At 37.7% G+C, this 63223-nt stretch overlaps 9 protein-coding genes and 1 long non-coding RNA gene across 23 annotated transcripts; 3 read left to right on the forward strand and 7 right to left on the reverse strand.

Annotated features, from left to right (window-relative positions):
• The first annotated feature begins 2860 nt into the window (after positions 1-2860).
• On the forward strand, positions 2861-3992 carry LOC121751237 (heme oxygenase 1, chloroplastic-like). Its single transcript, XM_042145946.1, has 4 exons — positions 2861-3187; positions 3385-3608; positions 3699-3806; positions 3887-3992. The coding sequence occupies exons 1-4, from the start codon at positions 2866-2868 to the stop codon at positions 3977-3979; spliced, it is 747 nt and encodes a 248-aa protein (XP_042001880.1). The 5' UTR covers positions 2861-2865; the 3' UTR covers positions 3980-3992.
• Positions 3993-19336: 15344 nt separating this feature from the next.
• LOC121750676 (protein BUNDLE SHEATH DEFECTIVE 2, chloroplastic-like) lies at positions 19337-20777 on the reverse strand. Its single transcript, XM_042145256.1, has 5 exons — positions 20618-20777; positions 20294-20391; positions 20010-20085; positions 19808-19904; positions 19337-19574 (listed from the first exon to the last, which is right to left on the reverse strand). The coding sequence occupies exons 1-5, from the start codon at positions 20673-20675 to the stop codon at positions 19496-19498; spliced, it is 408 nt and encodes a 135-aa protein (XP_042001190.1). The 5' UTR covers positions 20676-20777; the 3' UTR covers positions 19337-19495.
• Positions 20778-22874: 2097 nt separating this feature from the next.
• Positions 22875-25080, forward strand: LOC121752163 (polygalacturonase ADPG1-like). Of its 2 annotated transcripts, none has more exons than XM_042147077.1 (10): positions 22875-23005; positions 23092-23226; positions 23287-23424; positions 23510-23686; positions 23768-23794; positions 23881-24088; positions 24197-24278; positions 24372-24480; positions 24598-24714; positions 24807-25080. In XM_042147077.1, the coding sequence occupies exons 1-10, from the start codon at positions 23003-23005 to the stop codon at positions 25035-25037; spliced, it is 1227 nt and encodes a 408-aa protein (XP_042003011.1). In that variant the 5' UTR covers positions 22875-23002; the 3' UTR covers positions 25038-25080. The 2 variants fall into 2 exon arrangements, with proteins under 2 accessions (XP_042003011.1, XP_042003012.1); XM_042147078.1 differs by having other exon boundaries at positions 23299-23424.
• A 1970-nt stretch (positions 25081-27050) lies between these two features.
• Positions 27051-27884, reverse strand: LOC121752166. Its single transcript, XR_006040268.1, has 3 exons — positions 27576-27884; positions 27440-27496; positions 27051-27136 (listed from the first exon to the last, which is right to left on the reverse strand). It is a non-coding gene; the product is annotated as an uncharacterized LOC121752166 (long non-coding RNA).
• A 2920-nt stretch (positions 27885-30804) lies between these two features.
• Positions 30805-35789, reverse strand: LOC121752164 (beta-glucuronosyltransferase GlcAT14B-like). 13 transcript variants are annotated; one of them, XM_042147091.1, is made up of 6 exons: positions 35057-35789; positions 34516-34591; positions 34313-34428; positions 31992-32939; positions 31587-31644; positions 30805-31468 (listed from the first exon to the last, which is right to left on the reverse strand). In XM_042147091.1, exons 1-4 carry the CDS (start codon positions 35595-35597, stop codon positions 32449-32451), a joined length of 1224 nt encoding a protein of 407 aa, XP_042003025.1. In that variant the 5' UTR covers positions 35598-35789; the 3' UTR covers positions 30805-31468; positions 31587-31644; positions 31992-32448. The 13 variants fall into 13 exon arrangements, with proteins under 13 accessions (XP_042003025.1, XP_042003024.1, XP_042003020.1 ...); XM_042147090.1 differs by having other exon boundaries at positions 30805-31482; XM_042147086.1 differs by having other exon boundaries at positions 30805-31485.
• Positions 35790-41688: 5899 nt separating this feature from the next.
• Positions 41689-43139, forward strand: LOC121752514 (probable sugar phosphate/phosphate translocator At5g25400). Its single transcript, XM_042147631.1, has one exon. The coding sequence runs from the start codon at positions 41798-41800 to the stop codon at positions 42857-42859; it is 1062 nt and encodes a 353-aa protein (XP_042003565.1). The 5' UTR covers positions 41689-41797; the 3' UTR covers positions 42860-43139.
• A 1569-nt stretch (positions 43140-44708) lies between these two features.
• On the reverse strand, positions 44709-48430 carry LOC121751549 (uncharacterized protein At2g34160-like). The gene is made up of 5 exons (XM_042146302.1): positions 48102-48430; positions 47920-47968; positions 46197-46259; positions 46035-46099; positions 44709-44999 (listed from the first exon to the last, which is right to left on the reverse strand). Exons 1-5 carry the CDS (start codon positions 48219-48221, stop codon positions 44907-44909), a joined length of 390 nt encoding a protein of 129 aa, XP_042002236.1. The 5' UTR covers positions 48222-48430; the 3' UTR covers positions 44709-44906.
• Positions 48431-49317: 887 nt separating this feature from the next.
• LOC121751548 lies at positions 49318-51810 on the reverse strand. Its single transcript, XM_042146301.1, has 2 exons — positions 51234-51810; positions 49318-49606 (listed from the first exon to the last, which is right to left on the reverse strand). The coding sequence occupies exons 1-2, from the start codon at positions 51681-51683 to the stop codon at positions 49442-49444; spliced, it is 615 nt and encodes a 204-aa protein (XP_042002235.1). The 5' UTR covers positions 51684-51810; the 3' UTR covers positions 49318-49441.
• A 449-nt stretch (positions 51811-52259) lies between these two features.
• Positions 52260-56755, reverse strand: LOC121751547. Its single transcript, XM_042146300.1, has 4 exons — positions 56403-56755; positions 54810-55919; positions 53000-53359; positions 52260-52420 (listed from the first exon to the last, which is right to left on the reverse strand). Exons 2-3 carry the CDS (start codon positions 55846-55848, stop codon positions 53025-53027), a joined length of 1374 nt encoding a protein of 457 aa, XP_042002234.1. The 5' UTR covers positions 55849-55919; positions 56403-56755; the 3' UTR covers positions 52260-52420; positions 53000-53024.
• A 1677-nt stretch (positions 56756-58432) lies between these two features.
• LOC121750526 lies at positions 58433-58922 on the reverse strand. The gene has a single exon (XM_042145077.1). The coding sequence runs from the start codon at positions 58870-58872 to the stop codon at positions 58519-58521; it is 354 nt and encodes a 117-aa protein (XP_042001011.1). The 5' UTR covers positions 58873-58922; the 3' UTR covers positions 58433-58518.
• Positions 58923-63223: the final 4301 nt, after the last annotated feature.

Raw genomic sequence — 63223 nt, forward strand, 5'->3', positions numbered from 1 at the left:
GGAGGGAGTGGATGGAGTGGTTTTGGTTGTGTGCGTAATGAATGAGGAAAGAAGAAGAGGCGGATGTTTTCAAATCCCGTAAAATTCGCATATACCAAAATATGGCGGTTCATGTTTCCGTCAAATGTCTACATTACCCCTGTAATGCATATAACCACCATCTATAATGCAACACGGATATAGATTTGTAGAATCAATCTGATCCGTTAATGCATTAGATCTAACGGATAATATTAAGAAGAAAAAAGGATCTAATAGATGAAAAGTAGATTAATGCTCCCATATATATATATATATATTACTTTTATAATAAAATGTGAGTGAGATAAGTTGATGGAATGTGGAGCCTACTTACCATTTATGGTAAAAGTGAAATAAGACTCTTAAGTTGGGACGGACGGAGTATAATAGATAGGAAAAAAAGTAAGTAAAATATCCCAGAAAAACTTTCCATTTTTAGAAATAAGACTATTTTTTGTGGACAGAGGGAGCATGTAATTAATTTTTTCATATAGAAAAATATTCGTTTGCAATTTAGGTTGTAAACTTGTAATCTGTAATTGAGTATTACTATATTTATTGTTTTAGTAATAACATTTGGAGCACTAAAAATCGCAACTTAAGCAAATAAATATCTTAAGTGAATGATCAATCCAGCTTACAGTAGATTATTAACTTAAAAATAAATTGAATGCGGAAAAACAAAGAAACAGAAATAAAAAAGTTAATTAGATACGAATGAGAGCATCCACAAAGCGCGCCGCCCACGTTCCGCGTTTCGTGCCAGAGGAACGAAACTGGCGCGCGACGCGTTGCGGACATGCGTTCCGTGCCTATGCCATGCCGTGTGCCGTCGTCGCGAGACGCGGCACGGCCTGTGTCGCCACGCGCTTCGGCGACGTGGCGCGCCCCTGCGTCGTGAGTGACGCCCACTCGCCTGCCCGCGAGTGGGTGTCGTCATTTATGATGCAATAAATCTTTTTTTTAAAAAATCCGAATTTATATAAAAAAAAAATTTAAAAATGTGTAAACGGTAATATTACCGTTTTATATCCGTTTTTTCCTTTATTTAATTATTTTTTATTTTTTTACTCTCTAAATACTTCTAATTCATCCTCATTTCACACACAACTACACATCTATTCTTCCTAAATCAACTTCATTTCCTCTCCAATTTTCATCTAACATCTCATCAAAAAATGTCCGGTGACGGCAACTCCGGCAAGTGGGATCTCAACACGTTTACCGATTGGGAGACCATGTACAACACACTTGGTGGTTCCGGTTCGTCGACGCCGGGCACGGCGGGTTCGGTGACTCCGGGTGGGTACCAACCACCCACTTTCGACGTGGATGCATACGCTCGACCCTCCGACCCGCGGTATTCGCAGGGATTATCCCAGATTCGAGAGGATTTCCCCGTTGAACCCACTTCTGGAGGAGGCCTAAGCGGGCGAGGAGGAGGAAGAGGGGGAGGAGGCCGAGGCGGTGGAAGCTCCAGGGCGGAGTCGGAGGCGGGCGAGGATGAAGAGGATGAGGAAGAAGAGGAGGAGGATCTAGGCCGGCATCCGTACAGCAACAACGAAACGATGACGGTGTACAACGCCTGGATCACCGTCTCGTACGATCTCATCGTCGGGAATCAACAAGCCCACAAGCGCTTCTGGGAAAAGGTCACCGAGATCTACCACCAGATTAAGCCGTAAGGCTCCCGGAAGCGCACATATACAATGCTCCACTCTCATTTTGGCCTAGTCGACAAACAGGTCAAAAAATTCTGTGGCATCTACTCGACCGAAGCAGCGCACTATCAAAGCTGAGCTTCAGGAGCCGACATTCTGAGGGCGGCTTTGCGCGTCTACAACCAGGACACCGGCAAACAATTCAGATTTGTTGATATATGGCAGGTTGTCAAGGACGAGAAAAGGTGGGCCAGCGGTGTCCGCTCCAGCTCGGGCTCAACCTCGAAGCGCACGAAGCACACAGCGAGTGGCCAATACTCGTCTGGTGACACCGGTGAGGGCAGCGGCGGACAAGAGGGTGCACGCAGGAGTTTGCGGGTACGGCCGGCGATGACGGGGATCCAGCCGTGGGCGCCGTCGGCCACAAGGGACGAAGGCGGCGAAGGCGGCTAGAGCGAGGAAGGGCCGAGGCGAATCAAGCCAGGCGTGCTCGGGGGAGGCTCGAACACCCTTATGGCGGTGTACATGACCGCCACAATGACGGACACTTCCCTCTTCACGCCCTCCCAATATGCGGCCTGGTGGAACGGAATTGTGCATATGACAGCACAACTTGGCCTTCCGACTCCCCCTCCACCTCGACCGCCTTCGGGGGATGATGCGCCGTCGGAGTAGTTTTTTTATTTTCTTTAAATTTGTATTTTAAATTATGCAACGTTTAATTTTTTAGGATTTTAATTGTGTGTTTTTTATTTTTTAGAATTTTAAGTTGTAATTTTTTTTATGTTGTGTGTTTTTTAATGAAGTGTGTTTGTTTTAACTGAATTGGGTTGGAAATAAAAATAAAAAATGAAATTGAATGAATAGTAATTTAAGGAACGGTTAAGAAACAGATAAGGAACGGAGGGTTGCAGGTTCCGTTCCTTAGTTAAGGAATGGAGTTAAAAAGTACAATGGGAGGCCCGCGAATAGTAGTTTAAGGAACTGTTAAGGAACGGTGGGGAGACAGTGTAGTGGATGCTAGGAAGTATCACAAAATTAGATAGCAAATCTGTTTGACCTAGTTGACCGAATTGGGATCGGTACCTATTTACTTTTTTTATTATAGAAAATGGATCTACACGCAGTATATAAATTCATGCTTTGCTATTCTATTAACTACTAGTACTATTCTTGGTTGGCTATGGCTTCCATGATCTCCCTATTCAACAAACCCCCTCAACCGATGATAAAACCTCGAGCTCTCTCATCCTCCAAGAAATGGAAGATGGTGGTGGTTTCAGCAGGGAAGAACCCTAACCCTAAATCTGGGAAGAAATTCTCAGATGAGATGAAAATGGCGGCAATGAAGCTGCACAAGAATAAGCCGGGGGAGAAGGAGCCAGCCGGCCTTGCCATCGCTACATGGGAGCCTACTCTTGAAGGCTACTTGAGCTTCTTGGCGAATACTAAGTTGATTTATGAAGCTCTCGAGAACACTGTTGACCAACCTGTCTTCCCTCACTGTGAGCTAATTCCTTTTCCAAATATAGTATATTTATTCAGTCTCCAATATTCTACATCGATTATTATTTATGTGTGGTAATTGTGGTGTAGAGTTTATAAATTAAATAAGCTCTCTGTCATAACAAACTATGGGATATGTTTGATCTAATTCATAACAGATTGAAAGGGGAATTAACATGTGAAGTTATGGATACAGATGCAGAATTGAGGAATACAGGGTTGGAGAGATCAGAGAGAATTGCAAAAGACATGGAGTGGTTTGAACAACAAGGTTATGTTATCCCACAACCATCATCTCTTGGAATAAACTATGCTCAATACCTTTATCACTTGTCTGAAAACGAGCCACACGCCTTCCTTTGCCATTTCTATATGATTTATTTCGGTCACACTGCCGGTGGTAGGATGATTGGTAAAAAGGTCAGCCAAATTCAACTAGATTTGAGTATAATTCAGAAACCAATTATATATATATAGATAGATATTCTAAATTTGGTTACAAGTAGCTAGGTGGAGGAGAAGATTCTGAATGGTAAGGAATTGGAGTTCTATAAATATGAAGAAGAGCTGCCACAATTACTGCAGAATGTTCGAGATAAGCTCAACACACTTGGGGAAGTACGTACGAACTAATTATAACTACTTATATTCCACTTAATTTATATTGAATTAACTAATTAATTAGTTCAAACATGCAGAGATGGAGTAGGGAGGAGAAGAATCGATGCCTTGATGAGTTTCAGAATTCTTTTAAATTTGGGGGCGATATCCTCCGTCTTGTACTCCATTGATCACACTACATGAATTGATGCACTTCCTTTGAATTAATAAATATCATCTATATATGTATGTTATTGTTTTTTCATTGAACAAAGGATATGTTATACTATAGATGTGTAGAAAATGTTGAACTCAAACATATCAAACAAAATGGGAGAAAAGGGAATTTTATTGATCAATCTCAAATCATACAAATTACAAACTAAGATAGCTATTTATACTAAGAAGTCTAAGCTAAAACGAAAGAGAAGAAACAGAGCTCTAACTAACAACTAACTAACTCCCTCGTGTTCACACTTGTAGCTGACTAGGATCCAGCTGGGTGACAGCTAAGCAGAAGATATTTTTGCTCCTCAACTCATCCTTGCTCTCATGCATTCGTGTAGCCTTCCCTTTATATCCATGCAGACGTGAGATTGCCCTCTTCAACATGCCCCGTCAAGATGGACTATATAGACTAGAAAAGTTCATCTTGTCCAATATAGATAGAAAGGCTGTTTCTCCCAATGGTTTGGTGAAAATGTCAGCTATTTGGAGATTATTTCTGATATGTAGAGGTTTGATGATCCCTTGTAAATACTTTTCTCTGATTGTGTGACAATCAATATCTATGTGCTTTGTTCTTTCATGAAATACCGGATTAGAACATATGTAGATAGCCGATTGATTGTCACAATATAGTGGCACAGCTTTCTCAGATTTTACTCCAAATTCTTCAAGTAAGTTCTTGGCCCACACAACCTCACAAGTAGCTTGAGCCATTGCACGATATTCTGCTTCTGCAGAGGACCTAGATATTGTATTTTGTTTCTTGGCCTTCCATGAGATTAAAGAATTACCAAGAAACAAACAGTATCCAGTCATGGATTTCCTTGTATCCGGGTAGGCAGCCCAATCATCATCTGAGAAAATGCTCAAAGATGGTTTGCTGCAACTGGAGAAGAAAAGTCCATGGCCTGGAGTTTTCTTCAAGTACTTCAAGACCTTTTCAGCTGCATTCCAGTGATCCTCGCATGGTTTAGAGACATATTGACTCAACTTATGCACAACATAAGTGATGTCAGGTCTAGTGATGCACAGATACAGGAGCCTTCCAATTAGTCTTCTATATTTTGATGCATCTTCTAACAATGCACCAGAATCCAGTTGCAACTTCTTTGTAGGATCCATAGGTATTGTTGAAGGCTTGCAACCTAAGAGTCCTGCATCATTAATCAAATCCATTGCATATTTCCTTTGTGATATCTGAATCCCCTTCTTGTTTCTAGCAATTTCAATACCAAGAAAGTATTTTGGTGCTCCTAAGTCCTTGAATTTGAAGTGTTTGGATAAGAAGCTTTTGAAGTCTTCAGTTATCTGAGGATCTGAGGTGGCCACCAAAATATCATCAACATATACTACCATGCCAAAGAAGCCTGTTGCTGCATCAGATTTGTAGAAGAAGGAATGGTCAGAGGTGGATTGATGTAGTCCAAATTCTTTGAGGACCTCTGATAGCTTGAGGTACCATTGCCTAGAGGCTTGTTTGAGGCCGTAGAGGGATTTCTTTAATCTACAGACTAGTGTTGAGTCAGGAGAGGCCCCCTCAACAGTAAGTCTGTCCACTTCAAGGCCAGGAGGAAGAGTCATACAAATTTCCTCCTCTAGATCCCCATATAGAAAAGCGTTATTGACATCCAAATGTGATAAAGACCATCCATTGATAGCAGCCAAGGCAAGCATCATTTTAACCGTGGTTAGCTTTGCAACTAGAGAGAAAGTGTCCAGAAAATCAACTCCTTCAAGTTGAGTGAAACCCTTAGCCACAAGCCTAGCTTTGTATCTCTCCACTGTGGCATCAACATGGTATTTCACTTTATAAATCCATTTACAATCAATAGGAATCTTCCCTGGTGGTAGAACAGTTATGTACCATGTATCAGTCCTAATGAAGGCTGATAACTCATCTTGCATAGCCAACTGCCACTCTTTGATTTGAGAGGCTTGTTTATATGTGTTAGGTTCATAGATGGCTGACATAAGGACAAAGTATTTGAGATATTCAGGCCTGAGTTTGGATAAAGTGAAATGGGCTGATATGGGATGGAGAGTGGAGGAAGCAACAGAATTACAAATGAAATCGGTTAGATGAGATGGAGCTTTAGTCTGTCTGCCAGATCTGGTGACAGAAGGTTCTGAGGGAGTGTGTTGGTCATAAGTTATGGGTGCTGAGGGGTTTGATTGATTGGTGGTGTGTTGAGAAGGTGGATGATGAGGTGATGAAATCAGATCAGGAGAGTTGGAGGATGGAAGATGAGCCAGAGGGAAAGAGTTTTCATGAAAGACAACATGTCTGGAAATTATTTCTTGCATAGTGTCAAGGTTGAGAAGTTTGTAGCCCTGGTACCCAGTAGGATATCCCAGAAAGACACACTTAATGACTCTGGGAGAGAATTTATCTCTGCCTCTATGCAATGAAGAAACATAGCAGAGACAACCAATCACTCTCAAATGAGTGTATGATGGGGGTTTTTCAAAGAGCATGTGAAAAGGAGTGAGATTATCAGGTAACACAGAAGAAGGAGTTATGTTTATTAGGTAAGACGCACTGAGAATACAATCCCCCCAGAAATGTATAGGTAGATGTGATTGGAAGAGTAAGCTTCTAGCAACATTAAGAAGATGTTTAAGCTTTCTCTCAACTCTAGCGTTTTGCTGAGGAGTTTCAACACAAGAATGTTGAACAATAGCGCTTTGATACCATGTAGAAAATGTTGAACTCAAACATATCAAACAAAATGGGAGAAAAGGGAATTTTATTGATCAATCTCAAATCATACAAATTACAAACTAAGATAGCTATTTATACTAAGAAGTCTAAGCTAGAACGAAAGAGAAGAAACAGAGCTCTAACTAACAACTAACTAACTAACTCTCTCGTGTTCACACTTGTAGCTGACTAGGATCCAGCTGGGTGACAGCTAAGCAGAAGATATTTTTGCTCCTCAACTCATCCTTGCTCTCATGCATTCGTGTAGCCTTCCCTTTATATCCATGCAGATTTGAGATTGCCCTCTTCAACAAGATGGATTCTGATTAACGGTAATTGTTAGTAATTGAGCTGACAAATTCCAATACACATCAGAAATATAGCCGTTGCAGCAGTGAAAGCATGAAGTTGAGATAGCCGTTGGAAGTTATAACTAACTTCGGAGACAAACTGAAGAGAAGCGGTTGAGCTGATTGAGTTCCTCTCTAGTTGATGTAACAGTGTATAAATACACGGTTGAATGAGAGAGTCTTAGTTAGTTAGAAAAGTTTCAAGAGAGAAGTAGAGAGTTCTCCAACTGTGCGTGTTTAGCTCTCGGAGTACATTTCATCTTCGAGCGAGTTGAGAGATAGTGTGATCTTCATCTTGTAAACATTGAGTCTTGATTGATTCTTGTAATTCTTCTTGAGTGATCAATAAACACACACACCAGTTTCGCCCATGGACGTAGGCCTAGAGTCGAACCACGTAATTGCCCGAGTTCTTGTTTTCTTGCTTTCGATCTTGTTCGAGTTTATTCACAGTAATTAACATGGTAAGTAATTTATTTGGATAAAACGAACATGATTTTCTACATCAGGCACACAAAATTTGTGCATGAAATCGAATATTATCAAAACTATAGCATATACCTTTAATGCCCGATAATAGAATTTGTGCATGAAATCGAATATTATCAAAACTATAGCATATACCTTTAATGCCCGATAATAGATATTGCCTGAAAAATTTGTCATTAATATATTTACTAGTGCAATCAAATCTAATGTAATCAAATTTAATTGATAGTCAAAGTTAATTGATAATTTACTTGATAAAATAGTTATAATTTAAGATTAAATTATGAGATTATTTAGTAGGAGAGATTTAACTATGACTAATATGATTACCCATCTAGAATTCAATTATAGGATTCAATCTCATTAACCAAACATAATACAAATTTAATTATGAGATATAATCCTGCAAACTGAATAATGTCCAGTATGGGCTCATAAAATTAATACGAAATGGCGGAGATAAATTTTAGTTGGGCTTTAGTGGGCACGTTAATTAGGGTTCAAGCTAAATTTTGAATTGAACTGTATCAATAATAATTTACCCTAGAGTTCGATTAATGTATGAAATGATCAGTACAATAAATTATATTATGCTAAGTATCATTTTGTTAATCAGAACATTAATTTTAATTTAAAAGAGTATTAATTTTTATTTGTAAAATAGTAGTAACTTTTTAATTATTTATCATAATAATAACTATTTTCTAACAGTTTTTCTTTTTTTTTTAAATGGAAGTGCATTCATCTAGAGAATAATTAATTTACCAAGTTTTGTATGCATCTTAAAAACGACATTTGACAGTTGATTTTAGACCAAATTTTTATCCTTAGAACCGAGAATAATTCATTTCCTTTTTCATATAATTACGAATAACTTTTATTGCAATAGTGGTCCTAATTACTTTCCATGTAAAGAAGAAGGCGAAAAGTAATAAATACAGTGCAATGAATCTCAATATATTAGAGAGAAATAATAAATGTAGATAGATTCTCACCAAACAAATAATAAATGTAGATAGATCGATAAAAATAGTTTAAGGTAGTATAAAAGAGTGAAAAGATGCAAAGAAAAAGTTTTAAAATAATTCTCTAAAAAAAATTATAAAATAATAGCATAAAAATACTTTAAAGAAGATTACATACGTCCATGTTCACTATGTCCTGAGATATATGATTATTGTTTTGTGAGGAATTAATAAATAGTAGCAAAAATCATTATTCAAAAAACTATTTTTAGTTTCTTTAAAATAAAAATAAATTCAAATCCTTATGCATAAAATACAATTAAACTCTTATATATAATAATATGTCCACGCACTTATTAGTTGGGAGATAGTTGATTTTATTAATATAGAGATCATAATTGGAGTAATTACGAAGTGAGAAAAGATAATTTTATATATTAGTAAGGCTTTATTTTTTTCAAAAAAATAAAAATATGATATTTTTGTTAGAACATAGTACAAAAAAAATTGAGATATCTTTCGTTCGATGGAGAGAATATTATAAATTCGGGTTTTGATTAATGGAGAGAATAATAGTACGCAATTTATTTAGAAAATCGATCTGGTTTACTATAACAGGCAAACAAAATTTATGAATGAAATCGAATGCCAAACTATAGCATACACCTTTATTGCACGATAATGGATATTACCTAAAAAATATCATTAATATATACAATCTGATTGATGGAGTACAATTTTTACTCCTGTGAAACCAAAAAATCGAAATCTTGTTTATTATACATGAATGTAATTACTCTTTCCGTCCCATAAAGATTGTCTCACTTTGATCGGTCACGGATTTTAAGAAATATAATGAAAAGTGAGTTGAAAAAGTTAGTGGAATGTGAGTCCTACTTTTATATATTAGTTTTATAATAAAATGTGAATAGGATTGAGTTAGTGGAATATGTGGTCCACAACCAAAAATGGTAAAAATGAGATGAGACAAATTTTGTGGGACGGACGAAAATGAAAAAATGGGACAATCTTTGTGGGACGGAGGGAGTATTTAAATAATATAGTGTCTTAAATTTCAATTTAATGATACAGCAAAAATGAAAATCGACAAGTTAATTTAATCAAATAAAAATGAACACGTATTACGTTACAGGCTTACAGCTGACGCATGTAATCAAGTTTAATCGATAATCAAAGATGATCCATCTCTCTAAAAATACAGCACTCCTCCATCAACATTAAGAAATTAAACACACCAAAAATGAGTCCTCACCTCTCAACAATCCTCGCCTCATTTCTACTGCTACTCTCAATCTCAACCGCCGCAGAAATCCAAGATTCCTTCCCAAAATGCGTAGCCAAACACGCCGCTAAATGTCCTTGTTACGAATGCATCCACACCAACCCCATTGGACGTGAGTGTAGCAGGGGAAACGGCTGGCGAGCAGTTGACGGAAGCGCCAGCCGAGGACGAGGAGCGAGCACCATCCGAGAACGAGGAGAGAGCCGAGGACGAGGAGCGAGCACCAGCCGAGAACGAGGCCGAGAACGAGGAGAGAGCCGAGGACGAGGAGCGAGCACCAGCCGAGAACGAGGAGAGAGCAGAGAGAGACGCGGTGCCGAGCAGGAGCTTGAGGCCAAGAGATCGGTTGAAACCTCCCAACCGATTCCTTTGATTAGTTAGAGTCTTTTGGTCATTTAGTTATTTTTGTTATTTAATTATTTTTGGTAATTAGTTAGTCATTATGTAATTAACGTTTTTATTATTTTCCGTCGGGTTTTCTTTGTTGGTTCTTTCCCGATGTAGTTAGGATAGGTCGAACCAACCCTAGGGTCCATAGATTATAAATAGGGCTCTTCATTGTTCCGAAAATCTTATGAATGAAGAATATTATTTTGCCCAAGAAATTGCGTAATACTTTGAACCTTTGTATTCTGCCGACGAAGAGTGAATCTTCGCGCCAGATTTTGTTTCAGCCGCCGATCTTCTTGTGGAAGACGCCGGAACGAGTGTTACTTGGTGGAATTGGTCAGGATATTCACGTTAAGAGCAGGAGCCTCTTAACAAGTGGTGCTTTCATCCCGTACTCATGGATGTGTTGGACGTCAACAACCCGTCTCGCCCGCCGCTGACAGGGGGCAACGCGACGGAATTGGGAATCGGCTCATCTCGCCGCCAATCTGGGGTTGTGATTCGGGAGAACGCGGGTCAGCCGCAGGAGCAGGCGCGCGGGGTTACTCGTGAAGGGGACGTCGACCCTTTCAAACTAGGGTTTGATCAAATTATGTCTCGTTTCGATCAATTGGAGATGCGTATGGATAATTCTGATCGTCGGATGGATAATATGGAGGGTCGACCCCTACAGGAGGATGATCTCTCGGTTGAGGAGTCCGATTCCGACGATCGCGAGTATCGTTCTTATCGCGATCCGCACGGCCAGCCCAAGGATTGTAAACCTAGACGTCAGGCAGGTTATCGCGGAGGGCGACCGCCACGGGGCGGGCGAAAGGACGTGTATAGAGGGCGTGATTCTTATCGACGAGAGGAGGGAGCATCGCCCGATACACGCCCGCGGCGCACGACAAGTTGGGACCGGCCCTCTGCGCGTCTGAAAGGGGGCCCTACTCGCCGCCCAACGGTGTGGGACAGTCCCCGACATCGGGAGCAGGGTGCTTGGAGACATGGAGGTGATGACAACACGGGCGTCACTATGCGGGCACCGCACTTCGACGGCTCAAATGCGACGAATTGGATATCACGCGTCGAATATTACTTTAATCACAAACTGATGCCCGAGGAGGACAGGCTACATTACACAGTTATGTTATTCGAACCTCCGGCGGCAGAATGGATTTTTAACTATCAGAAGAACAATCCCTACGTTACTTGGCCCGAATTTTTGGAGGACGTACGTCATCGCTTTGATCCTCAGAGTTTCAAGAATTATACGGGTCCCCTTGCGAAATTGGTACAAACGGGCTCTGTTACTGAATATCACAACACCTTTGAGAGGTATTTGGACAGAGTCCAAGGTCTTTCGGACGAGGCATTGATCCCAATCTTTATTGAGGGTTTGAAACAACCGCTCCAGGAGACGGTGGAGTTGCAACAACCGCAATCACTAGCCGAGGCAATGGCGCTGGCGCTGCGGTTGGGAGCAAGTCAGGAGCAGCGCGCGCAGCAGGCTGCTGCAACCCAGAAGCGGCAGTGGCAGAACAGGGACTCCCGGCTCGCTGCGGGGGCCCCGACGACCAGCTCCGCCCCACCACCGACTGGGGCGCCATCGACCAACACTCGCTTTGCTCCAGTCAGGGTTTCGCTGGCTGAAAAATCGGAGAGATCGAGGAAGGGGTTGTGTTGGCATTGCCCCGAGAAATATACCCCGGGACATGTGTGTGCGGTGAAATTGTTGTGTTATGTCGGGGAGGAGGATGACGAGGATACACGACCGGATACCGAGTGTCAATTACAGGATGATCATGTTATCACGGCAGACCTATCTCACCTGCATTCGTTGAATGGGAACAGCCGGTCTAGGCCATTTAGGGTGACAGGAAACATTGGATCAACGGAGGTGGGCGTACTTATTGATACAGGGAGCACCCACGACTTCCTGCACCCGCGAATTGCGGAGCGCCTCCAGCTCGCTTTGACACCTATTCGACCCTTTCGGGTATACGTAGGAAACGGAGCCTCGTTATTATGTGCCCACGTGTCTCGTCGCACGAAGTTGACTATACAAGGTGCTCAGTTTTTGGTGGATTTGCACATTCTGGAAGTGCATGGAGCGGATGTGATCCTAGGGATGGACTGGCTCGAATCACTTGGCAAAATCTCGGCGGATTTTGTTGGGAAAACCCTGGAGTTCCGACGGGGAGAAGATGCGATCGTGTTGAAGGGGGATAGACCGGGACCGCAGCAGCTGTCCTTGAATTCATTGATGAAGCTGGCAGCTCACTCTCCATCACACGAATTTTATGAGATTGTGCCCTTCGATTCCGAACCGGGGACAGGCGAGTTGTTATCCGTCGAACCGTGTTTTCCACCTGATCTACCGCCACAGTTTAGAGCAGTATTGGAGGCTCATCAGCAGGTGTTCGCGTTGCCAGTAGGGATGCCCCCTAAGCGAGCTTTCGATCATAAAATCCATTTGCTCCCCAACACCAAACCAATTAACGTGCGACCATACCGTTACCCTTACTTTCAGAAGAACGAAATCGAGCGTCAGGTTCAGGAGATGTTAGAACAAGGGATAATACAGAAAAGCCAGAGCCCTTTCTCGTCTCCAGTATTGTTGATTCGGAAGAAGGATGGTTCTTTCAGGTTTTGCATAGATTATCGTGCCCTGAACTCGGCGACTATTCCGGACCACTTCCCGATCCCGACCGCGGATGAACTATTCGATGAGCTAGGTGCGGCCAAGTTCTTTACGAAGTTGGACTTACGTTCGGGATATCACCAAATTCGGATGAACGGCGAGGATATTTTTAAGACTGCATTCCGCACCCATGATGGGCATTTTGAATTCCTGGTCATGCCTTTCGGACTGACGAACGCGCCGTCCACGTTTCAGGCAGCCATGAACGGAATATTTCAGCCCTTACTCCGAAAATTCGTCATCGTGTTCTTCGACGATATTTTGATATACAGTCCGTCTCTGGAGGCCCATTGCGAACACTTGTCCGAGGTTCTATCCTTACTACAGTCCCATCAGTTCTTCGTAAAGTTGACGAAGTGCGTGTTCTGCAGCACTACTGTCGAGTACTTAGGCCATCTCATTACGGAGGGCCTCTTGAAGGCGGATCCGGCGAAATTGGAAGCTATGACCGCTTGGCCTACCCCGCGGTCGGTCAGGCAGTTACGTGGATTTTTGGGGTTGACCGGGTATTATCGCCGCTTCGTCGCGAACTACGCCATGATTGCAGCTCCCCTTACTGATCTTTTAAAAAAGGACGCCTTCGAGTGGGATGCCGGGGCAGCGGACGCCTTCGAAGCTCTCAAGTTAGCTATGACGTCGGCGCCGGTGTTGAGTCTGCCCGATTTCTCGAAGCCATTTTGTATTGAAACGGATGCCTCCGATGTCGGCATTGGGGCAGTGCTCATACAGGATGCTCATCCGATCGCCTTCTTCAGCAGGAAATTGGGGCCCCGTCGACGAGCTGCTTCCACTTATCACAAGGAGTTATTTGCTATTGTGGAAGCCGTCCAAAAATGGCGCTAGTACTTGTTGGGGAGGGAGTTTGTAATTCGTTCCGATCAAAAGAGTTTGAAGGAACTGTTCCAACAAGTTGTTCACACGCCGGATCAGCAAATGTATGTCCGGAAGTTGATGGGGTACAAGTTTAAAATTGAGTACAAGAAGGGGATATCGAACAAGGCGGCTGACGCTCTGTCGCGTCGGGAGGAGGGGGTCACACCATCGGGTGAACCGGAGGCTTCTTTAGATGAAGATGCTGTCGCGGGAGCGGCGCTGTTGACGGCTGTGGCCCATCCCCTACCGCGCTTGCTGGAGGTACTTCGCTCCGAGACAGCATCCTTTCGCGATTTGGTGGAGCTGGCGGCGAAAATAAAAAAAGGCGAGGCCCCAGCGCACCTTTCATATACAGATGGTCTGATCTACTTTGGCCGCCGGGTCCTTGTCAGCCCGTCATCGGCCATGAAGAGGTTGCTGTTAAAGGAACACCATTGTACCCCACTCGCAGGCCACCCCGGTCATGAGCGTACGTTCCGTTTGTTAGCTGCGGGGTTCTACTGGCCCAAAATGCGGAAAGAGGTGCGGGATTTTGTAGACGCGTGTGTCGTCTGTCAATCTACGAAGTATTCAACCCAGAAACCGGCCGGCCTGCTACAACCGCTCCCGGTCCCGTCGCAGGTTTGGGACGATGTCTCCATGGACTTCATAACGGGTCTGCCGCAATCCCGGGGATATACGACCATTATGGTTGTGGTGGATAGGTTGTCCAAATATGCTCACTTTGCCGCTTTACCCACTCGGTTTGACGCCCTGCGCGTGGCGCATCTCTTCGTCAATACAGTGGTCCGTCATCACGGATTTCCAAGGACTTTAGTGTCGGATCGGGACCCGGTTTTCTTGAATTCCGTGTGGGAAGGAATCTTGCGACTTAGCGGCACGAAGTTGCACTTCTCGACGGCCTATCATCCGCAATCCGACGGCCAGACGGAGAGTCGGAATAAGGGACTAGAGCAGTACCTCCGCGCATTCACCGCGGATCGCCCCTCGACGTGGTCGAACTTCCTACCTTGGGCCGAATTGGCGCTGAATTGTTTTCATCATGAGGGTCTCGGGACGTCACCATTCCGTGCTCTGTATGGCCGAGAGCCGCCACCCTTGATTGCTGCTCCCCCGTCGGCCAAAACCCCTCCAAACGTGGCAGATTTGATTAAGGAACGGGGTGCGCTCTTGGTGGAGTTACGCCGGAACCTTCAGAGGGCACAACAACGGATGAGAGCGTCGGCTAATAAACATCGCCGCCACATTGAGTTCGAAGTGGGGGATTTCGTGTGGCTGAAACTGCAGCCGTATCGTCAGCACTCGGTGGCAAAACCGGTTTCGGCTAACTTGGCGAAGAGATTTTATGGACCTTTTGAGATTCTGCAGAAGATAGGTCCGGTGGCGTACAAGCTGCGTCTTCCCGAGGGGAGTCGGGTGCATAATGTTTTCCATGTTAGCTTGTTGCGCGCTTTCGTGGCGGGGGATGAAGTGGTTCCTCTGCCCGACAAGTTCAGCGGGGTCAGACCCATTGTTCATCCGGTGGCCATTTTGGAGTCTCAGATTATGTGGCATGAGGGAAAGGCGGTCGAGCACGTGTTGGTGCGTTGGTCGGATGGAACGGACTCACCCTCGTGGGAGCCGCTGACGGAAGTCCGCAAGCGATTTCCAGATCTCCCCCTTGAGGACAAGGGTGCTGCTAAGGAGGGGGGAGTTGTTACGAATGCATCCACACCAAACCCCATTGGACGTGAGTGTAGCAGGGGAAACGGCTGGCGAGCAGTTGACGGAAGCGCCAGCCGAGGACGAGGAGCGAGCACCATCCGAGAACGAGGAGAGAGCCGAGGACGAGGAGCGAGCACCAGCCGAGAACGAGGCCGAGAACGAGGAGAGAGCCGAGGACGAGGAGCGAGCACCAGCCGAGAACGAGGAGAGAGCAGAGAGAGACGCGGTGCCGAGCAGGAGCTTGAGGCCAAGAGATCGGTTGAAACCTCCCAACCGATTCCTTTGATTAGTTAGAGTCTTTTGGTCATTTAGTTATTTTTGTTATTTAATTATTTTTGGTAATTAGTTAGTCATTATGTAATTAACGTTTTTATTATTTTCCGTCGGGTTTTCTTTGTTGGTTCTTTCCCGATGTAGTTAGGATAGGTCGAACCAACCCTAGGGTCCATAGATTATAAATAGGGCTCTTCATTGTTCCGAAAATCTTATGAATGAAGAATATTATTTTGCCCAAGAAATTGCGTAATACTTTGAACCTTTGTATTCTGCCGACGAAGAGTGAATCTTCGCGCCAGATTTTGTTTCAGCCGCCGATCTTCTTGTGGAAGACGCCGGAACGAGTGTTACTTGGTGGAATTGGTCAGGATATTCACGTTAAGAGCAGGAGCCTCTTAACAGTCCTCCCCCAAAGTCCACATTCATCACCCCCTCCCAAACCTCACTCTTCACTTCCCTTTTGAACTCCACGGCCCAAAACCTCCGATGTCTGCTCCCCTCCAAGCCCAAGCCCAAGCCCATTCTCATCTTCACGCCTCTCACCGAATCCCACGTCCAAAACGCCGTCGTCTGCGCCAAGGCCACCTCCGCCTGAGGAGCGGCGGCCACGACTACGAAGGCCTCTCCTACACATCGGATTTCAAATCGGCGCCGCCGTTCATCCTCCTCGACCTCGGAAAGCTCCGCTCCGAGACGGCGTGGGCGTTGGCCCGCGCCACGATCGGCGAGCTCTATTACAGAATATCGGAGAAGAGCAAGACGCACGCCTTCCCCGCCGGCCTCTGCACCAGCCTCGGCGTCGGCGGCCACATCACCGGCGGCGTGTACGGCCCGATGATAAGGAAGTACTGCCTCGGCGCTGACAACGTGGTCGATGCGAGAATAGTCGACGCCAACGGAAACATCCTCGACAGGAAATCCATGGGAGAGAACGCGTGTTGGGCGATCTGAGGCGGCGGAGGAGGCAGCTTCGGCGTTATATTAGCATGGAAGGTTCGGCTCCTCAAAGTTCCGCCAACAGTAACGCCTTTCACCGCGGCGCGAACGCTAGAACAGGGCCATAAAGACGCTATACAAATGGCAGCAAATCGCCGATAAAATCGACGAGAATTTATTCATGAGAGTGCTGATCAGACCGGCGGCCACGGCGGAATCCGGGAAGAAGAGGACGATAGTGACGGCATACAACGGGGTGTATCTCGGCAGCGCGGATTCGCTTCTCCAAATCGTGACATCCGAGTTTCCGGAGCTGGAGATGGAGCGGAACGGGACGACCGTAACGGTTTTCACCGTGGCGCGAACGCTTAAACAAGGAGCCACAAAAACGCTATACAAATGGCAGCACATCGCCGACAAAATCGACGAGAATTTATTCATGAGAGTACTGGATTCCGATTTTCCGGAGCTCCGGATGGCGCGGAAGGAGACGGCGGAGATGAGCTGGATAGAGTCGGTGGTGTACATGGGGAGCTTTCCGGCAGGGACGGCGCAGGATATTCTTCTATAGGGGAAGCGCCTTTCGTGAATTATTTCAAGGAGAAGTCGGACTTCGTGAAGGAGGCGGTGGCGGAGGAGGGGCAGGAGAAGTCGGACTTCGTGAAGGAGGCGGTGGCGGAGGAGGGGCTGTGGAGGGTGATGCGGGAGGAGGAGGCGCCGTTGGTGATATGGACTCCGTTTGGGGGGATGATACAAACGGGAGGTCCAAGGCCAAGGCGGACGCGACCACGACTCCCCTTAGGCTGCCCAGAAGGCCCGTCACGAGATCCATGAGACAAAAGCTTCGGGATGGCGATTCAAACTTCATCCGGAGGGCAATGGAGGAGGCAAACTGAACGCCCGGTCGGGCGAATCCACCCCTCTAAAACGCCCGATCGAGCGTTTGTGCGCTGAGTGTCGTCCACGTTTCAGAGAGTTCGCACGGTAGGGCGAACTCATCATCCCAAAACGCCCGACCGGGCCGTTTGACAAAGCAACGGCGGAGTCCAAAGAGTTCACCCGGTCGGGTGATTCCGCCTTTCCAAAACACCCGACCGGACGTTTTCAACAACAGGCGACGAGTCCAGAGAGTTCGCCCGGCCGGGCGATTTCACATGTCCAAAATGCCCGACCGGGCGTTTTAATTATTTAAGCCGAATCTCTTGTTTTTTGAACCATTTTCTTGGGATTTCAACCCTAGCTATAAATACTATTTTGTAAGACTTTTGTTGGGAGACTTTGATAAATGATATTTTGAACTTCTTTGAGAGCATCTCCCTCGTGAGATTTTTATCCAAATTCCTACATGTAGGTTGCTTGGTTTATGTTTAATAGACTAGATCAAGTAAAGGTATGCATTTATGATGGTTTAGTCATGAATGTGGAGTCAATGGAGTGTTTGCTTTGAGCGAAAGTAGCATATGGTTGCTCACATCTTCTAGTGGGAGGTCATAGGTCCCCAAAGAGGATTCCTCCCTCTTTACACATTTCTTTCCTTTTCTTACATCTCCACCAAACTCCTTTTGAGCCTAGTTTTTGTGGCTAACTCAACCTATCCTTTTTTATCTTAACTACAAAAATTGGAGTCAAACACTAATTTGAGTGTTTCTTTGGCACATGGAAGGATTCCCTCACAAGAATCCTTATGAGGGGAGATGGGGCGGATTCCGGAGGGGGAGATTCCGTTCCCACACAGGAAGTGGGTGGTGTTCATGGCGGAGTACCTGACGTCGTGGCAGAGCGAAGAAGAGGAGGTGGGGAAGAGGTACGAGTGGATTAACAAGCTCTACGACTACATGGCACAGTACGCCTCTAAGAATCCGCGGGAGGCTTATGTTAACTTGAGAGACGACGAGATCGGGATGAACGGCGTTAACCGCACCTCCGTTGATGTCGTGAAATGGGGGAGTAAGTATTACAAGAGCAATTTTGAGAGATTGGTGCAGGTCAAGTCCCGAGTTGATCCCGATAATTTTTTCTGGCATGATCAGAGCATTCCTACCTCCCTATCCAAATAATTATGCAGCAATTTTCTTTTGAGTGAACTACTTGGCCCTTGATCTTTGATGTTTGAACAAATTTAGTCTCTTAAAACTTTCAAAATGTCGTGATATCCCTAAAATTAGAGGTAATCACATTTTTGGTATCTTTTCACCTTTTGACTAATTTTGAGACATGGACGACATTTTTCAACATTCACTCTAATACTAGTATGATTTTTTACCTACCCAATAGTGTAAATAAAGAAGAAATGACTGTAGTAGAAATCATGTTGAGCAAATAATATTCATTCCCCACGTGATGTATACCAAAAAAAATAAAAAGTGGTGATTGGATGTTTTGTTTTTTTTGTCAATAAAAAAATGACTTAATTTTGTTAGGATATTCTAAAATAGAATACGATTCAACTTAGTTGGGACAGAGGGAGCAGTAAATACAAAAATGCTAAGTTGGAACGTTTGGATAGTCTTGCAAAAATTAATAATTTGATGATCCATAGGAAGAACAAATACTGGACGCAAAACATTCTTATCCACATGATTATCAATATCAATCTACTGAGCGCCAATATTCTTATCCACGTGATTTTCAACAAACAAGAAAGGTGTATCATAAATAAATGCAATGGCATAAAATAGATGGTTGGATCAAAGGTTAAATTGATCTCTTGAACAAGTACAAGTAACATACTCTCAATGTACTACATATCACTGTTGGCTGTGTTATCGACGATACGCTAAAATCAAGAAGATCGAAGATGCATACGCTAATCCTCTAACGCGCTCAAGAAACCACCAAGAAATCCAGCACCGTTGCAGTTACCGCACAGGACCTCCCTCTTCCCCCTGTCCAAGACTTGAGATCAGTATCCCCAACATATATATTGCATCTGAAATTCATTGATTGTATCATTCTCATTTTTTAGATTGCCCTGATTGTTTTACGACATTGCTTTCATACTTCAGTTATGAACCAGTTCAGATAATACAAAGGTGCAACTACAGTATCAGAATTTCACTCAACTGCAGAAATTTGAAAGCAAAGAAATGTGTTTTGGCAGAGAGATTAAGTGATATACCTGCAAAGCCAGCAAGAGTGGCCAGCTTTGTACTGTCCATTGAAGTGATCCACTGAATTGATTCCAGTGCCCTTGCATTGCCCGCATTGTTTAGCACCTAAAAATATTGTGAGACAGAGAAGAAATATTATACTACTTCCCTATGAATGCATGAAGCAAAATTAGGCCTAGAATAAAGTGTATGAAACCATGTTTCACTTACCATTGCCCTCACAATCCTGACAGAGTATGCTAGCTACTTTGGCCGGGACCGTCTTCTTGTCGTCATCGTCATCGGGCTGCATATAAATAGACCAAAGAGCAAGTTAACATTCCTAGAATCAAATGAACTCAATCAAACTAAAATTAGGTATTGTGGTAGCAATTATTGGAATAAAAAATTGACATAAGACTACAAAAACATTATGTAGCATAAACAATGCATCCACAGACAAATCAGTATCTCAGTTACAGTAAGGTACAAATCAACACGGCATTTACACTCACGGTAGCTTTTAAAGGTTGGAAAGAAGCATTGTTGGAGGTGTTGGTGGCATCCGAAATCCAATTCACTCTCCCACTAGTAAATCTGTCACTAATAAGTCCTGCAATTCCAAAACAAATCAAATCCATAAGTTCATAAACGAAACAATTGCACTTTTTTTAATCTAGCTTTGCGCTTTTATGTAGTGATAAAGATAAAGCCTCGTCCCAATAAATTCATCAATTTTGATTTTGTGAATGTGATTTTGGGGTAAGTTTAGTTACTCGCAAACTGATTCCGATAGAAAAGAAGCAAAATGATGAGAGAGAGAGAGAGAGAGAGGGTACCAGTTTTAGGAGCGGTGTTGAAGGACAATCGAGTGGATGAACAAAGAGAGAGTGCCATTTGTTAAGAATGTGGATGATTTGTGTTCTGCTCCCTCCACACTCCACTGCGTACTCACTGGTATCACTTATCATATAGCGTAGCTGCAGAAAGAGATGAGGTGCAGATTGCATTTCCTCATTTACTAAAGTACCCCTCTGCTCCGATATTTTCATATTGATATTTGTATTAACCATTTTCAGCCAAAATATCTCATCTTTCAACAAATGTCCAAATAAAATTTCTCTATCATTTTCTAATTAATTAAAGCCAGAAACTAAAAAAGTAATTAAGTAAAGAGATAGTAATAGTTTAATAAAATTATACAATTTGATTAAATTCTAGTGAATTTCATAAGCTTAAGAATATTATTTCCTCAATTCTATAAAAATGGACTCTTTGCACTTTAATCTGTTCCATAAAAATATTCTATTTTTATTTTTGGTAAGTTCTTTTTCTTTAATGAGGTGGACCTCATTCTCCGTTAACATACTCTAATAATTTTTTCTTTCTAATTTTGGTTCGTACCAATTATGCATTAAAACTCTATCATCTCAAATATATTTAGTTTTTATGGAATTGAGGGGTATTAAAGTACAACATCTCAATTTTTTTAATTATCTCATTAATGCAAATTTACATAAAATCGACGGTGATATGGCAATTGAATTTGCCCCAACAAACTCAGTGTCTAGTAGACTAGTCCTAACCGCCACCTTCTGAGAAATTAGGAATATTTAACGAAGTTGCATTATAACAGTAATATTTTCATTATTTTCACATAATAGTATAAAAGTTACTAAATTAATTACAAGTGAATGTAGAAATTATACTACATATAGAACCTTAGGAAAGTGAGTATTAACACTAACTTTTATGTGTCCGCTTCAACCTATATTATTTGTATCCTTTCAGTGATATCTGAGTAGTGAAAAGGCTTCTTTGTTAAGTGTGTGTTCGGTTTAATAGACAAAATGATACCAAGATACAATATAAGATAAGTTGGGATGGGCTTTGTATAGAACTAGATTAGTATTGAATTCCATTTCGGTGTTTGGTTAGTAAAATTATATCTTGTATCATCTTATTAAGATGTTTGGTACATAAGACTAAAAATAAGATTATTTACAAATAAATTTGTTTCAATTAATTAATTTAATAAATATAAAATTATTAACTGACTGAAAAATTCAATTTATTAGCAACACAAAGTTTTTAATAATCGTGCATCAAAATTCAATTAATTTGTCCATCAAATGTTAACTAGTTAAATGAATAATCAATTGGTTGTTTAGTTCATTTATTAAATAATTGCAAGTGAAAAAAAAATTATAATGCAACAATAGACACTTCATCGTCCCTTTTATTTTTTTTATTTTTTTACTTTACGTGGATTCCAAAAAAATGACAAGTGTTATATTGACCGTAAATTTATGAAGTATAAATTAATAAATAAAAATGAGTGTCTTCTTCTCCAACCCACCCAACCCAACCCAGATCATCTCTCTCCTTCGAACAAGAGCATTGGTTGAGAGAGGAGAGAGAGGCGGATAATTTAGTCGTAGGGGGTGGGCTCAGATGGATAGTCACGAGATTAGGGAGAAAAGGAATCGGTCGAGATGGGCCGAGACGGGCCTTGATCAATAGTTGCGGGCCAAGATTAGGTGGAAAGTGGTAACCGAACATCTGATTATTGGAGAAGATAGGATTAAATTATGTTTGTCTGGGAAACCGAACGAGGCCTATGCATATATGTTTAATACTCACACTCTATCGCTCCCCGTTTCCAAGAAAACAAAATTAATTAAAATTTACTTGTTCGATAGAAGGAAAAATAAAAAGTTAACATGAAATAACACTTACTAACCAGTGTTACAATGAGACATATAAATGAAACACGTATATGTATAATGAAGCAGAACACTATATATTTGGAAGAGGGAGTAGGAATACAATTTTTAGCAGGTTCCCAAAAAAAAGAAAATAAATAATAGTGACTAGTGAAAGAGCTTTTGTCCCTGTAATTACTAGAAGAACTGAAATCTTGAAACTTGTGACTTGTCCTATAGTTTTCACCAGCCAAAAAGGGTTCACATTTTTCTGATTCATACAACGGTTATATCTCAATCTCCTCCTCCCTCTAATTCTTGTCTACTACTTGTTCTATTTATATACTAATACACCCAATAAAATATTTGGCATAAGAAAATTAATTTAGAATCACACAATCTGATTCTTAAATCATTGCATATTGCAGTATTATATGTGTGTGTGTGTGAGTGAGGGAGATAGAGAGAAGTGCAGCAGCAAGCCAGCAATCAACATTTTGTGTTAATTTGGCATAATCCATGGTGATAATTTATACTCCATGTTACAACTATAAAATCAAAATGTTTAGACCATATCTATGTATAATTAAGTTGTACACCTTGTGTAGGATGTTGTGATTGGAGTGTTGTTATTGGTGTTCGCTTCGTCTCCTTCACCAATCCTTACCTGCGGCGTTGATGAACCTTATTTCGATGTCATCAACTATGGAGCCACCGGTGATGGTTGTACAGATGATTCACAGGTAATTTGTAAAACTAATCTTTCATTTTAATTATATTATGTCTAATATTTACAAATGTAGGCATTTGTAGAGGCATGGGATGCAGCTTGTAGTTCTTCACTTCAATCTGCAACACTATATGTTCCGCCGGAGACCATATTTCTAGTTCACCCCCTCATCTTTCACGGCCCTTGCAATACACCCATCATCAATTTCTTGGTACCTTATATTCATCTTCATGTTATTCTAGTAAAATACAAATTCTTGTTTTTGTAATGGTAAGATTAATATTGTGGATAGGAAGATTTTAGGGACAATGATAGCACCAGAATCACCTAGCTTGTGGGATGAGAGAGATGCAAGTCAATGGTTGGCATTTACGAATATCGATGGCCTTAACATCGATGGCTATGGCTATGGCGTCGTTGATGGGAAAGGCGAGTCTTGGTGGGATCAGTCTTGTAAATACCATCCTCTTTTGGTAAATTTCTTCTAAATTATTTGATCTAATTTTATCTGAGTGCATCACAAGTTTGTAATGTGTTTTTCCTCATATTTTCAGGAAAATTGCACGAGTTTAGCTCCAACGGTAGGTTATGCTTTCACAACGGGTAATTGCATATGTTGTTTTTCTAGGTCCGCCACTGAATAACAAATACATGTACTCGTAACCAGGCGTGGAAGATTTTGGGGTGCAACGATAGCAGCATTAGGAATGTGAAGTTTATTAATAGTGCCCAAACACATATGCTGGTGAAAGGGTGCAACGATTTCATCATTGAAAATGTGATTATCGAGTCCCCTGAAAATAGCCCCAACACAGATGGTATTCACATTCAATCATCTCATCATCTTCTCATCATAAATTCTACAATCGCCTGCGGTAATTTATACTACTAATCACCACTTTTATTTAATCTATTTGCCAAATAAAATGTAGTACTGCTATATTCATTGATTTTGTAGATTCTTGTATTGTCAATGCCCACAGGCGATGATTGTATCTCAATTGGTGACTACATTTCTGATATGAAGATAAGCAATATTCAATGTGGTCCTGGTCATGGAATCAGGTCTGTTCAAATTTCATTACATTAGTACACCATTACTACTATTATAGTGATAATACTATTAGAAGTGAAATTAATTTCTTAGCAATTTGTTAGCATTGGAAGTTTAGGAAGAGGAGGAAACTATGTACAAGTGGAAAACATTCAAATAAGCAAAGCCATCTTCAACGGAACGACAAATGGAGCTCGGATCAAAACATGGCAGGTAAGCAGCTTCGAAATTTCACTGCATTATTAACTCAAATCAACTGGCAAACATATGATTCTAATATGCCAATTTGCCTAAAACTAAACTTATTTCACTAACTTGATGGTGAAAAAGGTTGGAAGAGGATATGTACGGCGCGTCACATTTGAAAAACTAGTACTCCACAACGTCAATAATCCCATCATCATCGACCAGAATTACTGCAACATCAGGGGTGCATGCCAAGAGCAAGTAAGCTTATACAAAGAAAATGAGAAATGGTTAAATCATTCATACCTCAAAGATATTTTTGGTCATAAATGCATATGATCTCCTATTTCAAGGAATCCGGAGTTGAAATAAGCAACATAGTGTATCGAGAAATACAAGGGACATCAGCTTCGAGGATCGCCATCAATCTTAACTGTAGTAATTGGGTACCATGTTATGGAATATGGATGGAATCAATAGAGTTAACAGCAGCTATAGTTGGAATGCAAGTTACCGCGAATTGCAGCAACGCTTCTGGTCGAGAGCAAGACACACTTCCTGGCCCATGTCTTCGCCAATTCTAACCTAGTCTACTATTCAAAATCTTCGACCTTAATAATTTGTATTCCAAATACTACTAGATTTGTACTTACATGATAACTAAATTTTAGTGTTTTTTATCATAGAGAACTTGAATTGAATTCTTTGGTAATATATATATATATACTCTATATAGAGTTGTGATCAATGTCGAACCAATTTTAAAGACCGAACTAGAGACCAAATCTGGGCCATTAGATCTAGTTTTTTTGATGAGATGTGCTGCTGTGTAAATTTTTCGGTCTTCATTACAAGCCCATTTTACTTCATTGTATAGGTTTATTACTTCATTCTGTACGTAATACCTTGAAACTACAACATATTTTTACTTTCTTTCAGTAGGTTTTGAAATGATTCAACATATGTTTCATTTGAATTCATTGACCTGAGTTTTTACTTTATTTACATTTAAAAATGCAATTTATTCAATTGCGTTTATTACTTCATTCTGAAACGTTATTACTTCATTGGATAAGGTTTTTACTTCATTCTAGTAGGACTTCAAACGCTTCTACACATACTTCATTCCAATAATTTATTACATCATTCCATGTGTTTATTACACCATATCAGCGTTGTGGCGGTGGTGATAGATATTGTAGAGAGAATGAACGGCATGCGACGGCGAAACCGCATTTACGTACTGGAATGAAATAATAATCCTACTGGAATGAAGTAAAAACCTACTGGAATGAAGTTAAATCTTCGTAACATGTTAGTATGACTTATTAACCTTTGGATGAATTAAAATAGGCTCGTGATGAAGGCGAAAATAATTGATAAATTTGTGTCTCTCATCCATAAAAAACTAGATCTAAAAACCCTAATTTTGTATGGTTCGGTGGTTCGGTCTTTAAGAGTGGATTTGTGAATAATGAGACTATATATATACATATATATATATATATATATATATATATATATATATATAGGTATTTGATCAAAACAAAAATGGTCTTAAACCAAGAATTGCAGACGGGTTTTTGTCCATTGGATTAGACAATCTAATCTTTAGATTACATTAATTAACGGCTAGATTTATTAGGAAGATATTATTATTTTAATTACTTATAATCTAAAAAGGTTAATTAAGTAAATTGCATATTGTCGTTAGTTATAGTATTTCCTATGATTGTGCTCCTTCATCTCTCCACTAACTGTTCTTTAGCGTAGGTTATCAGCCCATAATTTCTTCTCATTTAATCTTTCGTCAAATTTTCATACCCTATTCCATTTACTGTAGTTCTGCTAAGTCTTAACATTTGAAGATATGCAAAAATTCTCTGTCGATGTAGTTATTGTGGTGTAGTATACGATGCTATGACCCAAATATTCATTTATTATGACACAAATTAAACATACGATGCTATGACCCAAATATTCATTTATTATGACCCAATGTATGAATTCTCATATACTATTATTTTTTTTTGCCTGATTATGCTTATTATGACTCGTACATGCATATATTATGACATGAACTGCTAATTTACATAATCAATTTTTTCTCACAAGTTAGCTTGGTTATTGTACAAAATTCCCACAACAAATTAATGATTTTATTTTTATCTTTTTTGTTCAAAATGGCTCTAACATGTACGAAGTATGACATAGAGTCATCTTATACTTTGTTTTTACTTTTCAGAAGAGATCAAACAACCATCATATTTTACATTGGTCATAGAGTCAGAAAAATAATTCATATTAAGGTCTAATTTGAAGAAACAATAAAATCAAAAGCCATTTTAAAGTATCACCCATTGATGAAATAAAATATTTGAAAACCCATATGTTAAATACACACATAATTATATCAATGAAACATACTTTAAATCCAAAATTCATGACATGGCCACTACAGAAGCTCTGTAGCTTGCTATCATCTTTTCAACGTCGATCGTCATTTTCTTGTTGTCTGTTGCATAATGTTTGGATGTCGATGTTTTATTGGAAAGGGAGCTGTGATTATTTTCGGCCAACTTCAACGCAATACTTTTTAGCTCTTAAATACTTAAGCGCACCCTTATATCTAGTCGATAGTCCACAATTCCAATGGCCTTCTCTCACCCATGTTGACTTCCATCTGAGAAAATAAACATTGCAGTCACTTATGACATAAAAGTGATACAAACATGACCTAATTCATATATTTCACTTATGACATAGAAGTGATACAAACATGACCTAATTCATATATTACTACTACATAACCCATAAAACTATTCCAATGCTAATCAATGACCATACATTTTAAACATGACACAAAGCTGTTACATATATGACCTAATACACTCATATTCTGATATGACATATATAATTGTTTAGTATGACCCAAAAGCATATCTATTTTTTTAATAATTGTTTTTGCATGATTCAATTGTATTACCTCTCGGAGCCTTTGGGATCTTTTGTAGCTTTGTCTTCGCGGATGTTCTCTCATACACTACGTGAACAACAGATTTAAATTACAAATCGGCCTGATTTTGTCAACTTTAAGTCATGGGTTACAACATCGTACTAACCTTTTCCGTCACGAGGTGCGGATCCAGAGGCTCTAGTGTTGACCATGGTTGTAGTAGCTTTTTTGTTATCCTTCTTCGTCAAGTTTTGAATTCTGCCAAGGTTTTGTGGTAGAGGAATCAGTTTTTATGGAAAACTCGATTTTTGGTGCAGACGAGGTTGAGATAGTGGAGGAGACGACTAATGTTTACAGATTTGTATGGTTTGGGCGATTGGGTAGAGATTTTGGTGATGGGGTTGAGATTTGGGTGTTTTGTCGTGTAGATTCTAGGGTTTGTTGGGATGGGGTTGAGATTTTGGTGAGAGAGATGCATTGAATGGCGAGGGAACCGAAAAATCTACTTAGAAAACGTGTGGAGTAATGATCCCAATTAATCTGGTCTTAATTAACAGAAGGACGGTTGTTTATATTTTCTATACCTAAATTACCCTTTCATGACATAGATCAATCCTATTATGACCCACAGAAATTGTTGACAAATCCATATCGTGGCCATTCATTTCCATATCTTACGGTCCATAATTGGTCTGTATTTCTATACTTAAGGGCTTCTTTTGATAGATTAAAACCCTATATATATATATATATATATATATATTTTCGGAGCAGGTTATGTTACAAATTAAGTTTGTTTACTAGACCTATGTGCTTAGAAATAGGCTATAAGCATGGGCGTATCTACATACAAGAAAAGAGGGGCAATTGCCCCACATCACATTTTCATATTCATATATATATATTGTATATTTTATAATTTAATTTTTTCAATTTCTTCTTAAATGTCCCTCCTCAAATTCTTAAAATTCTCTCATATATAAACTTGCCCCTCTCCCTACAGATTCCTGGCTCCGCCCGTAGCTATAAGTATGTGTTATTTTTCTTAACACATTTCAACCAATCCCTCTAACCTTTCTCTTGGTAGATTTGTGGCCCATGGGGCGACTTTCTCTTGGCATTTGTGTGTCAAAACTCTCGTTCATAGGGAGTTTAAGTCGAAGGCATCGCCCCCTCTACTGGTATAGTTTTTGTGACGTGAATATATATTTGTTCATATATGTACATCTCTTATCATGAGTGTAAAATTCAAATGAAATGAATTTTTTTTCCCCGAATTGAGAACTTACCATTGGATGTATAAATAATTCAATCTGAACTGATTTGATTTTTAGTTGAAGTGGATTGAGTTATGTCAAATTTATTCATTTAGACTCGTGCATAAAAGAGTTCGCACGATTTCGCTCGATTATGCACTATGTTAATGAAGTCATGATATTGAGCGTACATTTTTTTTTCTATTATCTTTCATAAACGTAATGAGATAGAATAATATTTCTATATGAATTGAATTAATGTGAACATAATTAACATATGTATGTATTAGGAATCGTGCGAGTTTTTTTTTTTTTGGAAGTGAATATCGACTTGCAAAAATACTGTTCGAACTTGTTAATTTATATATATACATTCAATAATGGTAGGTTTTGTGAACGAATCTTATGATCCCTGTCACTCTTGTTCATCCATCCTATCACAATATAAGAGGAAGATAACATTCTTTTCAAAGAATCCTTTCTTTATCACGATATTCTCGAGTATCAAGAAGGGCCTTATTGACCTCAACCCTATCCATACCGTTATCGGGTGGTTGTGAACGAAGCTTGAGATGATCTTCGCCTTTTCCAATGTTTCGTGGATGAGATTCACTTCCCTAGTTTCTCCAATATAGTTCGATGCAGTGTAAAGCACTCGCTGTCTAAAAGACTGGCCAGTATCTCCTTCATTAAGGCCGAACTCGAGTATATATGTGAGTTTTTGGACAACGTTCTCGAGTTCAACCTCCACCAAAACCTTCACAAAGAAGGTCTGCATATCCTCCATATTTCCAACACAAATGAGGAGAATATCGCACCATTAAAGAGTGCAATTGGAGCGAAATTGTGTGAATTTTTTTTCGTGCACAAGTCTAAATTTGTTACTCATAAACTCGACTTAACCCAATCCCGTTCAACTCAAAACCAAATCAACTTAGTTTGAATGATTTATATAATTTAGTGTATAAATTCTCAATAATTGAGAATTGGGGCATTTTTCTTTTGTGGGTTGAGTTGAATTGAGAATTTATCCAATATATAATGAAGCATGAAAAGGAATAGACATACAAACTGTGCAGAGACAAGATACAGCCAACCATAACAGAATCTATATTCACATTAGTTCAATTCATATACACAAATAATAAGACAATATCACATCATTAAATAGTGCATGATTGAGCGCAATTGGAGCAAAAAATGTGCAATTGTTTTCGTGCATGAGTCTAAATGGATAAATTCTCAATTCAACTCAATTCGAAACGAAAAAAAAAATCCACTCTCCATTTTTTCATTTAAATTCAACACTCAGATATAAAATACTCCATGTACATAGATGGACAACATTTGCTGATAGGCACAAAAAAACACTAATAGGTATAGGTGTGAATAAACTGACAACATGAATGTTATGTGAAACTTCTTCCTGAAGGTTCTGGTAGAGGTTGCAAGACGCTACTCATCAATCGTGCTGATCATCGCTACACTGAGCTTATGTTGGAGAAATTGGGTATGTGGACCAAGCACGGAGTTCATATGAACTCTAGGCCTAAATCCAACCCTGAATTTTCATGTACTTATCAGGTCGACTCGACGAAAACAAGAATGCGATAAAGCTTGACACTAGCTCATTAATTTCTAATATTGTGTGTGTTCATGTCGTGTTTTCGGGTCACATCGAAAATTGTCAGCTATAACATACTTTCTAAATCCTTATTGATTGACAAAATTAGCTTACAATAGTGATGGTAAAGATTAATAAAATGAAATTAATATATTGGCCATGAAAATAATAAAGGTAAAGATTATTGAAGAGTATTTAATACATTGGCCATGAAATAAATTAAATATGAACAAAAAGTAACAAATATATTGGCCATGAAAATAATAAAGGTAAAGATGAAATAAAAAGTAATTAATATATTGGTAATGAAAATAATAAGGGTAATGAAAATAAGGGTATGGTATGTGATCTACACTTGTACATAATCTAATCCACAAAAGTACTTCACGTCTTATCTGTGTTTATAAATAGATATAACTAGGACGTTAAACACTTCACATTTTGTCTGTATATAAAGAAGACTTAAGTAGGACATTAAACAACATCTCCTTGTTGTAACACTAGGGCATTCTTTGTTGAATTATCCATGGTGAGAATTCAAAGATAATGCATATACGCATAGAGTTGTGATATACACGGAACTAATTCCTATATATACACACATAAGGTAATTAATTATTGAATGAAAGCAAAATTAATAATGTTGTAATATTCTGTGTAGGATGCTATGAAGTTTGTGGTGCTATTATTTGTTTTGGTTTCTTCTTCCTCACCATACCTTGCATCGGCATTTGATGAAACGACATATTTCAATGTCACCGACTATGGAGCCATAGGCGATGGCCGTACAGAGAGTTCCATAGTAATTAATTCATTCTTTTAACTTTTACTGCCTCCACCGCTGATGTACCGGTACATTAGTATGATATTGTACACTTTACGCATGGCTCCATGGTTTTGTTTTTGACATCACTGTAACTAATTGCATCTTCAATGACACCACAAACGGAGCTCGAATAAAAACATGGCAGGTTGGTCCGAAATAACCTCCGAATTTTCCATCATTTTACAAAAAATCAACTCTAAATACTTCCGTACTAACCTGTGCTTGGTTATGCTGCTAAGGTGGGAAGAGGATATCTTAAGAGCGTCGCATTTGAAAGACTTACATTCAACAACGTGAAGAACCCGATAATCATAGACCAAAACTACTGCGATGTCAGTGGCGCATGCCCAGAGCTGGTAAGAAATTTCTACTACATATTCAAAATTATCGACTTAACTGAATGATGATTGATTGCATCTCATTGATCATTTTGTAAAGAAAACTGGAGTTCAAATAAGCAATGTGTCTTACCGGCACGCAGTGGGGACATCAGCAACGCATATCGCCATTAATCTAAACTGTAGCAAGTCTGTACCTTGTCATGGAATATTGATGGAATCAGTAGAGTTAACATCAGCCATAACTGGAAAACAAGTCACTGCGAATTGTAGTAATGCACATGGTAGAGAGCATGATATCGTTCTTGGCCCGTGTCTTCTACATGAATTACATCAAGACACTATGATATAAGACGATACAGCATTCATGCAAGAAATGTTTAGCAAAACTGTATTGAAGAAATTTTTATAATAATAGTAGCATTAAACAGCTTCTTTGCTTTTTTTTTCTTTTGTTCTACGAATGTTTAGAGTCTTCAGAAATCCTCTATGAAAAAAAGAGACAGGATGATGGAGGTAGGATAAACCCGAAACTTACTTTTCTGGCTGCCATAGATTTCTCCATTTCTCTGAACTTGCAGACTCCCGACAAACGCCAGATGTTGGAGTTGGGAGCTTTGGCGTAGATTAGACAACTGGTGACAAAAAGCATGAATAGAAAGAACTATGGCATACAACAGGGATCTAAGAATATGAAATCATGCTTCTTGAACCAAAACTCAATATGTATGCATATGCATCAAAATCCAGCTTTAGACTGCCTTTATCAGAGACCAATTCGGTCAGATATAAGTCGTAAAGTAACTCTAGTTTTGACCTACAAGTTCTGAAACCTACATGGTACTTCAAGTAAAGAGTACCGAGTCGCATATTAGAAAAAGTCACACTATTCATAGGTGAGAATGAGCAGCAGCTCATTAGATTTTCCTCCTAATACTGTGTAAACCGACTCCCTTCCCATAATACTACTTCATTACGGAATCCATTGCCAAAAGCTAGATGCAGTGTTTTGCATGGAAATCCTTATCCAATATCAAGCCATCGATCAGAGTTTTGAGTCTTTCAGCACCAGGACCAGGTCTAAGCTCGGTAACATTTGCATTTGACTCCTCTCCACTGTACCAACTGCCTGGTACAAAGCCATCAGTGCTACGGCCTAAGAGGTCAGAATCAATCTTATCCAAAATAGCTTCATCCCTTTGGAATTTCCTGGCAAAGGGAGCATTGCTGTCAACCATTCTCTGATAGTCATCTACTGTCAAGAAATGCGGGTGCTGCTTAGGAGGGTTGTCCCATGATATGAAATGGAGGTCATGGTTCACAGTAGTGTTACGGAACTCTTCAGCATTGCAAATGACTGTGTGAAAGTACCCTTCTGGTGATGAAAGAAAGTTTGCATAGTACATAAGTACGACTCTGGGCAGGTTGTCCCACCCCAATAAACAGAACTCCATGAAGGAACGAGAAAGCATCATCCAAGCTGAACCTGAATGAAGTATGCAGCCGGATTACTACAAGGAAGCCCATAAAAAAATATTTTAAAGCTAAAATCAGTAAAAATAGTGATCATAATAATGGATCAGAGAGACAAGGTGATGGGGGTTTTAGGCAATTATCATGCTACTTTCATAGAGATTTTTGTTATATTTTCAGAGATGCCCATAAATCTTAAAAAACTTAATACTAGTTCCTATTCTCTTTCAGAAAGTAGATTTATCTTTTCAACATAAAACCTACTTGAAGTGTATTCTTTTATGATAGTTGCTGCTTAGCTAAAAGAAAACCAACATGAAACTGCATTGTCATTAAAAAAATGCTTTAATTGTTAAAGGATCAAGTGAAATTTGGTGTTTGGCCTTTGTAATTGTCTCCCAAAGAGCATATATGTGGCAACTCAAACCCAAAAAAATTCATGCATGGATCATTTTCTAGAAAAATTAGACCATGCAAACAAGAAACTGTTCAATATCACCACTGTGTGGTTGCACAAAATAAATAAGGTGGAGCTACGATTGCTATTAAGTGGTATTGCAAGCAAACTAATGTAGTCCAAGAGTTTGAAAAGTATACTATCTGGAATGTATTGGAGGTCATCTTTGACCAATCAAAAGTGTTGGATGCTAACTCTCACCAATGAACAAGTTTTGCTTGTCCAATATCCCTGCTTAAGCAGAGTTGGGGATTATGCTAAGATGATGAGTTTAAATCGAAGATAATGATTAATGGGTCTAATGACATCAACCTTCATGGGGGAGAGAGCGAGAGAGATTGAGCATAGAGCCCGGATATGCACAAGTGCACAACCAAGTATCGAAAAACTCTGAGATCACTGTGGAGAAGGTTCCAAAATATGTACTGACTAAAAAAAGAATAGGAGCTCCAAAAGTTCTCACAGCTCATTTATTAGACAATTATCAACCACCATGACTAAGCTATTATTGTAAAACAAACGAAGATAAAGACCACAGAGGCACAGACAAGGTTTGTGTGAAGGAATAAAAGAAAAGTCTTTGTGGTGGTATGGAATTCATCAATATGGATGATATGGGATTATGACAAAATCCCGTAGAAAAATGTAGACACTGAATTTCAATTATTCGATAAGTTTTGTTCGTTTGGATGGACAACGTGAACTTTAAGCAGCCAATATATGCGAAGAAATATTTAATAGTATAAAAAAGCAAAAGATCCAGTTTATCAAAGTCAGAACTGCACAACATCAGTTTTTGCAATAAGCTTTTTTTAGAATCAGAACAATGAACAGAACTTATCAAGAAATGACAGAGCAAGTATCAAAGCATGATGAAGAAACAAAGAATCAAAGATAGACACTTCCAGCAGAATATGCATCGTTCTAACCTGTGAAAAGCTTGAATGCAGTAGGAACTTTGCGCTTCTCAGTGATCCAGTAAAGGTCAGACTTTTGTACGCTATAAAGCCCAGGATCAATTATAACAGGCTTGGCTCTCTGGTATCTACAAAACCAATAACATCAAGAATCAAACTACATCAAATTTTGTATGGATAAATACACAAGTAATTAATCTACAATATAATCTTACTCCTTCCAACCAATGTCACTAGTATGCTCAATAAAGTTTAGGTCCCTCGGCACAGCTGATAAAGTATGGAGCATGTCTGTTCAACAAAGTAAGACATCACAACCATTAGCACTAAGCATTTGTATCAACCAATATGGCTAAGCCACTAAATGAAGTCGGTCCAATATGATCCAAGAAAAAAAATCAATCACAAAAACACTAAAAAAAATTTAAACCATTTAAGCTCATAGCACTAGGCATCTAGCTACAAACAACAAAACCATAAATCCAGAGCATACCATTAATTGCTAAAAAGTCACAAACTTTGACCTTATTTTGGTTTTCAAGTTTCAACACGTTTTATAAATTTTGCAATAGTAGGACAACTTCTCTATTTGCATTATTGCATCAGTATATAAAACTGTGGCAGAAACCAGGAACAAGTGAAAGTTGGTGATCTTTTAGCAATTAAATCCATGAATAAAGGATGTAAAACTTGACTAGGGGAAAATTTATACAATGTGAACTAAACATAGCATCAAAGCATCAAGGAAAAACTAACCATCTTGTGTAACCAAAGGGTAATCAGATGCACTCAAATTGATGAACCAGTCCCAATCTCCACATTCCTTCAACAAGATTGCTGCAGCATGGAGGGTATTACTAACCATAGTAGGGCCTCTATAGGTGACCAGATTAGACTTGACCACAACCCTCACATTCCCAACTTTCTCAAACAAAGTTTCATTCTTGACGAATTCCACCAGTTCAATCCTCTCCTCAGCCTTGGCTTCAAGGTCCAAGTGCACAACATACTGGTTCAATGGATGATACAGAGCTCTCAAAGTCCTCTTCAAAGTCCCACAATCCCCACGCGAGCCAGAGATCAAATAGGCCAACCTAGGGATTCTTGAACTGGGATTTGGAGGCTCTAATTGCAGCTTGGATTCAACAAAGACGGGAACTTGAGGCTTGATTCGGGGCGTATGGCGAAATGGGACTGCGGTGAAGAGGGTTAGAATGATGAGGAGAGAGGAGGTGAGGAGAGAGAATGACATGGGCAGCAGCCATTTTCTCTGGTGCATAGGCTTGCTGATTTCCATGTAGAGATCCAATGTTTCTGGCAAATGAATTTGTTCATTGGGAGCTCAGATTCCCAGAGCGATGGTAGTATTAGTTTTGGGTGATTCGAGACGATTTTGTCGGTGTTGGGAGTGGTGTGGATGGGAATGTAAAAAGGTACTTTTGTTAATGAAGCGCCATCTATTAAAGATTCTTGGGATGCTCTGTTTTTTGTCGGTGAATTCCCACTAAGTAATTATATCGAACAGGTGGTGGGGAAGCTGATTGATGACAAGCAATACCATTTCCGGTTCAGTTCCGATTCAAACCTATGAACCGCCCGATTTTAATGGCCAAATTTTAAAAATTGAAATTCATATTTTCTACCACACTACAAGCCTTCTATTTTCATTTTCGTTGATCCCTAAAAATTTGACACATTTCACTTTTACCAATTCTTATAGTGGAACTCACGTTCCACTAACTTATTCTCACTCAAATTTTATTATAAAACTAATATATAAAAGTATGATACACATTTCACTAACTTTTTCAACTCACTTTCTATTATATTTCTCAAAATCTGTGCCGGGTCAAATGGTGACAAATTATAATGGACGGAGGAAGTAACAAAATACTACCATATTCGTTCCATAGTAATTGCATTCATATTAATAAAGTCATATCTTTTTTTTAGTAAAAAGTTTTACTTTATTCTTTCTACTTTTTCCTCTCTCGTACTTTATTACGAAGGAGGGAGTAGTATCTTTTTTATTTACTATTGTAATAAATTACACGTTTTTTTCTTAATTTTCTTGACAGAATAAATGTTTCTACTACTTTGAAATGGAGGGCGTAATAAGGAACTAGTGTCATACTCGCACGACCCATTTTATTTACATTACACTACCTTCCAAAATTCAAACTTTAATTAAAAAATGAATTTTGGAATAAATTACGAACAATCATACTATTAATTAAAAAGCTGTGGAATCTCTGTCAAAAATAAGTAATCATACTTAAACAACATATACATTTTATTTTAAAAATATAATGAAATTGTTTAAATTAAATTAATACTACTATTTTAAACATAATTGGTATACGATTTTGTTTTTTTATAGAAAGCAAAGTCAGAATAAATTTAATAATATTAAACTTAATCCGATTTTGTTTTTTTATAGAAAGCAAAATCAGAAAAAATTTAATAATATTACATTTGATTTAAGTTTGATTATTCAATTATTAATATTTTTGTTATTGATCTTTATTCATGTTTAATTTTACATTATAAATAGTCAGAAAAATATTTTTAATAATGCATCAACAAATATAATTAATACTCCCCTGTAAAAAAAATAGTTGCATTTGTGGACGACACGAATTATAAAAATAATTGATAGATTAAGAGAGAAAAAGTGAGTAAAGTAAGAGAGAGAAATTTTTCACTTTTGAAATTGAGACTCTTTTTTATGGATATTCAAAAATGCAAATGTGACTATTTTTCATGGACGAATGAGTAGATAACAATATGTTATATAATGTTATTAAGAGTTAAAATATTAATTGAAGAAATTAATAAAAATAGTCGTAGTAGTAGTACTACTTAGGGCCCGTTTGATAAGCTAGTAATACCTAGATATAAATATGTATCTATGCATTTCTATATATTTGGTTTCATAGTTACACTACCTTACTTGCTTTTCTCTAAAGCCCATCTCGGCGCGGCAGATTCAGCGTCAAAATCAGCCGATATGTATCTCTCCAAATTCGTCGGATAGTAATCTGCCTCTATTCATGAATCCAGAATACAAATTTTATCTCCTTCATACCCTTTTCTTCCAACGTTCTTTCATTTCGTTCTTTCTTTCAATCAGAATATACTTTTCATCCAACTCTCTTCAAGCAAATCACAGAATATACATCTGCAAATATTTCATCCGGTGAGAGTTTATTAATAGTCAGATTTGTCTAGTGTGACATGTGTTAATTGGTTTGAGGATTAGCACAATAGTTTCAGAAATATTTCTAGCGTGACTTGAATTTTCAGATACCGTAGTTTCATGAATTTTCAAATCCCATAGTTTCATAAATTTTCAGCAAAAATTTCTTTTTTTTTTGTTTGAGGATTAACACATTTAGGCAGGTACTTCACAAATTAGAGATTTAAAATTTGTTAAGCATATCTATCTATATATATTGGTTTCATTAATTTCTTATGCAGTGTAATTGCTCATTGGCTGCTTCTTTGTGCCAATAATAGAGCTTTATTTATTTATTTTGTTTATCATGGTAATTTTGTTGGGGTCATGGATATGTTGACATTTTTGGAGTAAAAAACTTTTCAAAATTTTACTACTCATGAATATGTTGACAATTTTGGAGCTTCAAACCATCTTGAAAATGTTTTGGGTGCATAGAATATGAGTTTTGTTTGACATATTATTCTGTTGTTTGTAAATTTTTTGAAGTTATGCCTTGTATATGTGAGTATTTAAAGCATTTGCAAGTGAATGGTTATATACACATTGTTAATAAACAAATTTGATTAAGGTTTGGAGCGACAAATTCAATCGTGAGAAATAAGGAGGGAAAAAGGAGAGCCAAATCTTTTTGTTTCTTACTAGAGTATATATGAATTTAGAAGATTTGATTAGGTTAATGCAAAAGGACAATGTAGGAAATAAATTCATTTAATTAGGTCAAATCTGTCATTGCATATTTATTTCTGATTTCATAACTTCCCTATCAAACATAATGACTTATTAGAAAAAAAATTAACTATGATATCATACATGTGTTATTAAAATCATATCTTTTCCTAACTTGGTTCTATATCTTGGTCACTAACTAACATAGGTATATCACACCTCACTTATCAAACGAGCCCTTAGTATATAAAATTAGTTATTCCCACGAAATATAGGCAATAAAAAGGTCGAAAGCTAGGAGGTCCACACTTTGGGCTGTGATTGTAGCTTTAGATTTTTTTCTTTATCACAAAAGATGGGTCAATTATTTTGATTCACTATTCTATCTTTCGAAAAGATGCAAACGAAAATGAAAGCTGATTAAGAAAGTCCTCCATCACCGCCGAATTGCTCTGCCCCCACCGCAGCCACCGGAGCTGCGCCTGCCACGTTAAACTCCGGTTCCTATTATAATTTTTAAATAATGGTGCTATCCAACTTTTAAAAAATCTAAAATAAAAATCGTTATTTTCATGAGACCATTCAAAATAGCAAAATTGATCTATTTTTAAATCGCACAGTGAACATATTATTGGGTTTTCCAAATATTTAAAAATTGACTGATCACATAAATCGATTGTGTAGTACTCTATTAATGTCCCGAATAATATATGATATGCAACAGATAGGCCCCAATTTTATTTTGTTTTTGTTTTTATAGTTCGTTAGAGTGAGACATGATTCAACAAATGAGTAATGACGAATGTAGCGCACAAATTCGACTTTAAAATAATGCAAGTACACTTTGAAAAAGAACTTTGGGTATATAGTTGATATATATAGTGTATTAATAAATAATAATAATGTCTAAACCTTATAATAATTGTATAAAACTATTCAACATTTTAGTCTTTTGCTTAAAAATTTAGCAAGTAAAGCGAACATAAATTGTGACAAATTTATGTAGCTTTGTTGTGACAACATCTCGGTGAGCGACAAATTTTTAAATAGAGTGAATTACAAAAATGGTCCTTGGACTATGGGTTTATCTCGTCCATAGTCCATGGACTTTAAAAATATCGTCAGACATCCATGTACTAAGGGTTTATCTCGAAATTGGTTCTTTTGTCATTTTTTATACGAAAATACCCTTTTGAGGGTTTGGGCAATTTGGTCTTTTTACATTTTTAATATTTTAAATCTGATATTATTTCAGTGATGTATTTAATCTGATATTATTTTAAAATTATTCTTCTTATTCTTCCCTTTTGTATCCTTCATGTTGTTTCTTTGTTTCAATATTAGATTTAATTTTATAAAATTAAATTTTAATTTTAAATTTTAAATATCAATAATTTTTTATTAATTATCAAAATTATTAAATAACAAAAATAATAGTTTTAATCAATATTTCATAATGTCTAATATTTAACCAATAAGGTATGTCGACGCCAACTTAGTTTTAATCAATATTTAATAGTTTTAATCATAAATAGATCATATAACACGATTATTCTGAAATAAATATGCATCTAATGTAAGACTAATAGTATAATTTTTGTTTATTTATTTGAAAATAATCAAAATAAATATAATGAGTTTAATGGTCTTAAATTCTCGAGGAGAGGTGCAAATAATTAGTATAATATATATATTTATAATTTTAAATAATTGCTACGACCATAACTACTCCACTACTAACATCTGGTTAATACTTAAGGGCATTAGCAATGGGGCGCCCTAAGGCGCGCCCTATGACGCGCCACGTCAGCAGTTTTATTCTCCTACCTCCCCACCTGCAGTGGAGCGCCCTATGGCGCGCCACGTCATCATTTTTTAATATTTACAAAATCCATACGAATTTTAAAAAAAATAATACATTAAAATACGAATTTCAAAAACTTCATTTCATTTAATAAAAATTAATACATTACAATGCGAATTATAAAAACGCAAACTCAGCGACGGCGGTTACGAGCCACCAGATTCAGACGAACTAGAACTATTGGTGTCGTCGCCGAGATTCATTTTGGTTGGATGTAGAGAGAGAATATGTAAAGAGATAGTCGATATGTTCGTATGCACAACTGAATGAGAAACGAGATTTAAATAGAAAATCAAAACCGCGTGCCATCGTCCGCGTCGATGGTCCGCGACCTCCACAATGGGGCGGACGATGGCGCGGACGATGATCATCGTCCGCGACAGCCGCAATGAGGCGGATGATGGCGCGGACGATGGCCATCGTCCGCGCTATCCTCCGCGACCGAAGTATAGGGCGCGACTATCGTCCGCGCCCTATGGCACGCACCCGCAATGGGTGCGGACGATGGATGGCGCGGACGATGCGCGCCATCGGGCGTGCCATCGTCCGCCCATTGCGGATGCTCTAATATCCTTTTACCTCAAAAGAATGAGAGACTATAACTTATATAAGTACAAATTTCGAATTTTCAATTGAGAAACTCATGCCTCACAATTTTACTTGCCCTTCCACCATCACATATTTCCAAATGGACTTTGTTAAAATAAGAAAAACCAAAGTGAACACTATTCAATAACATGTCCCGAAAAAAATCGAAGCAAATATATATATAAGGTCATTCACAATGTACCTCTATTTCGGACCCAAATCCAGCCATAACATATTTATTTAGATGTCATGTCAACAATACTCATACTACCATACAAATTTGTAATATAGTAGTACTCTATTTACGTGACATCAATTTTCTGAAGATTAAATTCAAATATCTAGTACTCCACTTTTTTTTTACTACTATTTTTCATTCCCTCTTACTTTACCAACTATGAATTAAAACTACTATCGTCTCAATTAACCTGTTTCTATAGGATGGATTCATTTTTAGATAAGAATAGTGTCTATTGACCTAAGCCAAGAAAGAAAGTGAATAATTTAAAACATGGAGAGTGTTTATAGGACTTGATCTCATAGTTGCTTGAAGTTCTTGTTCAAACTTGTAATAGAGTAGGTGAGTCCTTTTCTTTTGTTTTTGTCATGCTCATTGTCTCGCTTGCCTAGCTTTTTGGTTCGAGCATTAGACTTTGCCATGTTTATCTAAAAATAACAGGGTGAATATAACAATATAAGACCACAAATTAAGTTATACTCCTACTACTGTTCATGGTGTCACTTATATGGAGTACTTTCTAAACATCATAAAGACAAACATAAATTACTCAAACTAATGACCATTTATATGGAATAAGTGGAATAAGACTAGTCGAAGTTACTTAAACGTGGGGCGAGGGCTATTAACTCTACATCAACAAAATTTAGTCAAAAATCGACCTAAATAAGAAAATTTCAAAAATTTCATTTGGTGGATGTGTTACACTTGTACATCCAAAACATGTGACAACGTTTGCATAGACATCTGTAACCTATTAAGGATTTCAATTTTTTATATTTAATTCCCCATTTCCCTTACACAAATTCCATCCACCAAAATACAAATACCAATCACAGCACAACTCTTCTTCTTCTTCTTCTTCACACACAAACACACACAGAGTTGAATCAGAGAGAAATGGGGAAAGGCGGCAATCTGAGCGAGGGCGTTCTGAAGAAGATCATCCTCTCCTACACCTACGTGGCCATCTGGATCTTCCTCTCCTTCATGGTCATCATCTACAACAAGTACATCCTGGATCGGAAGTTGTACAATTGGCCCTACCCCATCTCCCTCACCATGATCCACATGGCCTTCTGCTCCTCCCTCGCCTTCCTCCTCGTCCGCGTCTTCAAGGCCGTCGACCCCGTCACCATGTCCTGGGATCTCTACCTCAAATCCGTCGTCCCCATCGGCCTCCTCTACTCCCTCTCCCTCTGGCTCTCCAATTCCGCCTACATTTTCCTCTCCGTCTCCTTCATCCAGATGCTCAAGGCTCTCATGCCCGTCGCCGTCTACACCATCGGCGTCCTCTTAAAAAAGGACGCCTACAAGTCGGAAACCATGACCAACATGATCTCGATCTCGATCGGCGTCGGGATCGCCGCCTACGGCGAGGCGAAATTCGATTCCTGGGGCGTGCTTCTCCAATTGGGGGCGGTCGTGTTCGAGGCCACGCGTTTGGTCATGATTCAGATCCTGCTCACCTCCAAGGGGATCACGCTCAATCCGATCACCTCTCTCTACTACGTCGCCCCCTGCTGCTTGGCCTTCCTCTTCATCCCCTGGATCTTCGTCGAGTTCCCGATTTTGAAGGAGAATTCGAGTTTCCATTTCGATTATGTGATTTTCGGTAGCAATTCACTGTGTGCGTTTGCCCTAAATCTGGCGGTGTTTTTGCTCGTGGGGAAGACCTCTGCTCTGACGATGAATGTGGCTGGTGTGGTGAAGGATTGGCTCCTGATTGCGTTTTCGTGGTCGGTGATCAAGGACACTGTCACTCCGATCAACTTGTTCGGCTACGGATTGGCCTTTTTAGGCGTGGGGTATTACAATCACGCTAAGCTCAAGGCTATGAAGGCGAAGGAGGCGCAGAAGACGACGCAGCAGGCGGACGAGGAGGCCGGGCGGCTGTTGGCGGAGAGGGATGGGGAAGCCAATGGTGTTGGTGTTGGGAGGAAGAATGAATCGCAGAATTGATTGGTGTTTTTGATAAAATGAGGTGATCTTTTTTGCAGGATGAGATTAGAGTAAATGCAAGGATGTTGATTTGTTGTTGATGAGAATGGATGGAGCCATGGTTGATTAGGTTACCTTCTTCTTCTTCTTCTTCTTCTTCTTCTTCTTCTATGTATTGTTCCCATTTTTAAACATATACTACTACTGTTTGTCATCTCTTGTTTGTGCTCATGCCTGATGGGCTATTTGTGACTTGAGATTGACTTTACACTATCATCAATTTAAACTTATTTCATCTCAATTCTATTTATGTGTGGATTTTGTGATTGAATCTGGATGAGTGAGTGATTCAGGTTGAATTGGGTATCAAGGTTCCTCCTTTTCACCGCTTGAACAGTGTGACTTGGCCTGATTACTTGTTATGGCTTATGCAGCATTTCTCATTCAGATTAGTTTGTAGTATTACGGCTTATAATTGGTAGTGTTATACTACATGACTTTGTTGCCAGTGTTGGACTTCAATATAAATTGCTACTCCATTTTACAAGAAAGTTACAACTATTATGAACATTTAGATTGAATGTTTAATAAAGTAAGGTGAGGCTAATTCTAGTCCAGTGTTGATAATTCTAGTCCAGTGTTGATAATCCTCAACGTGTTCTTCAATTTGTTTTCTTGATTGAGCAAGCATTTATATTACTGCTATCTTTTTTAATAGGATAGATTCACGTATTAATGGCGTTGGAAAGAAAAGGAAATGTTAGCATCTGCTATGAGGAGAATGATATTATTGTGTGTAATAATATATAGTATGGACTAATACCAACTCTCTTGTAAAATAACTCACGTGTTTAATATTGTAATAGTTTCATATAAAGCTCATAGTTTAGAAATTAGACGTAGATGCCATGGAAAATAAGAGAAAGATTAATAAAGCTTTTAGTGTGACGCTTATATAAGCTAACGGCAACTCTCGTGAAATCATTCAATAATTTACTAGTTCTGTTCACGAGTTTGATTCTTTCAGGGAAAGTAGTAATTCTCGGAAAAGTATTACGTTTACCACTTATTAACCGAAACCACATTTCATGGCAGCCTCTTTCATAAGTAGTACGTTGCGTTTAAGAATTCATACCTTATGCTATATATAATAAATAAATTATAGATCAGTAGCTTTCCAATGAAAATATTGTTAAAGACATGGACTGTCAATCGTTCTCACATATTTTGACGCGTATAAGTTTTTATTAAAAGTTTGGTGAAAACTTGACCAATAAATTTTTCTTAAAAAGTTTGGTGATAACTTGACCAAGTAATAAAAAGTTTGAGTTATGGCACGACAAAACTAAATCCAAATTTCGAACAAAAATTTAGTGAGTACAGTATAGTAAGTAGTATAATTTTAAAAAACAATAGAACGAAATTTTCTTTTAAATACTCCGTGAAAGTGTTCTATATACATTGTCCTTGTATTTATCTAAATTTAATATGCTTTCTCTACGACTTTCGAATATTTGTAGGTTCATTTACTAAGCTAAGCGCACAGGGAAAGTAACATATTAATTAGGGAGTAATATTCAGATAGGCATATTAACGTAGTGTGAAACAAATACTACTTCCTCGACGGATGATTCCTTCGTTATTTAGTAACCTGTGCTGAACCATCTGATGCAAAATAAATGATGATAGATATTATAAAATTTAATAATTTAATCAATTAATTAAGGTAGTTTAATCTATTAATGAATAACATAATCATGACTCGCGTTATATTATCCCACATAAAAATTGTGAAACATATAAAAAAAATATCACAATCTAAAAAATAGACATCTTGAGTGGGACGAGGCTTGTGAGCATATTACAAGACTAGGACAAGAAAAGTGAATTTTGAATTGAAGTTGAATGTTTTGTTGCTAATACAGAATCTTCACAGCTGCCGGATTGACTGCACTCAAAATCTTAAATCGACTACAACTAGGAGTTCTAACTTGGAAAATGCATTCATATATCACCTCAAATTAAAGGTCCTCATATAACAAAAACCCATGATAAATCAACCACATTTCTAACTTTGCTCTTCACTGTTTCCTGCTCTCTCCTCCGCAGCAGCTGCCATCAATTCATCAAATTTCTCTGTCTTTCCCAGAACTATCTCAATCTAATTACCAAAATATAAACAAAGGAAATCCATTAGTAGAGCGAAACTATGGAACTTTGTCAAAAGTTAATTAGCAGCATGTGTAGCCCATCATCAATCACAACCGAAAAGCCACAAGGATGGGGGAGGAATAAAAAAAGAGTACATAGCAAAATCAGATAGTAAGTTTAAGATGTGAGATCCAAATTACTAGTATATGTTTTATTAACAAACCTCTTACTACCATATTATGTTTCATTGGTAACTTATAATTATTCTAAAATACATTTTTGTAAGATAAACCATCATTCGCCCAAATTAAAGAATTTCTTCAGATTAAAATTTTTAATTCAAATCTTCAAGAAATACAAAAAGACAAGTATTATACTAGTCCGTCTGTCTCAACTAAGTTGAGTCACTTTTTTGCACTCGTTTTGAAAAAATCATACTAATAAATAGTTTAAGTGGATATATAATAAAGTAAAGGCAAGAATAATGTAGAGAAGAGTCTTATCTACATTATTCTCGTTTTTGCCTTATTATATACCCACTTTAACTATTCATTACGATTTTTTCAAAACGAGTGAAAATAGAAGTGACTCACCTTTCTTGGGTCACAGAAAGTACTAAAATATTATAATAATGTTAAGAACATAAGAAAATGGAAAATGAGCGCTACACTAACTTCCAGATATTTGATGATGAAGTGTTGATAATCAAGACTAGTGTAGATTTTGTTGAGGATTAAAGTTTATTAGTAATATATTGTCAAAGGCAGCCTTGATATTTCAGCCATCTAATTCATCTAGGTTGAAAATTGAAATCAACATTTCAACCACTTTGGCTACAACTGCCTCAAATTTTTGCCAATGAAACATAATCTAATTGGATTGAGAAAACATAATTAGTGAGGTGAAGGAAGGATGCTGTCTCTTCAAAATATTTTTCTTTCCAAGACTGACCATATAACTGGATTTTAACCATCCAACATACAATAGAAATCTATAATCGCATTTCAGCTGCAATTGTACCATTGGTATACAATTATAAACTTACTTTGGCTTTCGAGATGGGTCGTCCTCTAGACTCGTCTCTGATTTCAACAGTAGAAGTCATGATCTCTGCAGTGTGTCAAATCGTTTATGTCAATATGCCTAGATAAGGTCAAATAAATCCAAGAATGAAATGGTAAAACAAAGAGTTGAAGCGTAGTCCTACTCTTCTCTACTGCAAATCCATTGTTCTTCAGGATTTCAGCAACACTGACAACTGTTGAAATGGCTGCAAATATATGGAAATGACCAATTAGCAATATTGATAAAGTAAGTGAAACTCATAATTCTTTTATTACTACTGTGATTCAAAACTAATCCTAACAGACTACGATTCCTCAGTTCTATGAAGGACAGGGATCTCATAAGTCATAACAAGTGGAGGAACTCAATAAACCCAGATCTAACACCTCAGGTAAGATAGAAGAGCCAAATCATATCGTAGCATGTACAGAAATAAAAGTGAAGGACAAACCAGACAGACAAAAAATATAATTAGAGAGACCATAAAAGCTGGCTCATGATGTTGCATCGCTGCAATTTTAAGTAGATAGACATTCTTATAACTTTTGGAACGAGAACGTGCTAAATAGAGTATTGAATCTCAGGCTAAGAGTGGTGATACTCATGGCATGAATATTAGGAAACATTTAAAATTTGATGCAATGGTCAAGGATGCTAGTTATAAATGGAAGTTTGCTGAAGTGATTCTGCTACTGGTAGTGCATCTTTGCATCACATCATGTATAATGTATTGCAAACAATCATCATGCGAAAACTTTTTTGTTTGTCCCTTTTGCCTAAGAATAATAATAGTACTAAACTCTTCTTACTCTATGTACCACCTAATTTTCTATATCAGTAATTCAGTATGCATAAATAAATTGAGTGATATGGTGGTTATGAGCAGCTATCCGTCCTCCATGCTTTATAATGATAGGAGTATAAGACGCATAAAAAATAGGGATATTGGTCTTAATAAACCATAAACTCAAGCAATCTTAAAAATCAGAAACTTGAAAGTGTGCAATTTTCCCAGCCTTGACCCAAATAGAAAATTTTCGGCGTACTGTGATCCTATGTGACTAGCCGTGATTTATGTGGCATAGTCCGAATTGTAAATGAAACGGCGTCTTTTCAACGCCCTAGTTCTTGAATTTGTCGTTGTAAATGTGGGCTTAATAAGAATGACCTGCTGTGGAAAACTGGCAACAATCTTAAAGTTCGTGACTTTTAAGACAACTTTCAAAGTTCATGGGGAATACCGGAATTCACCCAAAGTTTATGATTTTAAAACCAATATCCCTACAAAATATTTATGATTCTTTAAATGTAGTCTTCTGACTATATTGGAACTATAGATCAAGTAACAATAAAAAACTAAAAACATATAGACCTCGCCAACTTAAATTTCGACAAGACAGTCATTATAGCAAATTAGCAACATCTAAGCATGTCTTAGAAAGTCCAACGAACCTCTTTTTTTAATAAATGAAATTATACACCAGTAATAATTGAAAGAAAAAGAGCAGTGGAGCTAGCTGCAAACCAGAAATTGAACGCATCTCCTAGAGTTAAGTTGTTTTAAATCAAGCAATAGCATGATTGAAACAAGCATAAGGGTAAATATTAACGAAGAGCCATACCGAAATGAATCGGGCATTTAGTTACGTACTATCAACAGTATTTCCAGAGACATTCATAGAACCTAGTAGTCTTAACATCAAAAATAGCCAAACAAAAATCTAACCCAATATCATTGACAATATATTAGTGCATCCAGTATGATCTCTCAACTCAATCATGGATAAGAACTCAAACAAAAAGGATGCAGAAATAAAATAAACAACATAAAACATAAAGAACGAAAAAAATAAGGTGAAAAGTACCCATTCCCAGAGCCGAAAGCTCCACTTCATTGTGTTGCTGCATGTACCTCTGCACACAATTCAAATCCTCTCAATTTCAGATCCAGGAAATCAAAATTAGTTTCAGTATCATAATCGTTGGACACAGAAACAAATTAAATAAATAATTCGTGAAAACAGAGGAGAAAGCCAACAATCCGCACCTTGGCGAGATTGACGTAGAAGAAGAGCGGCTTTTTGGTGTTGGACACCTGGATTCGGTTCTTCTTCTGAGTATCTCCGGCGATGGCAATGTTGTTCACTCCCTCTGTAATTTCCTCCATTTTTTACAAAATTTAAGAAGAAATCCAACGATTGATTGAATTGATCGTAGAGACGAGCAACAAAATTAACGAGATTTCGATGTATGATTTGGTTGAATATAGATACAGAAAAGGAGCGATTTCAGTTGGCAAAATTGGGAATTTGGGATAGACTCTATTCTCTTGTGTCCCGATTTTACCCCTCTCTAGGGTTTTAATTTCTGTTTTCAATTTACTTGAACTAGAACTAGAATGTTTATAATATCTCCATGAATATAAATAACAATAATTTAGTTTTGCATCTAACTAATTTAGTATATTTATAAATAATATAAATATTGTTCATGTTAATAAAAATTAGATTAAATTATGTGCATTAATAATAAAAAGTTTATTAGAATTTTAATAAAAATAAATTATTACTCTAAAACAACTATCACGTACGAATAAAAAGTGACTTTATCAATATTTTATACTTGAAACTAGGAAGACTCCATGAGAGAAGCAAATCGACAACTTTTTGGTTGAAAAATAGTGAAACTTACTGTTGAAATGGTCAAACTTTTGTTCCATTTTATATATGATTTCAGTTATAATATTTAGTGGTATTTAGGACATGTCAAAGTTTCTTCCATTTTATTTAAGTTTTTCGTTTTCTAATTTGGTGGTATTTAGGAGACTTAATTTTCCATAAGTTAAGATAGTAGAGGTCTTTTGCCTTTAAATATCTTGTAATTGTTGTTATTTTATCTATCTTTAAATTTACAGAGCAATAAAATTTGTGTTCTCTATTATCTCTATTGTTCCTCCATAATTGTTGCTTCCATATTTCTTTACACTTTTCATAAATATTGCGTGTTAATAAAAATTAGATTAAAGTATGTTCATAACTACGTTTTTCCAATTTAAACCTCAATCATGCTATGATTCATGATCCACGAAAAATACATATGTTTCGACAATCATACAATACAAAGCGATTTGTTTAGCAGTGCCGGTGAAGCACGTCTTCATACTAGACTTTCATCTTCAATTTAGGAAGGCTACAATTTACACTATGCTTTTTTTTTCTTATTACGATTCAGAACAATATTTTAATCTACAAATTAAATAAATCTGACCATTGTAAACTTCAATTTACTTAATTATATAATTCTACTAGTGTTTGGAACACACATGCCTGGAGGCTAGAAAAGTAAAGATTAACAAAAATAAATAAATAAACTTGAAAATCTTTACATTTAAACTTGATCAAGTAATGCTCTTTCAACTTTGGCCTTGAACACCAAAATGTATATCTTCTCCATAGAGAAATAGAGAAAACATCCAGTTGAATGTGTCACAAATGACCCAAAACTCGATCCAACAATGCAATGCCACGCAGGTCCATACACCTTATCGAATTCCTGTCACACATTTTTTTTAAAAAAATTAATACATGATTTGTCTTCAAATAATTTTGCAATATTTTTCTATACATTATAGGGAACTAGTCATTTTCTTGGCCAGACAAGGGCTTAATGATCTCTCTTCGACCCAATTCAAGCACCCTGAATTTTAGGATCTTGTAAGGCTTAAGACCAACACTTGTCTATCTACTCTAATTCATTTTTATTTGGAAGAAATAATCATAGACCGATATTGTATATATAAGTGATCACCAATTCACAAGGACAAAATATGCAAAAATAAAATACTACTACTAATATATAGTGAGGATCCTTAGGCCCCACTCATTGTGAGAATATGAAGACTCATACTAGTAATAATTAATCACAAATAAAGACAACGGTAAATTCGAGGAAAATATATACTCCTATATTTATAATTAGTTTTAAGAGTGATGAGATGGGCCATCACAGCATATGATTAATCAAGTGGAGAATATTTGACAAATATTGATCTAGTTAATTGTATATGCATGGTACATTTAATTAGGTGTATGTCGTAAGATATAACAAACGATCATGGTTGTGTCTATGTGATTAGACCTCCATCGTCGTCTATAATATAACGTGAATATGCTTGGATCTACTAATACTTGGCAGGTTTCGTACACATTGTGTTGGGCATATAAATACATAAACGTAATTAATCAGAATTAGCTTTAAGACAAATTATATAGGCCACGTGGATGAATGAGTGTCGCCAATACATGACTCTAATTAACAAAACAAATATATTAACCTTCATACCCGATGTTTCATCATTGTAAACATAAACAAATAAAGATGGGATTGTCTGGCATGTTTATAGAGTTATGTAAACAAAATTATGTACTAATAATTGCATAACATCCGCACCGTAAAAAGACAATTAGATAATTGTTACTTAAATTGAGTCAACTTTTCCTTTCGGGACGTTCCGATAAAATTAATTAAGCTATTTCTACATTTTTCTCTTATTACTTTATTCTTTCTGCATTTTTCTATTTTATGTGTTCTCATGTTTTATTCTTTCTCTCCATTTACCACACAAAAGATCTATTTTTTAATCTCCGTGCCAAAGAGACTCGATATTTTGTTTGATTGATCAATGAAGAAATCTAAATGTTGCGTCACGGTGGACTTGACCCAGGACTTTTGAGATCGACATCAACCACAGTATCACTAGAAAACACACATACAAGAAACGACTCAATTAACAAGGAACATAGACTACTAGAATAAAAACTTGACCTTAATTTAAAAGGGCTAATTAGTTATTTTGTTGTGATTGTCTTAATTATAATATTCAAATTTAAAGAACTACCCAATACATACATATATTATTATTATTATTATATTAATCCTAACAGCACTTAATAAAACTCTCAAACAAATCATTGAAAATAAACATTTCATCATTCCGTACAAATTCTTTGATATCAATCTCTAGATCATTTTTCAATCAAAATATAATGCCACCAAGCTACTACTACTTCATAAGCATATTCAATCCTCATTAAGACAAAAACTACACAAATATAACAAATGAAACGCAACAATCATAAACACAAAAATAGAAAAAAAGGAGAGAAATAAATAAAATTACCTTTTTAATGGTAAAAGCCACATGTTTGGAGCTAAACTTGTCCAATGCATCAAAAGTAGTCCTAGCACATCGGAAGGCATGCCGCTGCATGAACCCCGGCATGTCACTCGCCAACACCTTCACCTGCAGCAGCGCCGCCGCAGCCCCCACGTCCCCTTCTGCCCTGGACACCGACCTCCTCTCCGACCTCCTCGGCTGCTCCACCACCGTGTTTTTCTCTCTATAAGTGTTCGACCTCACCAACGACCCCCACGCAGGCGCTCGTGGAGCTCCCGCGACCATGTCGTACACGTATAGGCCTTCTCTCGCCATCGAAGTGAATGGATGGTAGTTAAGCATTGATTGTTGTATGCATGAGTTAATTAATTGATGGAGAAATATGTGAGTGAGGAGGATTAGGTGTTGAATGGGATTAGGAGAAGCAAAGCATGTGGGATTAGCTGTAAGCATGGATTATAAAAACAAATGTGGATGGAAGGGAAAGATTTGATGCATTTTGTTGTTTACTGAATTTAATTATTTTATTTTGTTCTTTGGAAGACAGCCCCCCTGCACATGGGCCTTAGTTTATAGGGGCCCTCTCGAAATTTAGATGCCGCGTCATTCTTCCATTTTGGAATTGTTTACTTGTTGCTCATTCTCTACAAATTATAACTCCATTCAAAATTATTGAGAATGATGTTTATTCTCATGCTAATCTGCTCAGTCTGCACTTAATTATTTGTGAGGTTATTACGCTACACTAGACTATCATCACTACCACCGGCCAAATGATTTTCCTAGTCCAGTTACATATTTTTATTCAAATTAAGAACTAATTTATTATGTGAACTTTAAAAATGATAATTCTATATAATAATATTATATAACACAAATAAAACATTTTCAATTATTTATATTTAAAATTAAGAGGTAAATATCGATTTGAACTCTTTTAAATATCTAATACAAACAGACTTGATTACATTTGTGGTCTTTCAATTGAGCTAATAGTAATAGTAATAGTAATAGTAATAGTAATAGTAATAGTAATAGTAATAGTAATAGTACAAGTACATTATCCCTGTTCAACCAAACTCCTATGGTAACAAAAGTTTCATGGCAGGCCTATATGAGTATGAGACCAACTTCAGTCAAACGCGGACACGTTGTAAGAACATACAAAGGAAATCTACGAGATCAGTTGCCTGCAACAAGAAGCAAATAGACAATATGCTTATATGATGAATGCTATTTCTTAGTCAGTCAAAGAATAAGTAATAGAGAGAGATGCGTTATTTAAAGGCTTCCTCAATGGATTTATATCATCTATAATAGGAGTATAACTTATAAGACGATCATTTTAATAGGACCCCAGACAATACAAGAAACAACTTCATAAATTACCAAGTTCAAACTAAATTTGGTGTGAAACTTGCTGCTCCAAATCAACAATATACCATCACATTAAGACAAATCTCTTCCAAATCATAATAAAGATATGCTATTGTGAATCTCACATAATCTGCTTACAAAATCAAACAAATGGAGAGATTGAAAACATATAGCAAATGCTTTATTTTCTCACATCTTTTCACAATGAAAAGCACACATAAAAAGAACTTAAACCAAGGATTTTCCAATGTTAAAGGTGTACATCATATTGCTATTACTTATAAATCATCATCCAATATCTGAACATTTTCACACAAAAATCAATGATTTCCAATGAGAATTAAAGTCAACTTTAGATGAAATACAGAACAAAATAATTAAAAGGTACTCACAAATGAGTTGCTGTCTCAGTTGGCATTACTCTACGTCATTTGTCTCCGACCATCCCGGTTCATAGGTCTCCAGAAATCCAATCTTTGCCTTGTTTGGAAGATCGTGTGGGTGGACAAATGGAACTCCTGGTGGCCACCCAATCTCCATTCTTACATTTGCGCAAGGACTGTCAAGCGAATGGATGTGACCCTCACACTCCTTCAAGGTGCAAAATCTCAACTTTATGCCCTTTTTATCAGCAATATCTTGAACCCTCTCTTTCAAGACTCTCTGGGCCTCGAGCCGGAGCCTCTTTGAAGGTGGAAGGGGCTTACACCTAAGATTATTCTTCTTCCTCTGCATAATTGGTTTTATAGATCCTGTACCAGTATTTCATCGACCCAAGGACCTGTTGTTATGAACTTCTAACTAAGACAGACGAGTATAATTGCTAAGAGAAACTATATGAAGTAAAGAGTGAGAATGGATTTCAAACAATGTGAACTAGCATTATGCTTCAAAGATGTTTTGCACTTCAAAATGAGCTAGCATCCCATGTTAACAAATATTGCAAACAAATGATTTGGTTCTATTACCGGAAAGTTGAGGCATTCCAAATTCAGAAACAGCCATATCTACATATATATTCTATTCATTGCCTAATTCATCAACAATATGACTTCTATGAATCATTATAGCACTGCTCGCCCTAGCTTATATAGCTAAAATATGTTGAATTGTTAGGAAATCTACTTCATATTTGTTAGTTTCAGCATAACAGAAGTTTACAAGCACTTTTTCAGAAGAATATCAGATCAAATTCGTCAGTCAAGTCTAGTTAAATGATACTAGCATGCTTTTATTACTTAAAAACAAGGGTATCAAAGTATAAAAACTGGCAGGAAGTCATTTTCAAGGATCATTGCTCATTAGCACTTCAGTTTTACCACAAATGAACAATAAACAACATTACTTAAAAAGCAAATCAACTTAAAACAATTAATGCGGTTTAGCAAGCATCCCATCGATAAACTTATTAGAAAAAGAAACCACAATATTAAGCGAAACATTTAGAGGAAGAAGTCCATTTAGAGGAAACAAACGGGCTATTTAATTGCTCCCTTCGTCCTGCATAAAGCGAAACATTTCCTTTCCGGCACTGGATTTTAGGTACGATTGTTTTGTGAGTTGAGAGGAGAGAGGAGAGAGAATAAAGTAGAGATGATGGGGTTTCCATTTAAGGAAAATGTGTCACTTTAAGTGGAATGTCCCAGAAAGGAAAATGAGTCAATTTATGCTGGACGGAGGGAGCATAAGTAATTGATTCAAATGTACTCCTCATTCGAAGTTTCGGCCTAATTGACCTTTTTAGGAATCATTCCCTGGGAAGCCTCTTGGCAGTTAGGTCCTATATCCTTGGCCTGTTCTGTCTAATTCCTGAAATTACTAAACTTGTTTTGACTAATTTATATTTCAAGAATATTTGGGCAGTAGCCCAGCTACTGCTTTCTACATCAATGATCAGTTGTCTAACGGGGCCCAGTTTGGAATGTTAAGGTTTAGGAGGTACATAAGCTAACAGAGATAACTGGAAATGCAACCATGAGGTTGGTAGTACAAGAAAAGAGCTGGATTCTGCGTCGAAATAAAGTATATATGTCATCAGATTGCCTTTTAATGGGATACTTACAAACACATAATTAGCAAAATTTCCAACACATTCACACATTAGTAATGCAACAGTAAGCTACTGGAATGAGATATCATACAAGATGTATTTAGTCACTAACTTTTCAATATAGAGAAAAGGAGTGAATGATGAAAACCCACCTTCTTGGGCTGCCGGGAAACTAAAAGTGGCAAAACTATTCCGGTTAAGGAGTTGATCTGTGGATCTTTGCATGAAGTCATCAACTGGCAAAGGAAGCTGGAACTGAGCTTCCACTCCATGCCCTGCAGCTCTCATCTCTGAACAATTGAGACTGGCCATGGATTTAGGCATGAGTTTGAATGCTAGTGTGCAGCGACCATAAATAGAGCCTTGCAGATTACTAATATCTGTTCGATGCATAGCAGGATTTATATAACCTGCAGTCGCCTGGTATAGAGCAAGTCCAGGATACACTATTGCTTCTTGAGGCCCAAGATCACCATCCACAAGAACCCAATGACCATGAAGATCTCTTATATAGAGACCTGCCTTATCGGACTTGAGAAGGGTTAAAATGCTTCTATCGACCTGATAGTCATGGTCGGAGAACATAACTATCTGACCATCTTCTTGAGCAGTCAAATTATGATGTTGTGCTCCCTGAAAAGAGGGCCTCCCATGGCAACTGACAGACACTACAGAAGATGAAATTTCACGATTTCTTAAAGGAACATTATCAAGTATTTCAGTGAATGGCGAACTACGGAGATTCAGGTAGAAGCTGATAGCATCCAGTATGTCACGAGATGCTTTGCCAAGCAGCGAGTATATGTCAACTAGGCCTGCTGGAGGGATTTCAACTTCATTACCTGGTTCAGTTGAAGTAAGCCCAGGCCTAAAATCATAAATCTCTTGCCACATGTGAGGGTCTGCACGATAACCGGATGTCTTGCACCATTCACGAGACTCGCTGTGCTGAATACTATCAGCAGAAGGAAACGACGGTTTATGATGAAAGTAGAGACGTGATGACTCAAGGCAAGACCTCAAGAGTGCTCCAACATTCATGGGGAATTGGATAATGGCTGCTGAATATTGAGCCAATGACTGCGACAAAGTTGAAACTGACAGTTTATATGAATCTGAAGGAAGGCCTTCGGATGGTATTAAATCAACAAGTTTCACCCGGCCCAGTGTTGGCAGGCCATTGCCTGCCATGGAATCCTCCAGGAACGCCAATGCGTTTACCGACAAATCAACCAAATCCCTTTTATTGGCTGTAAAAAGCACTACACAAATAGAAAATTATATTTAGCAACTTATTGTAATGATCTTTGACTTCAAGTACAAGGTAAACAAACATACCAATCGAATTCTCACTACACTAAGCAATGAACTAGAAGATGTGGAATGTATTTATGCCTAAATCATTATGTCTAAAGCACTCTACTTTAGATGCACCAAAGTCATCAAAAATGCAGCAACTCTTCTATTCATCATCGTAAGAACACATAAATTTCGAAATTTCCCATCTTTAACGGGTATAAAAGGAAATTATCATCGGGCAATGCACCAAACACCAACGCCAATAGCCCATTTTTCCCATCAATCATCCAAAACAAACATAAACTATTGACATTTTTAACTTGTTTAAAATCATCAATTAGGAATCTCACGAATCGTAAAATCGGCCGGACGGCATATACTTTGCATAAAAATGCGCAATTTATCATCCTAAAAATGAGGGATTGAATTCGAGATGTTGAACGAACCTCGAGTATAAATTGAACTTGAGTTCTTTAAAACTCAGCTTCCCAAAGATTGATATACAAAATTTGAGGATCTCGACATAAAATGATTGTTTCTTTCCTTTGATCTTCCTCCTCTTGGTGGCTGTCTCCCCTAAATTTTCATTTCACGAATATCGTGCGGCAGATCAAACGCTCTCTTTTCAGCTCGAAAATACCAATTTCTCATAATTTCTTCATATTAAGCAAAAATGGGACTTCAATTTCTGGGAAAGAAATCAACAATTGGGACTGTAACTGAAGACCTAAATTCAATTATGAATAATATTTTGTAAACCCCAACACTAAACTGAACCCATTAATAATTTACAAAAAAAAAAGATTAACCCGTTAATAATTTATAGATATATCAACATTGTAACAGTATTTGATAATCTGGCATACTTAAACCCTAATCATCTTCCTGTCCCTATCATCACTAATTAAGGGTTACAGTCATCCACAGCCATTTGTTAATCTCATATAAATAAATAAAATATTTAAAAAAACATTCATTTTAGTTCATTTTTTATGACTTTAAAATAGTTGACTTATGAAATTGCACCTAACATCTTTTTCAATTTGTCAATTAGAGTCATGAAAATATGTTATCAATAATAAAAGTGTTGGTTCTGGGTAAAAAAAACTAACTAGCATAATACAGCTGAAAAGAAGGAATACAGAAAAAACTGAAACAAAAATATAATAACAAACTCGAAATAATAAAAACTGTTAAGTTGTAATAAGCCAAGTCGATGAGGCATATGTCCGCAAGACGAGAAACGTCCGGTAGTGCTCTCGGATAGGCGTGTCATCCCCAAAATAAAACGGCATTTCGTCTCTGATGTAGCAGCATCGCTATCAGCAGAGCTCCAGTGAATTGAATGGAGGCAAGAACAGAACATCGACAGAAGAACAATACAGAGAGAAGAGAGAGCTTATGATGTAGAATGCCTTGTAGATTGGTGTGTGGAATGCATGGAATGACTAGCCTATTTGTATGCTCAGTCCAATGCAGGGGTCAACACAAACTTAAAGTCTATCATGATAGATGGGCAGTAACCGCCAGGGGTTACAAGCCATTAAAGATGCCAGTGATGGAGCGCAGATTGAACCTGGGCAAATGCATCTGGATACGTTGTGCGTCTAGGTTTGTTCACGGCGTGTACTTTGTCGCGTCATGTTGACAATGTGGTTCGCTACTTGGCTCGCTGACTTGGAGAGCATAGGTGGTCTAAAAAAATTAGACAGGCCTTGAGACAAGCTCAAGCACCGAGGCCAACAACCTAGCCCAAAGAACAGAGTACATAATAAAAACATAAAACTTAGTATTAAATTTCTAAATTGCATTTTATTGAGAATAAAAAATACACAATTGAAATCTTAAAATTTCATTTTATTGAAAGCAATAGAGTACCTAATTGATTATAGCTACTCATTGTTGCGACCAATTAAAGTTTGTCCTTTTTTGCTCAACTAGATCGTGTTGAAGTACATCGTGGGTGGCGGTATCACGAGACGACTCCCAATGCCTTAGGTATTCTTAGAATTGTGTCGATGCAACTTGATTTTGGGGGTTGGTTGCAGCGGAGGAATTGGAAGATATCTACCCACCTAGGGCGTTTTATATCCGTAGTGATCAGTAACCATATCGTTTCATCCATGTGAAAATGACCTATGATTGACTGAATTTCAATAACTTTGTTCGAAATACAAATCCCAAAATTTCAATTGCATATAAAACACAATTCCAATTGCATGTAAACATAATTCCAATTCACAAATATCCAGCAATCACTACAAAGTTGTGGCCTTGTGGGGTTGAAATTGACTTCAAAGACTAGCTGGCGGTGGAGTCGGTTAACTCTTCCACTCTACCTGAATCCGTCCTTGCATATTCCTAACCATATTTTCACTAAAATTTTGCCATGATATCGGTTGCTTCAATTAATTTAATCAAATACTGAATTTATTTAAACATCAAATTATAATTGATGAAAAACACTTGTTCATCCTAGACGAAATGTGATCAAATATTCAAATCCGAAAAGCAAAACATAGACACATATATATAAAGAGAAGCATGAAGAACAGCTCATGATCAGCCCCGCTTGACGGGATCGAAGTTAGAGACGGCGACGATGGCGCCTACGATGGCCACCGCCACCACGCCGCCGTAGCCAATGCTGAGGAGGAAGTTCTTGAGGGACGGGCTGACGGCCGCCTCCGCGGCGTCGGGGGCGATCACGGAAGCCGTCAGCGCGGCCGCGGTGAGCCCCGTAACCACCTTCTCCTTGAGCGAAGCCCTGACTTGGAACTTCGCCACGGCTGGCATCGGCGACGGCTTGGATGGCCTCAGCGGCAACGGCTTCAGGAATGCGGAGGCGGGAGAGGGTGGCAGGTGCCTGGTTTGGGCCACGGGCGCCGCCATGAACACTGCGGAGGTGGAGGCCATTTGTGAGAGGTGTGTGTCAGTGTGTGAATGTGGTGATTTTGGGGAGGATTGAAGGATAATAGTGGTGGGAATGGAGGATGAATGGATGAGAGGTGGGGCCGGAATTCCATCGTGGCAGCTTCTGCTTTTGGTTGAGGACCTGGATAACCTTATCTCATTATCATTCCCATTTCCCACAAACTATGTATGCTATGCTCAATATCTATTTTCCAAATTTGGGTTAATTTTCCACTCCCTTCAATTCGTCCTATAGAAATAAAGAGATTTAGAACGATACATAAATTAATACATAATTGGTCAAGTAAGAAATATAAAGAGAAGGATAGTTAAGTTAATTAGTGTTAATAGATAGTCAGACCCACATTGTTAATATTAGCCTTTAATGATAGCGGTATAAGTTATAAATAAATTGATGTATATCAGTAATAAGTTGAGAAGAACTTTCTATAAATAGAAATGAGTTATTTTATGGCACGGGTTTTAAGAAATATAAGAAAAGTGAGTTAAAAAAGTTAGTGGAATGTAGGCCCACATTTATATACTCTCTCCGTCCCACAAAAATATATGCATTCCATTTTCATCCGTCTCATATATGTGCATTCAATTTTTGGAAAGTTATATCAAATTAATAATGTAGGTCTCATTATCCACTAACACTACTTTAACTATCATTATCCTCCTCTCTTTTACTTACCATATCATTCTCCTCATCTCTCTTACTTTAACAATTTTATCTTAATTCTCGTGTCATATCCATTGCCCATATTTTTATGGGACGGGGGTATTGTTTTTATAATAAAATGTGAGGGTAATGAGTTAGTGGAAAGTGGATCCATTTACCAAAAATGGGATAAAAGCAAAGTGGATGACATTTCACAGACGGACCGAAATGGAAAAACTTGACAACATTTCACGGATAGAGGAGATAGTCAATGTTTTGTATTTAACAATTTCTCAATTATTTCGAACTAATTTTGCAAACTATTTTCTTAAAATGTCTATCGGTCAAACTTGGAGAAAAAATTCAGTGTTCAAAGCATATCAAGTGGCACTGTGACATGGTATGCCCATCAATAAATCTTTGACATAGATTTATAGAAGCCTTGCTAAATACATTCATTTCTTTATAAGCCTTGCTAAATACATTCATTTCTTTATAAAAAAATAGATATTATTATGCAATTTGGAAACTATCCAAAAATTTAGGAGATGAATATACTTGCGTCTTTAATAAGAAGATGAATTTAATAGTATTGAATAGTTAAAATAGTGATACTTATGTATAATATACTTACGTTATTAAAATTCATTCATTATATGTGAAATGGTAAAATAATATAAGAATGAAACTGTCTAATCATTCATAATATTGAATAGCTAAAATAATGTCATTGAATTTTATTTATGATTTAATTATAGTTATATTTTTTATTTGTAATGATAACTAAGAATTCTTGTTTTCAGTTTTTTTTCTTGTCAAATAACCGAGTTCTGTGAAATTAGGAATGATTACGTAATTTCATTCTTATAGTATTATTTTACCATTTCACATATATAATAAGTATACTATTAAATATAAAGATAGCTAATAATAGTAAGCAAATGATCTGAAATTAATTTTGTAAAATGAAATCCTCGTCTGTCTACTAAAGAACAAATTCTAAAAATAAAACATAAGAGTATATACTATTTCATATATTTTATTTTATTAAATTCATTTTTTTTATTCATAATTAAAAGGACGGAACAATTTATATCTTAGTGCAATAAATCTGGTCATAAGAGACGTAAGTATATTATAAGTATTATATCAGTTATGGAGTAGTAGTATTAAATATAGGAACTCCTAAATTTTTGGATAGTTTCCAAATTGCATAATAATATCTATTTTTTATAAAGAAATGAATGTATTTAGTGGGGCCTCTATAAATCCATGTGTCAAAGATTTATTGGTGGGGCATACCATGTCACACTGCCACTTGGTATGCCTTGACCACTGAATTTTTTCTCGACAAACTTGTTACAATTGCAGCAAATTACGCAAGGCACTAAAGTTACACAATCTTTACCAAGAGTTTTGCACGGTTTAAAAGTAGTAGTAAAATTTTAATGTCAATTGTCATTATTTTGGAACCAATAAATCCAGATTGGACCGGTCTGGGCTTTAAAATATCATCAATTACAAATTGAAGACATTATATACCATTTTAGAAACAAATCTAATCTATTGCAATAATTATACCATTTTATTTTTGAAATCTTATACTTCTACTATATTTTATTAGTAATATTTACAACAATTTGACCACTTTTCATATGTTACTCTGCAATATTAAATAAAAACTCATAAAAATGCATTTTGTGTTGTATGTTGTTTATGCTATTTTGTTATACTTGGTCGTGAACTGATTTGAACTTAAAACGTTATTAATAATTTAAAGAGTGATTGTTAAAGTTTTTTTTTATTATCTAAACTCTAAGAACTTTTTTAATACAATAAATTTTCATATTATTCATTCCATTTTTGTTTTTAGTTTGTTCCACAAAAATAAAATTTGCAAACATATTTTGAAAACTAAATTAATTAGTTTCGCAAAATTACTAATCAAATCTTGATACTTAATTCTACCGGAAAAAACAACATCATGAATTTCGAAATTTGTATCGATTTAATTGTTTCCCATTTCTAAGAATGATTATTAATCCTAATTGAAAGTGAAGACATGAAATATAAGTATGAGAAACCATAAAACCATGTACACAAAACAACTTTAAAAAAGTATGACATAGCAAAGAGACATTATCTAAAAAATCAAATATATGTGACATGAAATCAAAAAATTTAATACCATATCTAATCCAAAAACGATTCTAGTGCACGCTCAAAGATTGTGGCAATTAGAATTTAATTCCTTGGCCATTTATATAATGACTCCCATGTTTCATAATATACAGACCGTGTTAACCAACTTTTTATTTGGTTCAACTGATTCAACATTGTCTTCTCTTTTTCTTGCTTCTTATTTTCAATTATACTTAATACTAGTAATTACTATTATATACTTATCAACTCCATTTTCCAAAGACTAATATGATGTATACTCCATACACAAGTCTACTATTTGTTGCGTCTGTTTTTCTCGATCTTGAACAACTTTTTTTTTACCACAAAAATGCCTTGGAATATTTGTGTCTCTGATCTTTGTTCATTTCTCTTTTTTGATAATCCAAAAATCTCAAACCACCAAAATATAGGATTTTAGAGCATCCACAACCGTGCTCTTGCCAGCGGTACGGTTGTGGGCCCGGGCGGTACTATTCATGCTTGCTCTCTGGCAAGAGCACAACACCCACAACTGTGCTCTTCCGCAAGGACGAGCACAATTAATATAAAATTCAATTAAACAAAAACATTTCCATAATATTAAAATCCATTTAAAAACCACAATAAATATTACAAATTACAAATAAAATTAAAAAATACATAATTAAAATCCTAAAAATTAAAAATTACATAATTAAACTCCTTAAAATTAAAAATTGCATAATTAAAATCCTAAAAATTAAAAATTACATAATTAAACTCCTAATAAGACTACGCATCCGGCGGGATCAACCCCAATTATTTTTGGAGACCTTTTATCATGGTCTCGTGTGTTTCAAGTTGCGTGGGGGTCATAGATGACCTATCGGCCATATTGAGTTGGCTTAAGAGCATCCACAGCGAGTTGTTCGGGGGTGGAGGTGGCACATAGGGAGCGGGAGCGGCTTCGGGAGTGGCTTCAGGAGTCGAGCCGCGACGACGGTTGGCCGCCGCCTTCTTCCTTCCTTGGGGGCGGCGTTGGGAACCGCTCGGTCCGGCGTCGGGGCTACCCAAGTTAGCTCCGGCGAGTTGGCTAGCCACTTCTTCCGAGCCGGAGTCGGATAGGGCTACCGACCTTGATCGTTTGGAGGAGCCGCTAGAGGAGGATGTTATGCCTCCCTTATACTTCGGGTGCGTCCGCGTCTCCTGCCAAACGTTAAGATATTTGAACGACTTACCGTTCATGGATTGGTAGGTGCTCAGCGCGGCGGTGATGATGTCGACCTCGCTTCGGCCGCTCCCGGCATTCCGGGACTCCTGGATGAAATAGCCGTTGAACTTGCCAATTTCTTCGTTGGCTCGGCCGATGCAGTTGCGCACCATACTCTCGTTGCGCTCGATCGTTCCCGGCGGCCGGTTTGCATTGTACCAGCTAGAGACGCGCCACCAAAAGTGATCGCCGGATTGGTTCGTTCCAACCACCGCATCTTCGGAGATTTCCAAGTACGCCTTGAACAATCTTTCCATCTCCGCCGGTGAGTACGGTGT

Source organism: Salvia splendens, chromosome 10 (assembly GCF_004379255.2).
Source record: "Salvia splendens isolate huo1 chromosome 10, SspV2, whole genome shotgun sequence".
Lineage (NCBI taxonomy): Eukaryota > Viridiplantae > Streptophyta > Magnoliopsida > Lamiales > Lamiaceae > Salvia > Salvia splendens.

What these genes read in the sequence shown, in the direction of transcription:
- LOC121751549 (XM_042146302.1), bottom strand. Translation starts at nt 48,221, where the DNA reads ATGGAGGAAATTACAGAGGGAGTGAACAACATTGCCATCGCCGGAGAT. An exon ending in GCTTTCGGCTCTGGGAATGG is followed by an intron (nt 46,260 to 47,919) that starts GTACTTTTCACC and finishes ATATATTTGCAG; the next exon opens with CCATTTCAACAGTTGTCAGT. An exon ending in GACCCATCTCGAAAGCCAAA is followed by an intron (nt 45,000 to 46,034) that starts GTAAGTTTATAA and finishes TTTGGTAATTAG; the next exon opens with ATTGAGATAGTTCTGGGAAA.
- LOC121751548 (XM_042146301.1), bottom strand. Translation starts at nt 51,683, where the DNA reads ATGCTTACAGCTAATCCCACATGCTTTGCTTCTCCTAATCCCATTCAA. An exon ending in TGGCTTTTACCATTAAAAAG is followed by an intron (nt 49,607 to 51,233) that starts GTAATTTTATTT and finishes AATGTGTGACAG; the next exon opens with GAATTCGATAAGGTGTATGG.
- LOC121752163 (XM_042147077.1), top strand. An exon ending in AAATTCTACAATCGCCTGCG is followed by an intron (nt 24,089 to 24,196) that starts GTAATTTATACT and finishes CAATGCCCACAG; the next exon opens with GCGATGATTGTATCTCAATT. An exon ending in GGTCCTGGTCATGGAATCAG is followed by an intron (nt 24,279 to 24,371) that starts GTCTGTTCAAAT and finishes GCAATTTGTTAG; the next exon opens with CATTGGAAGTTTAGGAAGAG.
- LOC121751547 (XM_042146300.1), bottom strand. Translation starts at nt 55,848, where the DNA reads ATGGCAGGCAATGGCCTGCCAACACTGGGCCGGGTGAAACTTGTTGAT. An exon ending in TTTCCCGGCAGCCCAAGAAG is followed by an intron (nt 53,360 to 54,809) that starts GTGGGTTTTCAT and finishes ATACTGGTACAG; the next exon opens with GATCTATAAAACCAATTATG.
- LOC121750676 (XM_042145256.1), bottom strand. Translation starts at nt 20,675, where the DNA reads ATGGCACTCTCTCTTTGTTCATCCACTCGATTGTCCTTCAACACCGCT. An exon ending in TCAGGATTGTGAGGGCAATG is followed by an intron (nt 19,905 to 20,009) that starts GTAAGTGAAACA and finishes CAATATTTTTAG; the next exon opens with GTGCTAAACAATGCGGGCAA. An exon ending in CACTCTTGCTGGCTTTGCAG is followed by an intron (nt 19,575 to 19,807) that starts GTATATCACTTA and finishes AGTCTTGGACAG; the next exon opens with GGGGAAGAGGGAGGTCCTGT.
- LOC121752514 (XM_042147631.1), top strand. Translation starts at nt 41,798, where the DNA reads ATGGGGAAAGGCGGCAATCTGAGCGAGGGCGTTCTGAAGAAGATCATC.
- LOC121752164 (XM_042147091.1), bottom strand. Translation starts at nt 35,597, where the DNA reads ATGGAAATCAGCAAGCCTATGCACCAGAGAAAATGGCTGCTGCCCATG. An exon ending in CCCTTTGGTTACACAAGATG is followed by an intron (nt 34,592 to 35,056) that starts GTTAGTTTTTCC and finishes TTTGTTGAACAG; the next exon opens with ACATGCTCCATACTTTATCA. An exon ending in AGTGACATTGGTTGGAAGGA is followed by an intron (nt 34,429 to 34,515) that starts GTAAGATTATAT and finishes TTGGTTTTGTAG; the next exon opens with ATACCAGAGAGCCAAGCCTG.
- LOC121750526 (XM_042145077.1), bottom strand. Translation starts at nt 58,872, where the DNA reads ATGGCCTCCACCTCCGCAGTGTTCATGGCGGCGCCCGTGGCCCAAACC.
- LOC121751237 (XM_042145946.1), top strand. Translation starts at nt 2,866, where the DNA reads ATGGCTTCCATGATCTCCCTATTCAACAAACCCCCTCAACCGATGATA. An exon ending in CCAACCTGTCTTCCCTCACT is followed by an intron (nt 3,188 to 3,384) that starts GTGAGCTAATTC and finishes TTATGGATACAG; the next exon opens with ATGCAGAATTGAGGAATACA. An exon ending in GTAGGATGATTGGTAAAAAG is followed by an intron (nt 3,609 to 3,698) that starts GTCAGCCAAATT and finishes ACAAGTAGCTAG; the next exon opens with GTGGAGGAGAAGATTCTGAA.